The 72,089-nt window shown below is 44.5% G+C and overlaps 1 protein-coding gene across 3 annotated transcripts; it reads right to left on the bottom strand.

Moving 5' to 3' along the window:
- Nucleotides 1-12,297: 12,297 nt before the first annotated feature.
- On the bottom strand, nucleotides 12,298-50,345 carry ATF3 (activating transcription factor 3). 3 transcript variants are annotated; one of them, XM_028724699.2, is made up of 4 exons: nucleotides 49,087-50,345; nucleotides 17,419-17,662; nucleotides 16,863-16,967; nucleotides 12,298-16,743 (listed from the first exon to the last, which is right to left on the bottom strand). In XM_028724699.2, exons 2-4 carry the CDS (start codon nucleotides 17,656-17,658, stop codon nucleotides 16,546-16,548), a joined length of 543 nt encoding a protein of 180 aa, XP_028580532.2. In that variant the 5' UTR covers nucleotides 17,659-17,662; nucleotides 49,087-50,345; the 3' UTR covers nucleotides 12,298-16,545. The 3 variants fall into 3 exon arrangements, with proteins under 3 accessions (XP_028580532.2, XP_028580533.2, XP_077781692.1); XM_028724700.2 differs by lacking the exon at nucleotides 49,087-50,345 and adding an exon at nucleotides 26,832-27,085; XM_077925566.1 differs by lacking the exon at nucleotides 49,087-50,345 and adding an exon at nucleotides 26,843-27,083.
- Between the last annotated feature and the right edge of the window lie 21,744 nt (nucleotides 50,346-72,089).

The raw sequence follows: 72,089 nt of genomic DNA, 5'->3' as shown, positions 1-72,089 counted from the left end.
TGGAATCTGCAAAATTAATTTCGTGTCCTGTTTCTTTCATGTGTTGGAAGAGAGAGGAAGTTTTTTCTTCTTTTTTGACGGCATTCTTGTGTTCTGCGATACGTGCATTTATTCGTCTGTTTGTTTGTCCAATGTACGTGGCTGGGCAGACTTTGCAGGGTATTTCATAGACCCCTTGGTTTTCCAACTGGATTTTATCCTTGGGGTTTCTGAGGATATTGGCTATTTTTTGGTTGGCGCAAAAGGCTGTTTTGATATTGTGTTTATGGAGGATTTTGCTAATTTTATCTGTAGTGCCCTTGATATAAGGAAGGAGGGCCATGCCATTGTTTTCTTCTGTGTCTTGGTTTTTGGGGGGTGTTTCTTTTTGGATTAGCTTCGTAACCCTGTTTTGCTGGTATCCATTGGCAATTAACACATTTGAGAGATTCTGTAACTCAGTTGTCAAGTGGTCTTTGTCAGCCAGGCGTTTGGTTCTGGAGATGAGAGTCTTGGCTACGGAGTTTATTTGTGCAGGGTGGTGGTGTGATTGTGCATGTAAGTAGCGGTTGGTGTGTGTTTTTTTCCGGTAGATAGTGTGTCCTAGGGAGCCATCAGGTTTTTTGTAGATTAGGACGTCAAGAAAGGCGTCTGGAGAGCTGAAACGGAGACCTCACATAAGACAGACACACATACCAACAAACTCCACAAACTAGAGAAACGCCAGAAGCCCAGCCACCCTCCACAACAACCCATGAAACAAACAGTACATAACATATCAGACAGGATCCTCACCTCAACTGAAACCAAAGTACTCTCCAAAGGTTTCAACTTTGCAGTCGCCCCGAGACGCATCCCCACGGAAAACATCATATGCGGAGTCGAAGCTAGCCTAACCAAAATCAACCCAGATGAAGCCAATAAAATCAGACTTGAAGTCACCAACATCCTCTGCTCCAGCAAACCACCCAGAAGCAATTTACACAAAGAAGAACAGAAAGCACTCACCAACCTGAGGAAAGACAACAACATAATCATTCTCCCAGCAGACAAAGGTAATGCCACTGTTGTGATGAACACATCGGACTACCAAGCAAAACTATCAAATCTACTCCAAGACCCTACCTACCAACCTATAAAAACAGATCCCACCACCTACCTGGAAAAAACCACCAAATCCAAAATAAAAGCCTCTCCTATCAGTGAAGAAATCCAGCTAAGAATCATCCCCAGAGAAAAATCATCCAGATGCCCCAAACTCTACGGCCTCCCCAAGATACACAAAGAAGGAACACCACTCAGACCAATAGTCAGCTCCATAGGCTCACCTCTACAAAATCTCGCTAAATTTCTCGCCAAGCAACTCCAGCCCTATGCAGAATCCATCTCTTCACACGTTCCAAACTCCTTCCAGTTCATAGAAACAATAAAGAAGCAAAACCTACATCCCAATGACCTACTTGTGAGCTTCGATGTTGTATCTCTCTTCACACAAGTGCCCATTAATGAAGCCTTGACAGCCATTCAAAACAAATACAATCCCCCCGAATACATCTTGGACCTGACCAACCACTGCCTAACCAACACGTACTTCATCCACAATGGACAAAGATACAAACAGATAGAAGGAGCACCTATGGGATCACCCCTCTCACCGGTCATCGCAAACCTGTACATGGAACACTTTGAAACCAATGCTTTAGACAAGTCAGAACACAAACCCAAACTTTGGCTCAGATATGTTGACGACACCTTTGTAATTTGGCCACACGGGAAGGAAAAACTGGACAGCCTCCTCACACATCTCAACAGCCTACACCCCAAAATACAATTCACTATGGAAATAGAAGCCAACAACCAACTTCCCTTTCTTGACGTCCTAATCTACAAAAAACCTGATGGCTCCCTAGGACACACTATCTACCGGAAAAAAACACACACCAACCGCTACTTACATGCACAATCACACCACCACCCTGCACAAATAAACTCCGTAGCCAAGACTCTCATCTCCAGAACCAAACGCCTGGCTGACAAAGACCACTTGACAACTGAGTTACAGAATCTCTCAAATGTGTTAATTGCCAATGGATACCAGCAAAACAGGGTTACGAAGCTAATCCAAAAAGAAACACCCCCCAAAAACCAAGACACAGAAGAAAACAATGGCATGGCCCTCCTTCCTTATATCAAGGGCACTACAGATAAAATTAGCAAAATCCTCCATAAACACAATATCAAAACAGCCTTTTGCGCCAACCAAAAAATAGCCAATATCCTCAGAAACCCCAAGGATAAAATCCAGTTGGAAAACCAAGGGGTCTATGAAATACCCTGCAAAGTCTGCCCAGCCACGTACATTGGACAAACAAACAGACGAATAAATGCACGTATCGCAGAACACAAGAATGCCGTCAAAAAAGAAGAAAAAACTTCCTCTCTCTTCCAACACATGAAAGAAACAGGACACGAAATTAATTTTGCAGATTCCAAATTGCTCTCTAACATGGAACATCACCACAAGAGAATAATCATGGAAGCCATCGAGATAGAGAAACACCCTCACAACATGAACAAGCGTGACGACACATCCCGCTTGCCAGACATCTGGAAATTAGCCCTCCCCACAAAAACTGACACCAGATCCAGAGGCACACAGAACGCCATCACCAATCAACCACACCAGACCCAAACCCAGACCCTCTCCACAGATAAATTACAGACACCATCCAGTAGCCAAACCATGGTGGCACCTCCGGATGCTGCACCCCCCTGCAATCCCTACACAGATCTGGCTGGCACAGGCCACAAAACCACAGCTCGCCCCTATACACGAAGCCAAGCCAGAGCACAACTAAATGTAGTACACCCATCTTCTCAGAAAAACTCTTCACAAAGTTCAAGAGGTCAAGACACAAAGGCTTTAGCAACTAATCCACACCTAATGACCCACCTAAGTGGTACTCAGGATATCACTCAAGAAATCACTCAAGATATCCCTCAAGCAATTAAGGAACAAAAGAAGAAAAGGCACACTAGCCTAGGAACTTCCTCTCTGCCCAAAACATTGGAGGCCACACCTCCTCAACAGTATTTATAGGAACTCAAACACTGAGATCCTGCTCTGTTCCAGTAACAAGAAGCCGAAAGCACCTGCCTGAAGATGACGAGTGAGACCTCGTCGAAACGTCGCCTAGACACCCCAACTTTTACACGGGAAGATACCCGAGGACACCAAAACCTGCATTCCTGTACCCGTGAAAATCTACGAAAGCAAATATCTCACCTCTACGGGGAGGAAACCTTCCAGCTGACAAGAACCTACGAGAAACTAGAAATCCGAAGAGCCACCATCTTATGTGATCTCTTGTTCCTACGCAACTGCCGAGACAACAACTTAATTCCCACAAGCTTCCAACTTAAATTCCACTCTAAAACCCCAGCTACCGAAAGGATCCTGAAACGAACTGAACTATCCCTAATCAGAAACGAACTACACAAGAAAAGATACCTACTAAACCAAACCAACAAAGATCTGCTCACTCTTCACCTCAAACTCTGTAACAAAATCCACCCTGCACTCTGGGACAAATGCAAACAACTAGCCGTCTGGAGAGCTGAAACGGAGACCTCACATAAGACAGACACACATACCAACAAACTCCACAAACTAGAGAAACGCCAGAAGCCCAGCCACCCTCCACAACAACCCATGAAACAAACAGTACATAACATATCAGACAGGATCCTCACCTCAACTGAAACCAAAGTACTCTCCAAAGGTTTCAACTTTGCAGTCGCCCCGAGACGCATCCCCACGGAAAACATCATATGCGGAGTCGAAGCTAGCCTAACCAAAATCAACCCAGATGAAGCCAATAAAATCAGACTTGAAGTCACCAACATCCTCTGCTCCAGCAAACCACCCAGAAGCAATTTACACAAAGAAGAACAGAAAGCACTCACCAACCTGAGGAAAGACAACAACATAATCATTCTCCCAGCAGACAAAGGTAATGCCACTGTTGTGATGAACACATCGGACTACCAAGCAAAACTATCAAATCTACTCCAAGACCCTACCTACCAACCTATAAAAACAGATCCCACCACCTACCTGGAAAAAACCACCAAATCCAAAATAAAAGCCTCTCCTATCAGTGAAGAAATCCAGCTAAGAATCATCCCCAGAGAAAAATCATCCAGATGCCCCAAACTCTACGGCCTCCCCAAGATACACAAAGAAGGAACACCACTCAGACCAATAGTCAGCTCCATAGGCTCACCTCTACAAAATCTCGCTAAATTTCTCGCCAAGCAACTCCAGCCCTATGCAGAATCCATCTCTTCACACGTTCCAAACTCCTTCCAGTTCATAGAAACAATAAAGAAGCAAAACCTACATCCCAATGACCTACTTGTGAGCTTCGATGTTGTATCTCTCTTCACACAAGTGCCCATTAATGAAGCCTTGACAGCCATTCAAAACAAATACAATCCCCCCGAATACATCTTGGACCTGACCAACCACTGCCTAACCAACACGTACTTCATCCACAATGGACAAAGATACAAACAGATAGAAGGAGCACCTATGGGATCACCCCTCTCACCGGTCATCGCAAACCTGTACATGGAACACTTTGAAACCAATGCTTTAGACAAGTCAGAACACAAACCCAAACTTTGGCTCAGATATGTTGACGACACCTTTGTAATTTGGCCACACGGGAAGGAAAAACTGGACAGCTTCCTCACACATCTCAACAGCCTACACCCCAAAATACAATTCACTATGGAAATAGAAGCCAACAACCAACTTCCCTTTCTTGACGTCCTAATCTACAAAAAACCTGATGGCTCCCTAGGACACACTATCTACCGGAAAAAAACACACACCAACCGCTACTTACATGCACAATCACACCACCACCCTGCACAAATAAACTCCGTAGCCAAGACTCTCATCTCCAGAACCAAACGCCTGGCTGACAAAGACCACTTGACAACTGAGTTACAGAATCTCTCAAATGTGTTAATTGCCAATGGATACCAGCAAAACAGGGTTACGAAGCTAATCCAAAAAGAAACACCCCCCAAAAACCAAGACACAGAAGAAAACAATGGCATGGCCCTCCTTCCTTATATCAAGGGCACTACAGATAAAATTAGCAAAATCCTCCATAAACACAATATCAAAACAGCCTTTTGCGCCAACCAAAAAATAGCCAATATCCTCAGAAACCCCAAGGATAAAATCCAGTTGGAAAACCAAGGGGTCTATGAAATACCCTGCAAAGTCTGCCCAGCCACGTACATTGGACAAACAAACAGACGAATAAATGCACGTATCGCAGAACACAAGAATGCCGTCAAAAAAGAAGAAAAAACTTCCTCTCTCTTCCAACACATGAAAGAAACAGGACACGAAATTAATTTTGCAGATTCCAAATTGCTCTCTAACATGGAACATCACCACAAGAGAATAATCATGGAAGCCATCGAGATAGAGAAACACCCTCACAACATGAACAAGCGTGACGACACATCCCGCTTGCCAGACATCTGGAAATTAGCCCTCCCCACAAAAACTGACACCAGATCCAGAGGCACACAGAACGCCATCACCAATCAACCACACCAGACCCAAACCCAGACCCTCTCCACAGATAAATTACAGACACCATCCAGTAGCCAAACCATGGTGGCACCTCCGGATGCTGCACCCCCCTGCAATCCCTACACAGATCTGGCTGGCACAGGCCACAAAACCACAGCTCGCCCCTATACACGAAGCCAAGCCAGAGCACAACTAAATGTAGTACACTCATCTTCTCAGAAAAACTCTTCACAAAGTTCAAGAGGTCAAGACACAAAGGCTTTAGCAACTAATCCACACCTAATGACCCACCTAAGTGGTACTCAGGATATCACTCAAGAAATCACTCAAGATATCCCTCAAGCAATTAAGGAACAAAAGAAGAAAAGGCACACTAGCCTAGGAACTTCCTCTCTGCCCAAAACATTGGAGGCCACACCTCCTCAACAGTATTTATAGGAACTCAAACACTGAGATCCTGCTCTGTTCCAGTAACAAGAAGCCGAAAGCACCTGCCTGAAGATGACGAGTGAGACCTCGTCGAAACGTCGCCTAGACACCCCAACTTTTACACGGGAAGATACCCGAGGACACCAAAACCTGCATATATATATATATATATATATATTTGCTTTCGTAGATTTTCACGGGTACAGGAATGCAGGTTTTGGTGTCCTCGGGTGTCTTCCCGTCTAGGTCGCCTAGACACCCCATCTTTTACACGGGAAGACACCCGAGGACACCAAAACCTGCATATATATATATATATATATATATATATTCTCTGAATTGTTTATATGCCACCTTTTGTTCAATGAAGATTAAGGCAGTTTGCCACCATATTAAAATGCACTTATAACAAAGACATTAAAAAGAGAAATAAATAATACGCAAAAATAGAACACGATGCCACAGTGTTCATTACGCAGGTTATGTCCCATGTATTTGAGGGTGTCTGTGAATTGACATTTGCCCCTTAGTGACCTTTGTCTTTCTCATACTTTCCCACCTCCTGTTGCAGGGGTGAAGGACCTTTTTCAGTCCATGGGCCACATTCCTTCATGGGTAACTTTCCAGGGGCCGCATTCTAGCAGCAGGTGGGACCAGGTGCAAAATGCAAGTGGGTCAACTCTTACCTTTGTACAATACGTTATCTTCATGTCATGAAAAAGCCAGAGATTTCTACACCACCCACCCATGCAGGAAAGCAAGAAGAGTTACCACAGCTCAGGGACAAATGATTTGAGGTTGTCAAGCATGGCTGTCGAGGGGTGTGGCCTCTGGAAGGGATGCGGCCTGCAGAGATCCTCCTAAGGGCCAGATGGGAAGACCTAGAGGGCTATATTCATCTCATAGGCCTAATGTTCCCCACAGTTTTTTAAAGGAGTGTTGTTGTTGTTGTTGTTGTTGTTTGCATTTAGAGTCCACCTTTTTTATTTTAGGAGCTCAAGGTGGGATACCTGGTTGTCCCCTCCTCATTTAATACCCACAACAACTCTGTGAGGTAGGTTAGGCAGTGACTGGCCCAAGATCACCCAGGGAGCTTCATGGCTGAGTGGGGATTTGAAGCCCATTCTGCCAGGCCCTAGTATGGTACTCCAACCACTACACCACATGGGCTCTCACTGGCTCACAACAGTCAAAATGTAGAATGTGCACTCCTAGAGGTGGGGACCTGTCTATCTCATATAGCAAAGTGCCTCTGGTGGGGGACACATGGCGCTCCTTCTGGGGTAGTTTGTCCACCATTGGTCCTCGTCCTGCACTCATATCTCACCTGTGGCTCCTAGCAGCTGTCAGCATGTGACAGCAGCCATACTCCAGGGATGGCTTCAACTGGCCAGCTAAACCAGGTGAGGGTAGCTGATGGGTGAGTTAGGGATTTGTCTTGCATGAGAAGACAGGCTCTGGCAGATTGAGCAGACGAGACCATTAGTGGGTCCAACGGTCAAGAAGGCAGTTTCTGCTTGTGCTGCAGAGGGATGTGAGGGGCAGATGGAGCTCTGATCCTAAACCTCCACTGCCTTGCGGGACATCTTCAGGAGAAGAATAGGCTAAGAAGTAAACCCTACACAAATTCAGAGTGGGGTCCCTAAGACGGTTGGACGGTGCCTTGTATGCCTCTTTCCAGCAACTCCTGCAGCTAAGCTGGTGCCAGATATATTGCTCTGCTTTCCTTTGGACCACATCAGCGAGGCTGAGAGGGGGGTCTTGTCATTTGAGCAGCCCAGGTCCCCCATACACACTGCCCAGGCTTGCGCCCCAAGGGAGGTCCATTCAGTGCTGCTAATGCACCAGTTTGACTTCACCCCCAGAGGCACACTCCATTGTCTCTCGAGGCAGACAGATGCCAACAACAATATATGCATATATAGCATCACTAGGTGGCCAAATAAAGAAACGAAGAGTCCAAATCGTTATAGGGCTGCCTTTCCTGGGAACACAAATGGCTGCTAGTCTTTTGCTGTGCGAAAGATGAAACCGGTAGGATTTCAGGTAGGCAGCAACTGTGTCAGGGAACAACATATTTTGACTCACACTGTCCTCTAGTGGTATTTGCTCAGTCACATGCTAAATTGTGAACAGATGGGATGAATTTGAATAGACGAAGTGCCTGAGGGTCTGGAGAACAAGAACCATGTTTTCCCTTCAAATTTCTGCTTGGTGAGGCAGCAACAGAAGACACACGTGTTTAGGCATGTGCACGCACATGTCCACATTGCCATGTGATCCTCCGTTTCCCCAAAGCCGTCCAGATTGTGGGGTTTGTTTGGATGCTGATTACCACTCTGGAAAAGGAGATGGTTGCACTTTTCATCTGGTCAACTGGCATTCAGGGTGATCTTTTGCATGCCTGGCCACACAAAACTGCACCGCACCATACGCACATCCCCACACTGGTCTGCAGTGCAGAGAGCAGTGGGGGTATTGTGACACAATTGAGAGCTGACAGGAGCAGTTGTGGCAGGGAGGGACAGTGGGCAAGGGACTTTTTGCAAGGGACCTTTATTGAGGTGGAGTAACAAAGGCCATTCAACTCATTTCTTGACCAGCAGAGGCAGGAAGTCTCAGAGTCAGAGGTGCCTGTGTCCCCTCTCGCATTGTAAATACTACAATAATAAATTAAGTAACTAACCATTTGTTGCCCATTCGTGACTCCCAAAATCAGCTGCCGTGTGAGGCAAGCTGATTCATCTTGCATAACTGTAGAGCTGCAGATACACTCTGTATAACTGAAATCACTTTGTCGGCCTGCCAGATGATGCAGTTGTACATAGGCAGTAGCGAAGAGGCTTGATTTAGATGCTTATTGTATTGTGAATGTTTCCATGCCAGTTCATGCTAGCTCTGTCACTAGCTCCATCTCTGATGTCTCGGTGGCCAAAACTATTCCATTTCCTCTCTATGCTGCTTAACTGCGTCCTGTGAATATGTATGCGGCGTCTTCTCTCTCATCCTGCAAAGAAGCCACTTCATCTTTTCTCCCAGAAGTCTGTTCAAATATTATAACTGCGTTTTCTCACATTCTTCATTCCGTATCCCTTCCTCTTGCTCCCTTCCTCTTCTTCTCCTACACGGGTAGATGGGCAACCGGCAGTCCTGCAGATAGTGTTGGTCTCGATCAGCCCTGGCTAGCATGCCCAATGGTCACGGATGATGGGATACGACATCCCAACAATCTTTGGGGGAGGCACAGGTTCACCATCCCCTACTCTAGTGTCTCCTTCAATAGCAACATTTTAATCAAAAGTTCCTTGCTTATGGAATTCTGTGAATCGCCCTGAGATCTACAGGTATAGGGTGGTATACGAATTTATTAAATCATCATCATCATTATCAAGGTATGTGTGTATATATGTGTACACCCACCCACACCATCAAAATTCTGTGCACTTTCTTAGCCTACACTGTAGGGCTAGAAGGCACACCACTTTCTTTCACTGTTTTCCTCTGAAAACCAATGGCTTCCAATGCTGGGGCGATTCTTCTGAAATGATCTAACATCTTGAATGGATAGTTTGTGCAGGTTTAGCACTCTTAAAAGTGTCATGTCTCTAGCAACAATTCTGTGTTAATTGCAAAGAACATTTGTCCCTTGAGTATTATGAATCAAAATTCATCCCTCCCCCCCCCCCACTTTTTTAATTTACAGATATTGAACTTTCATCTAACTTGACATCATTCGGACCACATGTCCTGTTTTATTCCACAGATGTGGGTTTTTATTAGTGTGAGTCAGAGAAACAGAATTGCATTCTTCTCTCCCTCCCCCCATAAACTTAGGGTAATCTATCTTCCTATATAGGATATTGCCATGGTAACCTTGGTGTTACTAGAGTGACCTAATACAATTAACTGGGCCCTGTTCAGGCAAAATTTCCTTCTCACAGACCTATGGTTTCCCCAACACCCTTATTTCCTCTTCTCTTAACAGTAGCCAGAATACTTTGCGTTTAACCACTCAGGAATGATTCATACACCAACTACTTTGATGTGATTCTGCAGGCACAAATGAACTTACTTTAGTATAAAAGGTCTTTCAGCTGCTCCTATAAATTCAAGATCTTCTAGAGACACAGCACCAACTGACAGGAAGTTAAGTATTACCAGGTTGGATGTACCAAAAATGAACTCAACGGGGCTTACTTCTATTGCATGCATGTATAGGATGCACTGTTAAGAGTCCAGTCCTGCATCATGAGGGCTTCAGTGGAATTATAGCAACCTGACTGGACTCAGGATTGGATCCTTAGAGCTGGTTCACACAACTATAGTCATCTTCATGTCTCATCACTTGCTTACTCAGCCTTGATGACTCAGCTAAATGTGAGAACCGCCTATCTCCACAGAGGGGGAAAATGTCATGTTTCAGATGATAAGAATATGAAGAGTCTGTCAGTGGTGTTTGGTCTGTGGTGGCTGATACAGCCATGCAAATAGTAATAGTAGTAGTAGTAGTAGTAGTAGTAGTAGTAGTAATTTATACCCTGCCCATCTGGGTTTCCCCAGCCATTCTGGGTGGCTCCCCACAGAATATTAAAAACACGATAAAACATGAAACATTAAAAACTTCCCTAAACAGGGTTGCCTTCAGATGTCTTCTAAAAGTCAGATAGTTGTTTATCTCCTTGACAACTGATGGGAGGATGTTCCATAGGGTGGACGCCACTACCAAGAAGACCTTCTGCCTGGTTCCCTGTAACCTCACATCTCACAGTCAGGGAACCATCAGAAGGCCCTCAGAGCTGGACTTCAGTGTCTGGGCTGAACGATGGGGATAGAGAACCTCCTTCAGCTGTACTAGGCCAAGGTCAGTACAGTTGGTACCTCAGGTTATGAACAGTCCTGCTTACAAATGCTTTGGGTTACGAACTCCACAAACCCAGAAGTATGTGTTCCAGGTTGCAAACTTTGCCCTGGGATACGAACACAATCCGCTTCCGGGGCTGTGGGAGGCCTATGTAGGGAATGCACGCTTCGGGTTAAGAACAGACTTCTGGAACGAATTAAGTTCGTAACCTGAGGTACTGCTGTATGATGTTATGCTGAGCAAGCAGGTAGTTTTCATTCCCCAGGTCTACTGGTGCGTCAGGACAGTCTCATATTCCTTGAGAAGGACCCAGGAGATGAGAAGACTTAGGCAGCTGTGGGAAAGGCCTTCAGTCTCCACAACTGCCTCAGAGGGGCAAGACCTACAGAGAAGAGTTGTCTTGCTCATTAGGCCTGGCACTCCTGAGTAGACCTTGTTTATTCTAATCAGTAGTCAACTTCACTTACCCCATGTGATCTATCGTTGGTTCACTCCTAACAGTGTTCTTCGTGGATGTTGGCTGCTCTGTGCTTGTATGAATGAATAGGAGGTTTAAAATGTGATCAAGGCAAATATGAATGTGAACTGATGGATATTCATGAATAGATGAAATCTGTGGAAGCTGGCAGGCTGAAGTTAGTGGACAGAGTCACCAGGCTGAAGGCAGTCGGGGTGCCTGGGTGATGCTGTCAAATGGTAGCCATTTCCAGGCGTTTCTTGCTCCAGATGAACCTTTTAAAGATTGCAGATGAGAGCTACTAGGAAGGGCCTTCCCAGGCTTCTTAAGCCTTCAGGTGACTCTGGTCCTGTGCTAAGACAACATTTTCCAAAACTCAGCCAGCATGGCGTCAAGTTTCCCGCATTTGGGGGAAATCGCAAGGGTCAGCACACCTGGAGTGCAGTGTTTGAGACTCACCCTGAGAAAACCTCCCTCATGCTCAAGATATCTCCCCTGACCAAGGTTTGATACTGGCCTTGCCTGAAGCAGCTTTGGTAATGCTTACGATTTCTCCAGAGAGCCCCAATCTCCAGCAGAGCAGAACAAATTGCAAATGGATGCTAGGATTCTACAGACTTTGTATGTACAAACCCAGGGTAGTTGGGCAGATGGCTTGTTTGGTTCAGGTATAAGGAACACCTTGCAGCAATATGGCAGGTGAAAGCAACAGCAGATCAGGAAAGGGACAATTGCAGTAATTCAGAGGGAACTGATGACATGATATTGGCATTCGCAATGGCATGGGGTTGAGGGTCATGCAGTGAATACGGAGACCAGGCAGCCTACTGTAGTTAGGACACATTTAAGAACACTACCTGGGGAGGTGTGTTTTTTGGGGGGTGGGGTTGAGTGAGCATCAGTCCTTCAAATAAGGTGAAGTAAGTCACACAGGAACAAAACACACACATGTATTAGTCTTTTTTTATTAAAGTATCAAAACATAAAACTTAATAGAAAACAAATTGCTCCTACTGCATTATTAAATGTTCAGAATAAAACAGATACATAAATCCATGCAGTTCTTTCATTCAACAATTCTCCCACTTGGCTTGGAAGCCAGCATCCAACCTGGCCTGGAAGGAGTTTGCCTGTGCCCTGAAGAACAGGAAGGAGCTCAGCTACTGCTGCTGGCTGCCACTGCAGACAGGAGATGTTTAGGCAGCTGAACTCCTTCCTGCCACAGTCCCCCAGAAGTCCAGCAATGCAACTCTCAAGCAATGCAAACAGATATATAGGATGTATACTATTGGTATAATCTTGAGGTATGTGCACTGCACACTTACCCACATACGCAACCACACACACACAACCACACACGAGGAAGCAGCCACAGCTGAACCAAGATTATCTTTGAAAAAGTAGCAGTGCCGTTGTAAACAATTTGGCATGCTCGCTAAAGTCATTTGTGTTTCAACCGAAGCAGCAGCAGCAGCAGCAGCAGCAGCAGCAGCAGCAAGACGCCTGCGTCATTTTAAATAGGCTGTAGAACCGCAATATTAAAGCACCTCTCAAAAGGGAAAACATTAATTCTGCGTTGAGAGTTAACAAAGACTCTATGTATGAGAACATCATACATGCAACAGAGTCCATTCTTTTATTAGCATTTTCTGAATTGCTTTTGGAAACACGTTAAATACATAGACAAAGCAGGGGTCCTTTGATACAGCACAGGTGATGGGCAGGGACCGTCTCCGGCTAATGTTGGCAGCTCCTCATACTAGCCTAGGGTGTAGATCCCAAGAAGCCCTTCCATGTATGAAAAGTGCATTTGTACATGGAAGGTCTAGTTGCTACAGAAGGGATAGGGAACCTGTGTCTCCCTAGGGATTAACTCACAGCATCCCTGACCATTGGGCTGAACTGGCCAGGGAGCTGATAGGAATTGTGACAACATCTGGAGGGCCACAGGTTCCCATCCCAGCACTAGAGAATACCATGAGAAAAGCAAAACCAGATCCAAATATGCTACAGTATTTTGCTTGCAGAGCGGGAAAACAGCCTGACTGTTAGAGGGTGTATTCATATTGCCACCTAAGACTGCAGTGATGCCTTTCCAGCACTCTCCCCATGACCACCCTACCCCCAGCTGTTCACATCAGCACGGCTTCATTGTTTCTGTTTGTGTACATGCCAGGGGTTGGTTGTGGTGGGGGTGCCTTTATCCCATGCAAAGGTGTTCACCCCTTGGCCAGAGACAAATTCGGAAAGCCTTAAGGACTCCACTTGGTGTGAAGCTGGTTTGAGCAACAATGCATCAGAGGGAAGCATTTCACAAAAAAGTGCAGGGGACATGTGCATTTGGGATAATGCTGTTTGAACATGGATTAAAAACCCAGCACTAAGCACACACAGGAAATGGGAGTGTGAACGCAGCCATAGTTTTCTTCGTTCTTTGGATCTGGCCTGCAATATCTCACAATCAACAGCACCGTATCACTTTTAGGGAGCAACAACATTAGATATTGAAGATGGCCGAGTACTGTCTAGAACATATATTCATAATTACAGGAACCCAATCAATTCCCCCCCCCCAAATAAGGTTCTTGTTAGCAGAATTGCACATAGTTAACATAGTAAATAAACTCTCTTCCCCCCTCCCTCCCTCTTCCCACATATCCCTCCCCAACCCAGTACATTGCACGGTCAACGCAGAGGCCTTGTGGGGGGGGGTGTTCCTGCTGTCCAACATGACTTGAGGAAAAGCTCACAAACAGCAAAGTGAATTTACTCTGCAGGAAGAAAAATCACACTCTGATGAGACAGAATTTGGCCCGCTTCCTTCCATTTTTTGTTACATGAAATATACATTTGAAACACAGCATTGGACATTATAATATATCCAAATTGCTGAAAGTGTATTAAGTACTTCTGTTGCAGAATGTAAAAAACAGAGAGATAAAACAGGCAGCAGGCTCAACTATACCAGCCACAGATTGACAGTAAAAACCTATGCATGTCTCTACTTGGAAGTCCCATTGCATTCAATGAGCCTTCCTCCCAGCTAAGTGTGTACTATATAGGATTATAGCCTTTGAAAACTATTGTTCTGAGGTACGATGTGTATGTGGGTGTGTTTTAACACTGGACAATGGTAGATGAAGGATTTTATCCTGCAAACGCCTTTGTCTACTGCATTGATTACATAATTAAATTTAGATCCCAGCAGACTAAAAATAGAAATAATACTTCATAACAGAATTGCAAAGTGTTTGGGCAAAAATAAGGATTTTTCACCCAAATCTGCATACAGAAATCTGATTTGCAAAATTAAAATTCCTATTCTTGTGACTCAGGTTCCTAAATTCAGTGTTTGAATACTGAGTGGGGTTTGTCTCAGAGAGTGAAGCGAGCTCTTTTTTTTCCTTCTTCTTTTTTTTTTGGTAAGGTGTTTGTTATTATAGTAAAAAGTTAGAGTTTAACTAAAGCATCTACCTCACAATCTGTGCACTACTTAGGCATATCAGTGATAAATAAAAGGTGATGGAGGAGTCCAGAGATCCTCACAGAAGGAGGGGTGAGAAATGCCAACAGGTGACAAATGGCTTATTGAATAGGAAGGGGCACCTGAAATTAACTCCCCCCAGCTACCAAAACAATCTGCACTGTTGGAGTTAATAGCATGAGTACAGGGTGCCTGAGCATTGCTCACACTAGACTTGGGGTTTCTACCCCAGATACCCAGAGTACCATTCTGTGTAAATGGTATGACAACCAGATGAGTAATCTATGCAAAAAGCCTTACAGGGAACAAAGGATGGACCACAACTCAAGTTGCAGAGCACATGCTTTGAATGTATGCGAGTCCCACACCCGACTCTTCGTCTCTCCACTTAAACAAGGATGACGAGTAGCAGAGTCTGGGGTCTTTGAAGAAGCTCTACCAGTCAGAAGAGATGGCATCAGACAAGATGAATCAAAGCTATGAAACTCTGTAGAGCAGCTTTGTCTGTTCCAACACTGGATTGCTCTGCTTGAGAACTTTAATGATCATACTTATATAGGTGCAAGTTCTATTATCCATGCAAGGTGCTGTGGGTTGAGAGTTCAAGGTCACCCAGTAAGCTTCAGGTATCAATGTGGACCAACACTCTAACCAAAAGCTGTCTGCTATTCAGCTGTTGACAGACCTACCTGGCTACTTTTAAGTCTCTTTTCCTAGCACAGCTGTAATTGTCATGGGACAGTTTTGCAAATACATGCAGTTAATGCACCCACAATCATTCCTTTGTGCAACTTGAGAACCACCAGAATTTCTTGCTCTGAAAAAAAAAAAGGTGGTGCCCAGGAAAGATTTGCAAGTTCTGGATTCATGAGGCCCACAAATCAAGAGAGGAGGATTAATTTAACATCTATGTCGATTGTGTCACTGTTCTGTATGTTATGAAGTCCTTCTGAATACTGTACATGATGTGACTCATAAAGTGGATTCTCAAAGGGGAATTCCCCTTTCTTCAAACAAGCCAAGGGAAGGGGTAATGTTCCAGCTTGATACATTCAGACTTTTTTCTTTCTTTTTTACAGAAGCTGATGCCTGTCATATCACCCACAAATCACCCCCAATGTGAGTCATCAAAAAACCCACAGAAAGGCTTCCGTGAAAACAACAATACAAAGAGAGCGTAAAGCTCGGTTTAAAAAACATTGCACTAGGATATAGAAACACAGTAATTCCCGTTATATCGCAATGCCTTTCGGAATTGAAAGCAGCATTCTGGAAGTTGCCAACCTCTTTCTTTTGAAAGTACAAAGCAAAAGAAACAAAACAAAACGAACAGCCCACGCTATTTAACATTTCCTACCCCAATTGAGGACAAATGGGGAGGGTCCATTCAGCTTGGCTGTCCATTAGATGTGCATTACGGCGAGTCCTAGTGTTCTGCTCAAGTGCAAGTACCACATGCCATCAGGGGTTTAGCAAGTCTGTAGCTGTACGGCTTCTAGGAACAGCAAAGTATGGCAGATACTAAAACCTGAATCACAGCTAAGCTAGCGCAAGTCTTTTCTTCTTAGCAATGTCATCTCCTCTGCCTTCTCTCGACTAATGGGAGACCACAAATACCAAGATACCTTCTCTTATGGCTTCTGGCTTGGGGTGATGTGCTGGGGTTTAATTTTTTGGTGTCAGAGGCATGCCCTAAGGGCACCTGGCATTGTCACTTAGCCTTGCAAGGTTCCTTCTTTTATCTGCTGAATGAAGAGGTTCCTTTCGTCCTCCGGCGTCCTCCCGTTCTGGGCCCGGACGATGCAGGTGGGCCTGTGCAGATTAAGCATGTAGATCAAATGCTGCTTCTCGTTCTTCAGCTCCTCAATCTGAGCCTTCAGTTCTGCATTGATGGTTTCTAGCTTCTCCGATTCCTAGCCACAGGAAAAGAGGATAAATATAAAAGCGGAAGTTCTGAAGCATTCTTCTTTTAAACACACAAATGCACACCTCCTCTATCGCATCTTCTGTGCCCAGATAGCATCCGACTTACCTTCTGCAGACATTCCGTCTTCTCCTTCTTTTTGTTTCGACACTTGGCTGCTGCAATCTTGTTCCTTTCCCTCCGTCGCCTTTTCCTTTCATCTTCAGGCGCACACTAGAGCAAGATTCAGAGAGAGGGGGGGGGGTAAATTGGTTGACTTTGGGCACAGCCAGATGAGGTATCAATATTGCAAGGGGGCCACGTTTATACTTATTTATTTATCAGTATCTCCCCCAAGTGTACCACGGAGCTATGACTCCTTCCCAAGAGCACATGATTCAGAAGTGCATGCAGTGCTCACCAAGGCTCCAGCTTGGCACTAACGCAGTTGCAGCCTTTCACAAAGCCACTTTCATTCAAATACACACAGATCATTGTCTGTGATGGGCTGGGGAGGCAGACTCCTGCCTTATGTATAATACAGTTTTCCTACTGGAAAGTTCATTGAACAATTAGCTACTGGTTTTAGTTCCTCCCCCCCCCCCCCCGCTTTCTGTTTTTGTTCTTGTTTAAATAGAACGCCATTACTGAATGTGAAAGCAAAACAAGCAATTAAAAAAAGCACCTCTGCTTTCAAAACAGACATTTCCCCAGGTCTGTCCGAAACCATGACTGTGTCCAGCGTGGAGGACATCCTGTGCGACAGGCACTTGTTCTGGATGGCAAATCTCAGTTCTTCTTTCACCAGCGGAGTTAGATTTGTGAAGTCTTCAAAACCCAGTGACACCGAAGGAGACAGGCACGGGACAATGGCAGTGGCGCTGACTTCCGAAGCAGACACCTGGCCAGGGTGTTGGAGCATCATTTTGCTGAAAAAGAAGAACAAGAATGACTCTTTCTGAATTTATCAGGACTGTGTGTGTGTGTGTGTGTGTGTGTGTGTGTGTGTGTGTGTGATGATCGTTTAACTCTCAACTAAGACCTGATTTAGAAAATATGACTTTTGGACGTGGAATAATTCCTGAAACTCTGGGCCGTGACCCGTAATTATATATTGATAGACTGGTTGCACATGAATTGTATCCAAGTAAGTCCTACTCAGAGTAGGTCTTCTGAAATCAATGGGCTTAAGACAGTCATGCCCATGTGATCATTTCAATGGATCTGCTCTAGGTACAACTTAGTTGGATATATATATATCTTAGTTCAATATGCAGTACACATGTTTATTTAATCCTGACATTTCTATCTTGCCCTTCCTGTAAGGAGCTCCAGGAAGCATACATGGCTCCCCTTCCCTGTCTTAACCTCACAACAACCCTGTGAAGTAGACTAGGCTGAGAGAAGGTAAGTGGTCCAATGTCACCCAGTAAGCTTCATGACCACAGTGGGTGGCGCTGTGGTCTAAACCACAGAGCCTTGGGTTTGCCGATCAGAAGGTCAGCGGTTCGAATCCCTGCAACGGGGTGAGCTCCCATTGCTCGGTCCCTGCTCCTGCCAACCTAGCAGTTCAAAAGCAAGTGCAAGTAGATAAATAGGTACCACTCTGGTGGGAAGGTAAACAGCGTTTCTGTGCGCTGCTCTGGTTTGCCAGAAGCGGCTTAGTCATGCTGGCCACATGACCCAGAAGCTGTATGCCGGCTCCCTTGGCCAATAAAGCGAGATGTGTGCCGTAACCCCAGAGTCGGCCACGACTGGACCTAATGGTCAGGGGTCCCTTTACCTTTACCTTTAAGCTTCATGACTGAGTGGGGCTTTGAACCCTGGTCTCCCAGGCCCTAGGAGACTCTAACCAGTACACCACATTGGTGCTCTCTCTCCATACACACACACACACACACACACACACACACATTACACAAAGCACCCTTGATAAACAACTTAAATGCAACTATAAACCAACAATATACCTCAATAGGAAGCAATTCAAAACTAACATTGCCAGGTTTTTTGTACCATTTGGTATAATACTGCCACATACTGGCAGCTGGGTGAGCAACTTCTAACCAAACAGGAAATGTGAGAGGCAATATATACGTTATATAAGTTACATGGGATTTTGTGCAATAATTGCACCACAACTTGAACTGGGTCACTTCTGCTGATTAATTAATCTCCCAGTCTTATGTTTAGACTGGCAGGGATTCGCCCAGTGTTTGTGCAGTTTAGGTGTGTCAGATACACTAAATCAGTGCACCCAGTGCTCAAGAAATCTCTCGCCTGCAATGTGGCTCATTCACACATGCAGCTGCACATATATCCAGCCATAGGAATCTATCACAGGAGTCATCCTGAGAAGCTCCATTTTATTAGAGGAAGCAATAAAATGCTGCAAAATCTTATTACCAGCAAAATCTATCACAATTAGCTTCATAATACATAAGCCAATTATTGCCTCTGGGCATTTGTGTACATAAATGAAGCCATCATGCTGTCAAACTAGATTTGATCTATGCAGTATCCATTGTAATTATAGCTTCAGGGAATAGTTGGAGTTCATTATGGTCTCCCACGCCAGTGGAAGTTGCACCCTTTTGCACTGGCAGTAAATAAGTGTGCTTAAGGAAAAAAATAAGATTTGAAGGCACAGCTTCAAGTGGCGAAACAGGACACACTGCCACTGCTGCTACCTACAAACACATTTCTTCATCTTGCACCCCAACAAGGCAGGAGTATTGTCACAGTTCAATGACACGTTCCAATCAGGCAAAAGCACTTGAGGAGAGTGCAGCGCAGGGCTGATCTGGGGAGAAGCTCACGGGCCAGACAGACAGCTCTGAAGCATCGCATTCAGACCTCAGGCCACAGGTTCTCCAGACCCGATACAGATAGTTAGGTTTGTTGGTCCCACACATGTTTCCCACAGGCATCTGGTTGGCCACTGTGAGAACAGGATTCTGGACTAGATGGGACATTGGCCACACCCAGGAGGCTCTTCTTACATTTTGCTACATGTATGTAGGCACTGTTTGCATGCATTGGAAATACTCGGCTCCCTACCATGGCAAAATGCATGCATTTCAGCCATAAGGGTTTTATTTTTATTTCAACACAGAAGTAAGGATTTCATGATGTGCAAAGTGAATCCTAGGCATACCCCCTCCAAAAAAGCAACAGCAGTAGAAATCCAAAAGTTTCTTGACCTCCTGATTATGAGAGCAAAGATTTCCTGGAATTGTTTGTTATTTCCATAGACCTTGAGAAACTTATGTAATTCTGCAGAAATCCCCCTGGCCATGGTGAGTCACACCTCAAAAATGCTGATCTCCTTCAATCCTCCATAGAGGTAGAAGATAACTCCAATCAAACCAAGACAGCAAAAGGGCCTTCAGTTTCCAGGTTATCCTCTTGTTTTCAGCTCAGAAGATGGTAATGAAAAGTCGATCAAAGCGGTAAATTAACAAAAGTGGTGTGCCTTAACTGACTTCTTTAATTGATTATAGAGACTGCTTAATTCTTCACAGATTAATCTACCTATTTCCCAGTCATATCTTCATAAGCCAGGTCTATGAACTTGTTTTCCAAAAACAGAAACCAGAATGCCAAGATTTTTTTACAATGCCAGTGTTCTGGGTAATTATATGCAGAGTGGGGAGGTCCCCATTTATAGGCTATAAATTATAGCTATATTTAATAGGCATGTCATGCCAATTCTTGGAGCCCCATTCATTATGTTGGCACTACTGTTGGCATCAACACAAAATTCTGAGGATCTGGGGAATGGCCAAGGTTTCGTTGCACCAGTCCCCTGGCAGAGAAACAGCTGAGAATGTGGCAGTAATGTGGGACTCCGGAGAGAATTGCTACAGCTTTCCAAAAACCATACTGCTATTAATGTACATTCTCAGCTGTGTTTCAGACAGAATCCTGCAAAGAGGTCTAGGCTGACAGACTCGTCCAAAGATACCGCAACGAGTTCCATACCTGAGAAAGCAGGAACCAGAATCTGGGTTTCGCACATCCAAGCACAACTCCCTCCCGTCCCAATGTCTCTCTACTAAATATTATTTGCTGCTGTAGTTTCTGTTTGATGAGCCGTCATGTACAGTCCATCGAACACAGTAGTGCCTGATGCCCATGTTGACCAATAGGGCAGAAGGCAAGGAGGCAAACAGTAGGGGGAGCCGGATACAACGACAGGCAGAGCCAACTAATTCCATTGTCACCATCCTCTTCCTTGCTGAATTTTGCAAGAGCAATACTAAGACTTAAGGAGCAGGAAGCTGACAGGTGCTATACATAGGAAATCAGGTAGGTGGCGTTTGCCTCCACCGATGTAACTGTGTGGGTCCCAAGCTCAAGGAATGGAGGATGCCTTGTTTGTTAAAGTCACTTGAACACAAAGAACACCTCACATCCAGCAACTGGGCCTCTCTTAAGAGCTGATGCAAGACGATTGCAAGGTCTTTATGTATTCATCTTGTGATCATTCAGTGCCACACAGAGGCAGACTGAAACATTCTACAGCCAGATGGAGCCAAATAAAAACATTTCACAGCCCATGTATGCAGTACTGAGCACTGCATTTCCAAATTATTAAAAAGGCAAGATCTGATGGCCTCTCCCCATGCGGTGTTCACATATCAAAGGCTCCCCATTTCTTTGTCAACAAATCTGCCTTTTACAAAGGGTGACAGCTAAGCACAAAACTAAATCAGCTCCACCACGCAATTTAACTGTCAGGAGCTGCCTTATATCAAAGAAGAAGAAGAATTATAGAGTTGGAAGGGACCCTATGGGTCACCTAGCCCGCCCCCCTAAATGCATATATTTAGCATTTAAATAATGAGTGTTTTATCCTGAATTTCAAAAGACAAGTCACTGGTCCATTTAGTTCAGTATTATCTACTCTTCCTGGACAAGTGGAGGTCTTTGCTACCCCACTCCAAGACCTACAACCAGAGATATTTTCTTTTAATCTGAGGGCACTTCCACATGGCAGTTTATTGTAGACCCGATACTGATCCTGCACACAAGCTTTGTGTAACAGCCACATAACATCCTACTCATACAAAATGTCATTGTATGTTATTTTCTCAATTAATCCAGATTTTGCTTTCCTTCAGAAAATATGATGAGATTTTTTTAAAAAACCAACCAGAAACTTTAAATGTAGTTTAAAATAGGGCTGCTGGATGTAGGATGGCATTTTGACGAGAATGCCATCACGTGGACTCTGAGGAAAATTTGTGCGCATGAGCAGCATCAAGTCCGCAATAAAAGCTACATGCACAGAATTCATTTAATGTACATAATTACAGCACGTTGCCCACCCCAAGAATTATGGGAACTGTAGCTTACCCCCCACACTTTCCAGCACCCAGAACAAACTACCATTCCCAGAATTCTTTGTGGGTGCTTTAAATTGCTGCCCTGGGCTCCTTCAGGAAGGTGAAATACAGATTCAATAAATACAATTTAAGTATATGATGTGTACACAGCCCAAATTACCCAGAGATACTAGAGATTGACCCTGAGACCTTTAACATATGAGGGATCTGCTCTACTGTATCACTGAGCAAAGGCCACCTGCCAGGGCCGGCCCACCCATGAGGCAAGGTGAGGCAACTGCCTCAGGCAGCAGGCTCCACAAGGGCAGCAGATCCTGAGGTACATCTTTATTCCCCGTCTTGTTCCTGAGGTAGACCTTCACTCACCCCTTCTTCCCTGAGAGGGAGGGGGTGCCATTTTGTAATTCGCCTCAGGTGCCAAAATGTCTTGTGCAGGCCCTGCCACCCACACCCTATATTTCATGTGGTTCTTCTCTGCATGTTGATCCTTGCTGTGCAACCCTCTGCTGTTCATAGCTTTATTCTAAGCAGCAGGAGAGATTCCAAAAGCTTCCGAGTTCTTTCAGCCTGTGCCAATTTGCCCACACATTTATAAAAGAAGGGTATTCCTGCCGAGTTCCCGCCCACTTAAAATAAATGATTGCTGCACACACGCAGGCATTCGGAGGCAAAATAAACACAAGCTATTGTACACCTCCCTGCTTTCTCAGGATTTGTGTTTTAGAACTATCATCAAATAATCCAAGGTTCTGGACACTCTACCTTTAAGGCACATTCGAATCACATTCGTTCCCTCAGAGAATTCTGGGCACTGTAGTTTACCCAGCACAGTTACAATTTCCGGCAACTCTTAAAAAACTACATTGCCCAGAGTTCTTTGAGGCAGTGTGTACGCAGCCTTATATATTAATAGCAGACTCCTTCTCCAAATGTGAAATCTTATAGAAACCAAAATGGCACCATCCTCTCACATGGAGGAGGTAGCAGTAGCCTGAGGGGAACCCCAAGATTTGCGACAGAAGCACACACATTTTTTTTAGGAAGCGGGGGGGGGGGGGGGCAAACAGCCCAATGAGGACTGCGCATGCTCAGTGGCTACAGAATGTTTGCTGGCTGTTGGAGTTGAGGTGGCAGGGAATGGAATAGAGTATCCTTGAGAAGGGCAAGTCTGGATGAAATACTGAATAGGAGCGCTCTGTACAGCCAGGTTTGGTTGCAATTCTCTGTTGTGTCATATTTTCCTGTTCATAGCCAGATTTCTGATTCTAATCCCCGAAACTATTTACTCTTAAAGGCTTCTGCTGAAACAAGTGACACATCAAAGATTACGAGGGGAGATCCACACCGTACATTTAAAGTACATTTACCATGTCTGGTGTCCCCACAAAGAATCCTGGGAGCTGTAGTTTGTTAAGGGTGTGGAAAGTGTGGCTCTGTGAGAAGGAAACTACATTTCCTAGCATTCTTTGGGTGCAGTTGTGTGCTGTAAATGTGCACTGAATATCTGTTAGAAGTAAGGTGTGGGTCTTTAAAAAACTGGGTCACTTTCAGCTAACTTGGTTGACATTAAAAGATTCGCCCTCACATTAAAAATAGAACCAGGCACACTGACCTGATGCTTCACGTGCCTTTCATTTCAGATATTCTCAGAAACCAAAAGTCCTCGTTTTATTTTTTTGACGGATACATTTGCTTCCCCACACACCCTGAATATTTTCCCCATCTTGCTGATGCAGTAACCTGTTAACCATAGAAGTTAATCTCCCACAGCTTCAAAAGCAATTAAAGTCCACAAGCACCCTGAACTGAACTTGACCTTTTAAGATTTTTGGCATTGCAGTTTGGCCACATATATCTGCTGCTTTCGAAATGGCCAGCTGTTAATATGATGAAGAAAATCAATAAGGCACCAGAAACCGCTCGCCGTCACCACTTTTTGTGTGTGGTGTCCTCACAAAGCCCCTGCTTAGATGGCAAGTTGGACAGAAGTATTTGCCGTCTTTGCTCACCATCAACCTTATTCGATGCAAAAAGTGTTTCAGAAATTCACATTGATACTCAGCACTCGTAATCACTTTGTGTGGTTTCTCAGCCATCATCAACATTTCACTTTTCAGTTGTTCAGTGGTTCCCTAACTTTTCCCACAAAGGACTGCTTGAAATCTTCTGAGGGTCTTGGTGGACCACTTAATGATTTCTCTCTCTCTCTCTGGTAGCATTGTAATGTGCTGTGCTAAATGCTGTACAGTTCTTAATTGTATTTTTATTGCTTCCATTATTTCTTATTATTAAATTTGTATACCGCACTATACCCACAGGTCTCCTACACATTGCATTGTATTGCATTTTGAGTTTCGCAGAATGAAAGCCATAGAAAATTAGTTAAAAATCAAGATGAATGTTTAATAGGATGGACTTCAGCCACAAATCCACAGACACACCACGGACCACCAGAATGAAGCTTATGGACCACTGGTGGTCCACAGATTGCAGTTTGGAAGCCTTTGCCTTGAACTACAACTCTTATCAGCCCCAGTTGAGCAAGCTGGGGCTGGTGGGAGTTGTAGTTCCAAATAGCTCAAGGGGATGAGGTTGGCAAAGGGTGCCCTATATCCTTATCACAGATAAACTCCTAAATGCTTTGAATAATCCTAGCTGCATGCTTACTTAAGAGTAGGCCCACTTGAATCCAGTGGGACTTGCTTCTGAGTAAAATATCTTAGGAGGATATAGCACAGCGAATTTATGCTGTGGGAAATAAAAGTAAGCCTAGAAACCTAGGTACACTTAACTAGGAAATACACACTTATGAGGGAGTAAGTCACATTGAGCGCAGTGGAGTTCTGTTGCACTTCGAAGGCTGCACCTGTGCAAGCTTTCTGCTGAGTAAGTTAGGCTGAACTCAGTGGGACTTTCTCCATTTATTTCTTCATTAAATAATTTCTGTATTGCCGTATTGGGGCAGTGTACATGAAAACATAAAGCACTATTTAAAGAATAAAAATTCAGAAATTCCTTAAGGTGACTGGCTAATAAAAAATAAAAATTTAGCAGCTGCAAAGGCTCTTGTTGGCACACAAAAAAAGCCTTCAAGAGATGCCTGAAAGTCAAAAGTGAGGGTGGGTGCCGGCCAAATCTCTGCCAAAAGAGTATTCCACAGCACAAGACCAGCGACGCTAAATGCCTGACTTCTAGCTGAGGCTGGTCAGTCCTCTGTAACTCTGGGGGCTTCCAAATTAAGCAGAAGTAGGACTGGGCTTCATGGTGCCAAAGCTACAGACCTCCTTTGGGAGTAGATTCAATATAAGTTGCTGAGACTTACTTCCAAGTAAACATGCACAGGCTGAAGCAAGTCCTGCATCCACCCAGCTTCATGCAAATAAACCACGAAAATGTTAATGTTCTGCCTCTATCTGCATGAAGATTACTTCATCTGGAGGCAGCCATATTCATCTACACTTAAAGGAAAGGTATTGGCTTATAAGGGGGGGAAATCCGTATTAGGACCCTTTATTACACCAATCAAAAAATGTCACAAAACACTGTGCAAACTTTTAAGTTCTCCAGAACTCCTCATCAGGCTAGATGGCAGAACCACCCCTGCTTTGCTTAATCTAGCCCAGTGAAGAGTTCTGGAGAACTCGAAAGCTTGCACATTATTTTGTGGCATTTTGTTTGGCCTAATAAAGATAGTTCCTCCTATGGATTCTGGAATTAGCAGTTCCACTAAACAAACCTTTAACACTCCAAAGTCCCAAACATACTGAAGTTTTGAAACAGTCCTATCGATCCCTGCAAGCCTGATCTGCATAAAACCGCCTGCATTCCTATTTTTACAGGTTCCTCTGATAACTCAACGCCGGCGAGTAAAAAACAAATCTGACAGATCGAGCAGGGAGCATCCTATACAAAGCGGCGGAGCGCTCGCCACCACGCCGTGCGCCACCGACTGGCGGCTGGAGGCATTGCCACATCGCGAAAAAAGTTAAGCTTTCGAATCTTTTCCGCCAACTCTCGCCGTCCCACAACTTACCGTAAGTGATCATCATTTGATTATTATCACTTATAAGTTGCTGTTTTTCTCCCGAAAGTGTTCTGGGAAATTAAAAAGCTGGCGATGACCTGGAAAAACCTCTCCACGCGTAGTTTTTACGCAGTTGGAAATATACGATCTTGGGATTAAACAGAACTGCTCCCCCCCCCCCCACTTCCCCTTGTCGTTTCTTTCCGTCAAAAGAAACAAACAGCAGCAGCATCAATGAAAACCACTGTGCGGTCGCCCAAACTTTTAAGCTGATAGCGATTGGAGCGCCCGAGGAGGAAACAGGCAAGTTTCTGTTGCTTACGCGAAAGAGAGCGCTCAAGAGAGATCGGTCGAACACTTTGTTCGGATGAATGAACTTTTACTTTCAGTTAGCCTCACTTTTAAAAAGAAAGGGGAAAAAACGTGAACGAGTTCACTTCTGACTCCCTCACCTCCCTAACTCCACGGAAGAAGAAGAAATCTCACCTACTCAACACTCGATTTGATTGGGAAAAGTTCCGAGACCTGAAACGGGACGGATACGCACGTACCGAAAGACGCGCGTTCCCCTCGAGCCTATTTCCCTACCACAGACCACCAAACCACCCCCAAACCCCACAATAAAAACAACACCTGAGTGAGCGGGTGAGAGACCCCAGATCTCCTCGTCCCCGTTTCTCTCCGCGATTACCTTCCCCTTCCTCCGGTGTCTCGCTCCCTTACCTGTTCCTCACCTCTCCTCCTTCGAGCCGTCTTTTCCTTCCCAGTTTCGAAGAGTCGGAGGGTGGAAGAGAAGAGAGGGAAGACTCTCAGGCGAGAGTTTAAGGAATAAAATAAAAATCTCGGGCGGGGTGCGTGGAGCGGGGTTGTCCTTCGAGGCGGGACGGGTGGCGGAGCGGTAGTAGTAGTAGTAGTGGCAGCAGCCGCGTCTCCTTCGCTCCGAGCGCCTCTCCGCGTCTCTGCCTCCCCGCGAGGTTGCATCACCCCCTTTATATAGCCCGGCCGGCAGCGCTGGTATTTACTCTGGCCGCCGCTCGCGCGCTGATGTCATGCTATTAATAGATCCTTCAGCAAGATCTGGAGGAGGCAGGGGGCGGGGCCCAGGCTGGCGAAGGGGCGGGGCTCCCCGGTGATGCAAGGACTCTCTCCCTCCACACACACGAGGAGGAGGGAGGAGGAGGAGGCGGGGCGCGAGGCGACGCTTTCCCGGGCGCGTTCCTTAAGAGGCAGGCGGAGCGCGCGCCTTGCCCGGGCGGCGGGCCAGCTGGGAACACCCTTCGCGGCAGCAGCAGCGGCGGCGGCATGATCCCTCCATGAGCCAATGGTGCCCAAGCCAGCGCATGACTCCAGATTGCTGGCATCCCGCAGCAAAGCCGGGCCGGGCAAAGGAGAGGCGATCAGGGAGGAGGGACAGGAGGGTGGGGGTGTTTTTGTGTTTTGCTTTCCCCACTTCCCTGTTTAGGGAAGTTTTTAATAATTTAATGCTGTACTGTTTTTAACACTCGATTGGGAGCCGCCCAGAGTGGCTGGGGAAACTCAGCCAGATGGGCGGGGTATAAATAATAAATTATTATTATTATTATTATTACTATTATTATTATTATTCCCTTCTCTTTCTAATGAGGATCTGATTGGAACTTTGCGGATGATGCCTTGCCATTTTGTGGCAGGGGGGGGGTCTGTCCCCTCCTTTGAGATCTGTGTCTAGACTGTGTGTGGGTTTTTTTTTGTGGGATCGGGTGTATCCGCGCCTACCTCGCGAGATCCGCCGACAACGTCCCCAACCCCCCATTTCTTTGATTTTTCGGTTTTCTTTATTTAATGAATAGCCGCGTGTGTCGCGTCGCGTCCCAATCCCCCGACTTCGCGCCCGCGCAATATATCTCTCGGGCGAGCGTGAAAACCTTAAATCCAGAATCCCCAGGGATCGTTGAAAACTTTTGGGCGACCCGGGCGCTCTCAAAAAAGAGCGTTCCTCCCCCTCTCTGAAATGGACCGAAACCGCACGAGAATAGACAGCCGAGAAATTGGGGTCAGTGGGATAACTGAATCGAACAAACCATATAAATCCCGTCTGCCCGCAAAAAAAAATACTGTAAAGTCATCGAAGAACATCTCTCCTTCCCCGCCGCCCCCGCGCACACACTATTGCCGCCCTAAATTTTCTACTGGAGTTGTTTGTGCTTATCTTAGCATATTGTAGACACCCGTCACTCCCCCTCATTTTATTTTATTTTTTAAATGGTAATGTTCTGATCCTATCTTATTTGCGATTCCACTTTGGAAGGTTCTGTCGCGACCAACTGGATTTCTGTTCCGAATCCCAATAAACTTGCCTTTGGGAACGCGGTGAAGGACGATCACGGAGCCTGATCCTATCCTTATTCGCTCCGAAGAAGTTCTAAGCGTGTGTGCTCAGGATTCATTGGAATCCTAGGATCCTAGTCCAACAACCTGCAATGCAGGAAGGTCAATTATTTTGCAAAGGGGAAACCATTTTTCCACGCTTGTGATGGGAGAAAAATAATAAAATAAAAGTTCCTCCTCCAACTCCGCTCCTCTGGGACTGTTTAAAATGACGCTTTGCTACTCTTTGAGCTAGGGGGTCTCTCGACTCGGGGCAGATTCGTCTGAATGCAGGCCAGGCGATGTGGTGTGTGTCCCCCACCCCATCGCAAATAGCTGCCCACCCGAATTTCTAGGCAAAGGGCGATGCAATCGAGGGCGAAAGAAGAAGGGCTGCTTTTGCATCCTCCTTCCGTCGAGGTTTCTTGCGTGTCCCCCACGCTTCCCCGTGCATAAGGAGAATTAAAAGGATGTAGACTGCCGGGAGGTGACTGCTTTGGCGCATTTCCGTCAGGATGCAAAAGAAAAAAGGCGCGCGCACGTGCAGATGTCCAACGTGACTTGTGCCAAATGAAATAAACCCACCCTGTCCACTCCTGAAAGGACTGTGGGCGCTGCGTGGCTGAGTATTGCGAGGGAGTCTCTAGGCACTGAGTGCCAAACCTGATCTGTTGACTTCAGCGCAACTTCCGAGTAAGCCTGCTTAGGATCTCTCGAAACAGAAGATGATGGCTATTTTCTATTTATGAGAGGTTGGAAAACTCATGTTAGACGGAGCACACATATATTCCCAACTTTAAGAGCATAACACTATACCCCTTAAAACTTAATGTAAAATGCTTCAAGCAGATGAAATCAGTGAGACTTAACTAACCTTACTCCCATTGAATTCGCGGGCCTTCTCTAAGTGTAGCTAAATCTGGACCCAACTCATCAAGTGCAAGTAAATTCTATAGTAGATTTCTGCATTGTGGGGATTGGAAAATCAATTCTGTGATTGGTTTGCTTGCTTATATAGGTTTTTGCACCTGACCCAGAGAGCACTTGGGGGACTGAGAACCTTTGTAAGGAGAATTTGAAATCTGCATGACTTAAAATCTACATGGCATTTAAAACAGTAAACACTCCACTAACAACATTTACAGGTGCATACACAGAGCGAGACTCAAAGGAGCTTGTAGTATCACATATATGGGGTAGAAAACCCTACTGAAATCTCAGAGATGCCTTGACAACTGATTCTAGAACTGTCTGGTGTGACTGTGCCTCATACAGCCTAATCCTCAAATCTAAGGCCATTTTTACAAATAGCACTTAAATCAGTGTTGCATTTTCCGTATTTTATTTTTAAAATATGCTGTGGAATGCATATTAGCTAGAACTGAAGAGGGCAAAGGAGGAAAATAAGCACCAGAATTTTATTTATTTACATGAGCTGCTAGTGTTTTTTTAGCTTTATGGCTAGTTACAGCTCACATAAATCTAATAAGAGGGTTTCATAATTTTGGTTTTATTTTTCACATGAATAACTTTTACTTTGGAATAGTTCTGCCTATCAAGAAGCTTAAGGGTGGCTTAGAATAACAGCTTGTTGCAAATTTCCTCCTAGAAAATAAATAGTAAACAGGAAATATGGCATATTGTATATGTCAAATTTTGTGCTGACATCAGACAACTAGAGCTTTCTTTGTCAGGCAGGTAAGACAGAAACATATTTTGTTGTTGTTGCACTTCTCACACTTTTAGTATATTAACCACCAGGGGTTTTAGCTACTATCGGAAGTGTTTTTTAAAAATATGTGCATTAGGGCTTGCTGATCAGAAGGTCGGCGGTTCGAATCCCCATGATGGGGTGAGCTCCTGTTGCTCGGTCCCAGCTCCTGCCCACCTAGCAGTTCGAAAGCACATCAAAGTGCAAGTAGATAAGTGGCGGGAAGGTAAACGGCGTTTCCGCGTGCTGCTCTGCTTCACCAGAAGCGGCTTAGTCCTGCTGGCCACATGACCCGGAAGCCGCACGCCGGCTCCCTTGGCCAATAAAGCGAGATGAGCGCCACAACCCCAGAGTCGGTCACGACTGGACCTAATGGTCAGGGGTCCCTTTACCTTTTGCATTAGATAAAGCTGAGAAGTTGTCTTTCAATTCTGTGTGATCTGGGGAAATAAACAATTTGCACACTCATCTATTAACAGTAAATTAGCCAATGGAAGATAACCAAGATTTGTGAGCCAATTCCCTTTTCTAATATCCCAAATGGAACCTTAACTCCACACTTGAACAATATTATTTCAGCCATGGAAAAATACTCTCAGTATTAAGCTGGATCTAGTTGGAAGTTTCCCATTGATTTTCACAGAACTTGCATGCAAGTAATTGTGCTGCCCAAGGCTGCAGCTCTGTGCATATCTTATCTAAAACCTATTTCCTACAAACTTCTGTGAGACTTCATTTCAGAATAAACCCATTTGCGGTCAACCTGCAAAAAGTATGATGGTGCCAGAAGCTGAGTTGCACAAAGTTTCTGTCGTTCCTCTTGAGCCAGTATGATTTAAAAAACCCTAAGCAAATATTATGTATAACAAAGATCTGCTTAAACAAAATAAACAGTAGATACCTATTTCTCAGACCACAAACCCAAACCGCTGGAGGGAATCAAGTACGGTATATCATGGGTAGAGAGAACATAGAAGGACAGCAGAACTTAGGAAGACCTCACTGCCTTCCATCTTGAAGAGTTGTTGCCAGTCAAAGTAGTAGATTCTCCATACTAGGCTAGACATCCTGAATATTGATATAGAACAGTTCTGTATGTTGATATGATACTTTTTATTCCACTTGCTTCTGTTGATTAACGTATGTAAACTTTCTACCAAAGTGTTACTTTCCTTGAAGAGCTCTGTGTAGGAACATCCAAGCTGTTTTATAAACGCATCCATTCTTAAGGAAATCAGACCTGAGTGCTCACTGGAAGGACAGATCGTGAAGTTGAGGCTCCAATACTTTGGCCACCTCATGAGAAGAGAAGACTCCCTGGAAAAGACCCTGATGTTGGGAAAGATGGAGGGCACAAGGAGAAGGGGACGACAGAGGACAAGATGGTTGGACAGTGTTCTTGAAGCTACCAACATGAGCCTGACCAAACTGCGGGAGGCGGTGGAAGACAGGAGTGCCTGGCGTGCTCTGGTCCATGGGGTCACGAAGAGTCGGACACGACTAAACAACAACAACAACACAGCAGAGGTTGGTTTGTGGGTCACTGGTGATCCACAAGCTTCATTCAGGCGGTCTGTGGCACATCTGTTTTGTGATGGAAAACAGGATATGGAACATCCATCACATTACATACCCATATTGATTTTTAATTGCATTTTTATCGCTTTCATTTCTTGTACTGTGTTTAGCTGTGTTACAATTCGGATTCTACAGAATCCAAATTGCAATACATTATTTTAAGGAACAAAATCAGCAATAAAAAGACAATTAAAAATCCATGCTGCATCTAAGCACAGCATATTACAATTACTATGGCAGGCAGGGAAATCATTAAGTGATCTATCAAGTCCCCCAGCAGTTTTCAAGCAGTCCATGGGGAAAATAGGGAATTGCTGGTCTCTCTGGAATTCCAAGCAGGAGTCTTTTCCAGCTGGGAAATGCTAGGGGTTTTGTGTATGCAGATGGTCTTCTCTTCCACTGAACTATGGTTGTTTTACCCAAAATGAAGGTGGTTCCAAAAATATGAACAAAGGCTTTGCTTTCTGTGGTTCTCTTTTCCCCTTTGGACTGACACAGTCCCAGTATTCCAGAATGTGAATGACCACTGCAAATCTGCAGCTTCAAGGGACCTTTTAAGAAGCAGATTTATTCCATTGCCTCCCCCTGCAAATGAGTTCATTTGCTCCATTCCTGTGAAATTCTTGACGCCAACCTTGTTAGGCAGACCCTAAATATCCATAAGGAGAGCTGATTGCCGCAACTTCTGGACTCTGGGCTGCAGGAAATTGGCCATTCCTGCTCTAGATTAAATGAAAAGAAAACACATCTAACAGGTACCTACCTAGAGGGAAATAGATACGAAGCAAATGAAAATGCAGCACTCCAAATGTAAGAATAGCCCTGCTGTATCATGCCAGTAAAACCTGAATTTACTGTGGGAACATTTGGTTGAAGTTTACAATACTACAGTGATAGATTGGGGCAACAGAGTGTGACACTAGCAGCTATACAACAACTATCCATAGTTTCTGTAAAAAAAATTGGAAATACGTTACAAAAAGAAACATGATAGAACAGAAACGTACCACAAGAACACTGACAATTTATTTTATTATTTTATTTATTAAATGAAAATTGTCCATCCGTTTTTCAAGATAATTAGTAATTAACATACTGTCGGGATGTTTCCCCAAAGGTTCCTAAAATTATATCAAAAGAACTCTTAAGACAGCACTCCTAAAACTACTTATTGGGGAACAAGCCTTGCTGACTACAGCATACATTACATTATTAATATTATTATTAGATGTATCCTTCCTTTACTCCCAAAGGAGCCCAAAGGGTGGCAAACATGAAAATGTCAAAACAATAGAGCTTGAAGAAAAACATATTTAAAACAAGTAAAACCATCTAGAACATTTAAAAACAAAAACTATCTAAACATATTTTTTTTATTAAAAAAAACACACCACCACCTCATGGTTGTTAATTTCAAGGTTGCCATGACCAATATCTATCAGCCATCAAATGTCTGGGTAATCGGGAATGTCTCTAAATTTCTCCTGAAAATCAGTAGTGTGGGAGACAGATCTCACCAGGTGGGCATTTGATAGATGGGATCACCAGGAAAGTCAACACCAAGCAGACAACAGCCACGTGTGGGACCACTAATAGGGTCTCCTCTGCTAATCATGGGGCCCAGTATAGTTTAGTCTGGGGAGCTGCATTATATGCATCAGTTTGCACTATAAATGTATAACCACAGAATGCTGTTCTAGGGATTCTGCTGTGGTTCTCATTGTAGTGTTCTGTTTTCTTCCATTTCCCCTTTTTGATTTTGTGCTTTGTGTTTTCAAAACTTCTTAAATCGCTCAGAGACTTCTCACATGGCAAGCCATGAATAAATTGAATAAATAATAATAATTACAACACCCAAATGATCAGCAGCTACATGCTACGAAATGCCACCGTTTAATCATACGGGTAAACCGCATGACATCCTTTAAATATTGTTGCCTAAACGAGTAACAAGAAAACAGAAGCTGAAATTGAAACAGATGTGTTGAGCACAAACAATCTAGTTCCTCCCCTTAAGATTAGAATTAGCCCACAAATGAAAACTGGGTTTAGAACTAACCCAGAAGTTATATTTCTAGTCAACTTCTTGGAGTGGCTATGGGTCTTAAGAGTAACATGCCTATCAAGGTAAATGGGTAATGGATTTGAACAATACTCTCTCAGATGGACTCTGGACATAGCTGTAAGCCTTCCCTTTTTTTGCGGGAAATTCCCGCAAAATTATTCCAGCGCAGTTTCCCGCTGCTTCCCGCTGCTATCCTGGATTGTTAGATATCCCGTAGATTGTCCCCGGGACAGGTGAGGCTGCTTGTCCCTTATTTTCGAGGCTGCTGATCCCTTATTTTCAAATCTGAAAGTAGACAGCTATGACTATGGAGTTGCCAAAAAGTATAGTTTTGCTTGATGAGATTCAGCACCATTGGTGTATTATTCTGTAAAGGCTTCAATAAAACATATTTAATCAGTCCTGGGACAATTGCTGGTGGTACAGGAAACAAAGGTACTGTACAACCTTCCCCTTGTTGATTCCAAGGAAATGTTCAAAAATGTCAAAATACTGGAAATTATTATTGGATCATTGATAGGATGATCCAATATAGGGCCCCACTAGAATATCCTAGTTTTGTTTAGGTTTTTTGAAAAAAAAATGTGGCAGAACTAGAAGACCTAGAAAATATTGTTGTGTTTTTATAGCTACAGAAACAGCAGTTGCACAGAAGTGGGGAGAACTATCCAGAGAGCTAGATGTGTTAGTCTGCTGTAGCAAAAACAAAGAGTTTTCTGGATTCTTAAATACTTAGGCTGAAATCCTAACCATGTCTCTTCAACAGTAGGTCCTGTTGAATTCAATGTGGCTTAATCCCAGGTTAGGATTGCAGCCTATCACATTTATTTTGGCATAAACTGTTGTGCCCCATCAGAAGTGGAATCTAGTCTGTGAAAGTTTATGTCGTAATAAATGTTTATTTAAGGTGGCATAAGACTGTTGGTTTGTGGCAAAAAGAATTCACCATCTACAGTGAAATAGTTGCATGGGGTCTGGTAGATACAACTTTGACTTCCATAATACATAGCAAAGAAGGAAGACTAATTAGCCATTGTTTTCAAGGAAACAGGTTTTATTTGTGGTGCATGGGAACAGCAAAGTACAAGATAATGTCCAGGCACATGCTTTTGTTAAAACCATAATGATTTATTCGTAACCACATTTATTTCCCAAAATACTGTTGTAAGATTTATCTATAATTTATACAATAATGTGATTTTTTTTCCTTTAAAAAATGCCAACTGTTTTAAGATAAGGCCATTGTGACATGTTCAGGAATGCAATTCCTGTAGACAATAGAAGCTGGGGTTGTTCTTGAAATGTTGAAACCACTTTAGCATGGAGCACTCAGACAGATTTGTAGAGGATGAAGCTATCAGTGCCTACTAGCTAAAATAGCTAGTATGTTCTACCACCACCATCAGTGTACTCCTGAATACTAGCTACTGGGAATTACACGTGGGGCAAGTGCCATTGCACCCAAGTCTTGCTTGTGGACCTCGCATAGGTTGGCCACTGGAGAATGCTGGACCTTTGGTCTGATCCAGCACACATTTTCTTATGTTCTTAATCTAGTTATTGAGATTGGGAGACTTTGTCCAAGTACTGCTGTTGAACGCTCTCCATTGATTTCACTGGGGCTTCTACTGTATCCTTTGACCTTCACCTTTCATTCACATATGCCCTGGCCTTATATTGAGTACAGCCCAGTATTCTCTGCTTTGGTAACAACTTCCCGTAACCTCAAGTGGAGACCTGGGACTCAGCTAGATGGTAAAGAAAAAGTGTTTTATATGTGTTTTATATGTGATACAACACTCTGTACGAGACTCCTGACGGCTTCGCTCACAAGGGTCATAGGAACGTGCAAGCCCACTCAACACAACAAGGTGATGATCCAGTGAGTGAGCTATTGTACTACCAACCTTACTGTATGCTTGTGAAACACGGACCACTTATAAATGCCATCTCCAACTCCTCAAAAGTGTCTCCGAAAAAATGTACACATCACTTGGGAAGACAGGCGAACTAATGCCAGTGTACTGAAAGAAGCAAAGATCACCAGTGTCAAAGCAACAATTCTTCAACATTAACTTTGTTAGACTGGTCATGTTGTACGGATGCCTGATTATTGTCTTCCAGAGCAACTACTCTATTCCAAACTTTAAAATGGGAAGCGTAATGCTGGTGGTCAACAAAAGAGGTTTAAAGACTCTCTCAAGGCAAATCTAAAAATATGTAGTATATAACACAGACAACTGGGAAACACTGGTCTGCGAGTGCTCCAGTTGGAGAACAGTCTTTACCAAAGGTGTCATGGGCTTTGAAGACACTCAAACTCAGGACAAAAGGGAGAAATGTGCTAAGAGGAAGGCACGCTTGGCAAACCCTCACTGTGATCAACTCCCACCCGGAAACCTATGTCCCCGCTATGGAAGGACATGTGGATCCAGAATTGGCCTCCACAGTCACTTACGGACTCACTGTTAATACCATATTTATGGAAGACAATCTTACTTGGCTATGAGTGATCACCAAAGAAGAGGAAGATAACAGTGTGACACCAAATGGCACTGTGGAGTCCCGTCTTTCCCTACTGGATTTCCCTGTATGAGTTTAGAACACGTCTAACTGAATCGCTTCTTTGACGTGTCTAGATCCAGCCCTGCTACCTTCAGTTCTTTTAACTGGAAATCTTCAATCTTATTATACATGTGAAGCAGAGGCTCTCAAACTCTGGTCTGTGAGCTGCATTCAGGTAATCTATAACAAGGTTGTAGAACATTCTAGAATAGCTGTAGTTGGGCCTGTACTTGATTGTGGTTCCCTACGCGCCATGGAAATCGAGGCCATTTTGAACCAGGGCTAGATGATGAAACAAGCTAAGAAAGCTGCGGCCTCCATGATGTTCGTAATAGTTCAGTGGTTTTGAGAATTATGCCAGAGCAAAAGGGGGAAAATATTCTATTTGTATTTGTATTTAATCCAAGAGCACGTCCACTGTATTAGAAATGCAACACTATGGTTATTAAAATTAAGAGTTATTTGTCTCCTGAGACAGACAGATGCCAGCAACAATTTAGGTGCTTTATTTTGTAGAACAAAGGAAGTTTATTCAGTGATTCACTGAGACCCTCAGCAATTTTCAAGCAGTCCATGGAGTGGGAACCTCTCATGTAAAGATTATACTGTTTCACTGAGCTGTTGCTGCCTCTTCTTCTGGGATAATACAACATGGTGCAGATCCCATTAATATCTAATCACTGCTTTAAAAAAGTACGTTAGCTTTGCTCTCAGGCGCAGTGAACTTACATTTGAAGGAGGGCAGGCTAATTTGTGGCCCTCCAGATGTTGCCGAACTAACACTCCCATGAACCCCACCCAGCATGGGAGTTGTAGTTCAGCAACAACTGGAGGGCCAGACAGGTAGCCACCCTGATCTAAGGTTCGTTATTTTCAAAAGCAGTTTAAAGATTATTGCAAAACTTAAGGACATAATGGGAAATGGTGTAGTTTGTCATTAACTAGGTACAATATAGCTCTGTGTCACAATTTATGTCCATGTTCAATTCCTGGCATCTTGCATTAAAAGGATCAGGTAGCAGCCAATGGGAAAGAGTTAAGCCTGAGACCCTGACCTGCCAATCACAGTAGACAGTGCTGGACTGGATAGGCCAATGTGTGCTCACATTGCCACCTTAGGATGCAGTGAAGCTAATGTTTCTCAGTGAATTTTACATCTCTTTCCCCGCTAGCTGTTCACATCAGCACAGCTTCATCAGTGTTAGATTCATTTAGGTTTTTGTATCCTCCCCAGCGGGGACGTGGGTGGCGCTGTGGGTTAAACCACAGAGCCTAGGATTTGCTGATCAGAAGGTTGGCAGTTCGAATCCCCACAACGGGGTGAGCTCCCGTTGCTAGGTCCCTGCTCCTGCCAACCTAGCAGTTCGAAAGCACGTCAAAGTGCAAGTAGATAAATAGGAACCGCTCTGGCGGGAAGGTAAATGGCGTTTCCGTGTGCTTCTCTGGTTCGCCAGAAGTGGCTTAGTCATGCTGGCCACATGACCCGGAAGCTGTACGCCGGCTCCCTTGGCCAATAAAGCGAGATGAGCGCCGCAACCCCAGAGTTGGCCACGACTGGACCTAATGGTCAGGGGTCCCTTTACCTTTTATCCTCCCCAGGAGTGTTGACAGACCAGGGATTTTTTTTCACACTGTGGCTAGACACGAATTAGGAGCAGCGTAAGGACTTGAGTCAGTGTGAAGCTGGTTTGAGAAACAACACATCAAACGGTAGTATTTTATAAGAAAGTACAGGATATCATATGTATTTAGGATAATGTGTGCACGCGTGAATTCAGATTAAAAATCCAGCACTGGAAATGCAATGAGTGCGCAGTAAATGTGTGAACTCAGTCTTGGTATTACAAGGCACCTTCGTACTTCCAAAGTTTTGGAATGGAGCATGACAAGCTTTGCAGGGATGGGGCACTAGGTATCATCACTGGCATCTTGGATTAAAGGATCAAGGGTTGGGGAAATTTCTCTCCTTAAGACACTACAAGCTGGGCTAGGTGGGATCAGTGTTGTGACTCAGTCAAAGACATCTTCCTGTGCACTTTGTACAAAATGTTAGCATTACCATTAATGTGTTTTCCGTGGGAATCATCGCATTTCCCCAGCTACAAGATCATTCAGTTTCAGTGCAATAACCCTGCAATAAAACCTTGAAGAATGACATTTGGACCAAAGTGTATTTAATGGGAAACAAATGTGCATTTGTTTATTTTTTCATACAAACAAAAGTGATTGAATGGGAAGTAACTTTCTTGTTCGGTCATCTTCTGTGTTGCAATAAATTTCTGTCCCAGGCACACTTTCCTAATAGCAAGCAAGGCCCATCGGACACAGTGGGACTTACTGGGCACGTAAGATTGTTGTTAACCAAGAGATTATTACAGAAACATAAAATTTATATGGAAATGTTTGAACTGCTATTATCCTCTGGGTTTGTGGAAGAGGTTTTCTGGTTTTCAAGAGGAAGGCGGCAAACTGAACAGGCTTGTTCTTTCCCTGAAACTTTCCAGAGACTTTTTATCACATGGACTTTGGATATCTACATAGCAGTGGGATTAGTAAAATGGACTGCGATTACAACTTCAGAGCAGTTGTACACTATTGGGTGATCCAGTCAACAATTGGCTAAAAAGTTCTAATGCAATCAGGAGTTTCAGGGTGTGATATGTAAGAAGGTAATATTCTGAAATTCAACACATTTATCTGGGAGTAAACCCCGCTGAGCTGAGTGGGACTTTCTTCTGAGTAGGCATGCATAGGATTGCACTATAAGGGAAGCAAACTGTTTTGTTTTGTTTTTTTAAAAGAGACATTATGACTGAACATAAAAGATGCTATTCTTAAGTGTGTGAAGAGAAAAATATTAATGGGCTTGTGAAAGAGGTAGAGTCATATATTTATGTAACACAGATTATACTGATATTAATTATACCTGCTAAAGAGATCCAACAAAGAAGCCTATCCAGGAAATAAAAAGCATTTAACCTGTTGGGAAATGTAAATGCTAAGCACAGCTTTAAATGATGAATCAAATTGCAAATGCAGATTGAGGACACTTTTTGGGTGGGGAACGATTAAGGCTAGTTTGATTCTGGTATGTGATTATAACAGGACATGAAACAAAATACAGTGGTACCCCGCAAGACGAATGCCTCGCAAGACGGAAAACCCGCAAGACGAAAGGGTTTTCTGTTTTGGAGGCGCTTCGCAAGACGAATTTCCCTATGGGCTTGCATCGCAAGACGAAAGCCCATAGGGAAAAGCTGGCGGTCGGGAGCAAAGACTTTCGCCCACAGCCGGCCTTCAGAAGAGGACCTCTTCTGAAGGCCGGCGGGGGGCAAAAGTCTTTGCTCCCCCCGCCTGCCTTCCCCCCGCCTGCCCCGGGCGATCTTAAAATGCTGGCGGGCGGGAGCGAAGCGTTCGCTGCCGACCCCCAGCATTTTAAAATCTCCAAGGGACAGCAGAGAAGTCTCTGTCCCGAGGAGATTTTAAAATGCTGGGGGTCGGGAGGGAAGCGCTGCCGACCCCCAGCATTTTAAAATCTCCCCGTGTCCCGGGGAGATTTAAAAATGCTGGGGGTCGGCAGCGCTTCGCTCCCGACCCCCAGCATTTTAAAACCTTCCCGGGACACAGGGAGATTTTAAAATGCTGGGGGTCGGCAGCGCTTCGCTCCCGACCCCCAGCATTTTAAAACGCTGTTCCGAAGGGGGGGCGGGATCACCTGCCCCAGCTGCCCCACTTCGGAACGCTGTTCCGAAGCGGGGAGGGGGGGGCGGGAAGACCTGCCCCAGCCGCCCCACTTCGGAACGCTGTTCCGAAGCGGGGAGGGGGGGCGGGAAGACCTGCCCCAGCCGCCCCACTTCGGAACGCTGTTCCGAAGCGGGGAGGGGGGGCGGGAAGACCTGCCCCAGCCGCCCCACTTCGGAACGTTGTTCCGAAGCGGGGAGGGGGGGCGGGGACACCTGCCCCAGCCGCCCCACTTCGGAACGCTGTTCCGAAGCGGGGAGGGGGGGGCGGGAAGACCTGCCCCAGCCGCCCCACTTCGGAACGCTGTTCCGAAGCGGGGAGGGGGGGGCGGGATCACCTGCCCCAGCCGCCCCACTTCGGAACGCTGTTCCGAAGCGGGGAGGGGGGCGGGAACACCTTCTGAAGGCGGGCAGGGGGCGAAAGTCTTTGTCCCCCCTGCCTGCCTTCCCAGGGGCTTTTAAATCGCCCCGGACAGCGGAGAAGTCCTCCGCTGTCGGGGCGATTTTAAAATGCCGCCCACCAGCATTTTAAGATCGCCCGGACAGCGGAGAAGTCCTCCGCTGTCCCAGGGTTTTTTAAAATGCTGGGGGTGGGAAGAAAAGCCCTTGTCCCCCCCCCCCCCCCCCGCCTTCAGAAGAGGTCCGGGGACAGACTGTCCCCGGACCTGGTCTGAAGGCGGTTTCCCTAGGAACGCATTAATTGATTTTCAATGCATTCCTATGGGAAACCGTGCATCGCAAGACGAAAAAACCGCAAGACGAAGAGACTTGCGGAACGAATTAATTTCGTCTTTCGAGGCACCACTGTACTAAAAATCACTTTTCCTTCTGAGAATGACTACTGCTTATGAAATTGTGAGTTATCATCTACATCAGGCATGGCCAAACATGGCCCTCCAGCTGTTTTGGGACTACAACTCCCATCTTCCCTAACTAACAGGATCAGTGGTCAGGGATGATGGGAATTGTAGTCCCAGAACAGCTGGAGGGCCAAGTTTGGCCATGCCTGATCTACATTCTGAGGATCTCAAAAAATCTGCTATATTTTGGTAATATGCAGATTTATTTGAAAAAAAACTAGTTGAAAAATTAATTGGTTTAATGGAAGGTGATCAGTTCAGGCAGCTGACAGCCCTAATAAATATACATAAGTATATTGTATAAGTATAAATATACATCACTTTGACATCTCTGCCATAGATGCTTTCGATAAAGGGTATTCCTGTCCTAGGAGAGGGTGCAACTTGCCCAGTTTGCAGGATGCAAAAAGATTCTGCAGGACAGTTCTAGTTAGCTCTTGGAGAATTCAAAGATAATTTGCTAAAGAAGAGCAGGTTTTAAGAGCATTTGTTATTATTTTCTTTCACCATATCCTTCATAAATAACTACAGCAATATTATCAACACAGTGTGGGTGTCTTTCAATAGTGGTTATGTGATAATCTGACACAGAACATAAAAGATGGCAGGAAATTGAGGATCAAGAGTGTCCTGAAATTTCACTTAGCTAAGACTCTTGCCTTTTCCTCCAGTTTCAAAGGCTGGGAGAGGGAAATGGACTGCCTTAACTTTCAGTTTCCTGGGTGTTTTATAGCTTTGCCATGAACATGTCCAGATAGGAATGAAAGAAGTGTGTGTGGAAAATAAAACAAACACAAGTTGTGTTCTACATCTGAAGATCAAAGATTGAATTGCAAGCTCTTTTCTCCTCTCCCCTCCCCCCAAAAAAGTGAGGGGACATGTGCATCTGCCCTGGTCCACAGCCTGAACTGATTAAACTGATGAAGCAGGGTGCAAGACTTTTGCCTACCTCAGCCTTGTAGTACCTTGATGGGGACAGTAATTTACTGGTAGTTATTTCCTTTATAAATCGCTTCCCATGAAACATCCTGAAGCAGTTCACCATAAAATCAACCAGAAAACCATGTATAAAAACCATTTGAAATCCAATGCAGACTCCAGATAGCCATCTCCACTTGAAAATTATCCTTGTGATGTGAAATACAGCGCACTGTTCCCCAGAGCAGTGACGGGTTTATGGTCCATGGTGTTTTCTACACAGCCCTTTTTTGAGGGGTGCGGGTAGGGCTATTCCTTCATTTAAATAAATGTGACTTCCATCCAAAAAATACAACAGAGCTAAATGCTTAAAAATGAGGTAATAACACAGATAATTCCTCCCCCCCCCCATTAGATTATTAAACAGTTCCTTTTGCTTGTGATGAGACACATATAGAGAGAGGAAGGAAGAAAGGAATGTGTCAGCAGTTGCCACACGACACGTCGGCCTGCATGGCATCACAGCTTCTACAGTTTAATCGGGGAGTAGGAGACATTTGACACAACGTAATAAATTCAAACACGAGAATTCATCAAGGGCAATTCATTGTCATGTTTCAAAGATCTTCTCTCAGTTAATTATGTTAATGACTGGGGGGGGATCATCTACCGCAAGGGGCCCTACTTTGTGCATATCTATAAATCCTCAACTGCCCTAGAGCTTCTGTGCCATGGGTTGGGCCGGCCTTCTCATCAGCCAGAGTGAGGCATCTGCCTCAGGTAGAGCATGTTGAGGATGGGGATGGAGACTTGATAGTCATCCTCCTGAGTGACCCCACCCATTCCCTTCTGTCGGAGGACCGCCATATGGCCTGCTCTGAGCATCCCATGGGAGGATATTGACCCATTACCAACTTTGAAGCATGATTCAGCTGCAACCTGGTCCACTTCAATACGCTGAATTTTTTGTGTAAGGGAAGGGGTTTTGTCCTTCTGCAAGCACAACATCTTGTGCCATCCCTACAGGAGCCTTGCATTGGTCAGCCTGGAGACATCTCTTGCTTTGTTAACAGCCTTGAAACCATGGGGGTGGCTACAGATGCTTGCCTCCAAGGAGCAAAAGCTGGGGGTGATTTTAATCGGGGGGGGGGGGGGGAATTGTGTTGGAAAAGGGATAAACTGAACCTCCTTCTCATAGCACCATGATCTTAACTAGGGATGGGGGGAGAAATTCAGTTTCATTTGCATTTAAAGGCAAATATTACAGTAAATCCAAACTTTCCGAACCAACCTGAGAACCAAACTTGCCATCATTCAAAGCTTGCCCTTCCCCGAATTTTGTGACATGTTTTCCTTGTCTTATGCAAATGTCTGAATGACAGAAGCAGCGCTCTTGTTTCTTTTTAAAAGTTCTCTGCCAGGGTCTAAAGAACCTGGTTCTTTGTTTTCAAGGGCGTTTAAGGCTCCTGTTACTCAGACAGTCGACTCCCCCCTTGCTTCGAAAACTGGCTTTGAAACTGAAAGGAGTTTTGAAAGCAGTTTGTGTTGTGATCATGGCATTGAGGGGGAACATCCTTTGTTTAAGAGAAAATAGTATTAAAACCCCACTTGGCACAAACAAATTCTCCTTTTGACTCTCCTAGCAGCGCAATCCTACGCATGTTTTACTACAAAGTCAGCTCCACTATGTACAATAGGGCTTGCTCCCTCCTGGGGGTGCATTTAGGATTGCAGTATTAATCCCCATCACTTTGACCCATATATTTTAAAAGGCAGCTTGGTTGCCCTCCTGCTTACTGCCGTCTTTTATATATTTCTCAGCTATCATCATCATCATTATTCATTATGAATAATAGTGATTTTTCTAGCACCTGTAATTTTCAGGGAGCCTTTCGACCTTTCTTATCTTTGGCTCGGTTTAATTGTAGCTGCGCATTATTGTATGTGGTGTTTTTGCTTCGTGTGGGAGCAATTAAACCAAAATGAACAAGGTAAAGAAATGCCATAAAATTATTTGCAAATTAAAAGCGTGACAAAAGTTTTCCAGTTTATGATAGCATAATAAGCAGAATGGTCACCAAGCACTGGTACATATTTGAAAGATGATACCCAGTCTTGCTTCTGTTAGTTTAAACCAGGGAACCAGGCAGAGGGTCTTCTCGGTAGTGGTGCCCGCCCTGTGGAATGCCCTCTCACCAGATGTCAAAGAAATAAACAACGATCTGACTTTTAGAAGACATCTGAAGGCAGCCCTGTTTAGGGAAATTTTTAATGTTTGATCTTTTACTGTGTTCTTAATATCCTGTTGGAAGCCGCCCAGGGTGGCTGGGGAAACCCAGCCAGATGGGTGGGGTATTATTATGATTATTAATAATAATAATTACAAAGATGAAACTGGAGAAAAGGATATTAAAATGCATCTGCATATGTGCCGGACTCAGCCTACAATTTTCCATAGCTATGCAAAGCAGGATGTGTTGTTTTCAGGATCCCACATTTTAGTACTTCCTCAAGTGCCCCAGAATTGTCTCCCATCTGAGAGCTGGCAAGCAGCGGTGGCAGCAATTAGTGGATAATTTAGGGGGATGCAGCTGGCCTACTTTGCAGGGCAGTTGTGCAACAGCTGCACAAGGAAGAGTGTAAGCTCATACCAATAACAAACTTAGTTGGTCTCTAAGGTGCTACTGGAAGGGGGGAAATTATTTTGTTTTGACTACAGCAGACCAACACAGCTACCTACCTGTAACTGTTCTCATTTGCGTGAGAGAGGGTTACAGAAGTGCTTCCTCACCCCAAGATCTTATGGATTAGGAGAGGAGAAAAATGTGAGGCCCAAGGCTATAACTACTATGACTACACCAGGATTCTGGTTCTTGCACTCTAGATTTCAATTCTGTCCATAAGTTTTGAACACAGATAGTTTTACTGTATATCAAGGCTTCCATTCTCCAGCTGCTAAACTAGCAGCTGGTGTTTACTTTGGGCAGCTGATATGTACTTGTCTCTGATACATACACACACACACTCTCTCTCTCTCTTAGTTTGCGCATTACTCATAGTTTGAAAATCACTTTTGACTCCTGTAACGTAATTATGTTAATGTCAACTGAGTCACACAGAAACAGAAAGCTCTGTACATCAAGACTTGGTGTCGGTTTCTGAATACAGTGCACTCCTGTACACAGGAGGAGGGGACAAAATTGCCGGATTGTGAAAGTCATGCTAAATTACAAGCCGTGGCTCAGAAGGAAGGTTAATTTTAATTCAGGTTCACTGCAATTACCATTTTGAAAGGAAGATCAAGCAACTTTTTTCCCATTGGAGGCAGATCGATTAAACAGCAGGGAAAGTTGGGACGCCTCCACCTTCTTGCCAAGCGATATTTGCAGAATAGGGTTCACAAACTGGCAAAGATAGATACTGTATGCTTAAGCCCACGGATTTCAACAAGCAGAAGCCTGTCCAACTCTAGACTGCAATGTGGCTACATAGGCAGGACTATTCTTCATAATCAGCTATTGGTGCTGAGCAACACATTTCAATCCTAGGCACACTTACCTGGGAGGAACTCCCAAATAGTGGAGCTTATTTCTGAGTAGACATGTGTAGGATTACACTGCACAGCAATGTATTAATTTAAACTAGACCTATTAATGTCAAGTACCGGTAGTAGTTTAATGTCAAGTAGCTGGCTTTAGAAGATCTCTGAAATGTGCTAGACTGATACTTTTTTTGGTTCTGTAGTACAGTAAGCCTGCAACTTATGCAGGGTTTACATTCTGGGGATCGTGCCTGAAGGTAAAACTGCCTAAAGTAAACACACATTGGGTGCAGTGGTAGATGGAACTGTCAAATTCTTTTTTTCCTGGACACTCAACCCCTTTTCCATTTTTGGTTTTTTATTTTGAGCAAGTGTGAAAAGCTGAATTCATCCATTACATGGGCACAAGTTGTGGGTTTACTGCACGTTCTCCTCAGAAGGAAAATGAACATGTAAGGGTTGGTGTGTCTGGAGAAGTGGTGCGTATGAAACCCTATTATTTAAACTACAGTATCCTGTGGAATAGGTTGCTTCAATAAACTGACCTATTTCTGAGTCACACGGTGTCAGTACTTTCTTTTTCTTTCAAATTGGTTTTTATTAAAGATTTTCTGTGACACAAAGAAAACAAATAAACAAGGAAAATTGCATACAGCGCCTCCACTTTCAGTTCCTAGAGTCATACAAATAAAGCATACTGCAACGAAGCTCTGGACCCTCTAATCTCTCACAATATAGGGCTGCCATGTGTCAGAAACAGTGTCCGGGCGAAAATCGCTAAAATGTCCAGGAAAATCCAGGCATGTAGATTTTGGTTTTTAAATTTCCTTTTACGAGATTTTGGGGGAAACACTCAACAACTTTGGTGTCTGGATTTTCACTTTTTGAAATACAGCAACCCTCTCACAATGCCAATAAAAATAAATAACTATATAAATAAAGGACCTACGCATGAGACGCTGACACAAAAACCCTGCACAGACACTATGCAACAGAATGAAAAGATCATTATCCCATCTCCTGCAACCCTTCCCTCTCTCTCTCCCCTCTTTCCCCCCAATGTCCATGGCAATACTGAACATAAATGCACAGTGTCCATACTTTTAAGGCAAAGACCTTTTCAGACCAATAGTTCCCTTCACAAACACACAGATAAACATGTCATGTTGTTGTTGCTGTTGGCGGTGGTAAGCAAGTACATATTTTCTACATACAGAGATGGGTGTGTGAGCACAGTGGTACCTCGGGTTACAGACTCTTCAGGTTACAGACTCTGCTAACCCATAAATAGTACCTCAGGTTAAGAACTTTGCTTCAGGATGAGAACAGAAATCGTTCAGCGGCAGCGGGAAGCCCCATTAGCTAAAATGGTACCTCAGGTTAAGAACAGTTTCAGGTTAAGAACGGACCTCCGGGAAAAATTAAGTTCTTAACCCGAGGTACCACTGTACATGTAGGAACTAGCCTCCTGCACAAAAGTAGGATTTACATTCACTGCCCCGCCTAGTTTTGTTTCCAGCCCTAATCACCACTGGCATGTGGCCCCCAGAAGGCTGACAAGAAAGGAATGCGGCCCTTCAGCTGAAAAAAAAGTTCCTCTCTAAATGTAATAGCCATGAGGGTGGCCAGGAAGGATCAAAGCCCTACCACTCTGTTCCCAACTAAAAATCTCTTCATCTCCCCATCTACTGTTTGCATCAGGAAGGTGTCCTCCATTGGCACCAATGGGTGTGTCCTTCCCTATGGAAACAGCAGTTGGGGGGGGAGGGATTTTAAATAGGGCATTGGGAAGGAAAGAGCTAAGCTCCCCCTCCGCGCACACCCAGCTGTGCTTCAATTTCACTTGTCCATATACGTCAGATCTAAAACAACAGACTGTAACATGTTGAATGAGGAGCACTCTCCCTTACTGACAGATTCAGAAGAATAGTCATGTCCGCCAAACGTAAATGACTTAAGGTATGTTCATTATTAGTGGCTTGAAGCAAAATAAGGTCATTCTCTCCCTCTCAAGTCTTGGTTGCCATAGATCATGACCACACATCTCAAATTGGTCGCAATATGGCCATGCCAAGTCACAATACGCACCTGGAGCCCTGGGAATTTTTAACACTGCAGAGAGAGCGAGGATGCTGTCACTGGAAGTGAGGGAAATTTTGGGTTTCCTTGCCCCTGCAACACGCAAACCCCAAACACCTATTTGTTAAGCTGCCACCTGACTTGCATGCTCATCTGTACCTATGCGATGGCCATTACGGTTTTCCTCATTTATTTATTTTTATCCCACCATTCTCCAAGGAGAGCAACATGTTGTATATGGCTCTCTCCCTCCTCGTTTAATCCCCACAACAACCCTGCGAAGTAGGTTAGGCCGAGAGGCAGTGATTGGTCAAGATCACCCAGTAAGCTTCTTGGCCAAGTGGGGATTTGAACCCTGGTCTTCTACATCCTTGGCTGGCACTTTAACCACTGTACCACACTGCCTCTGTTCACAGTCCTGCAGATTCCTCCACATTGTTTTCTAATCAGATTGAAGCTGGTTTGAGGAAGGAACATATCCAGCAGCAGTATTTGTCACGGAACCATAGGATCAATATGGATTGTGGCTGTTGTGCGATGGCTGCGTTGAAAATTAGCAGTGGGAGCACACTGGATGTGGAGTACAGTGGACACCTGAGTTGCGAACGTGATCCGTGCGGAATGCACATTCGCAACCTGCAGCGTTCGCAACCCGCAGCGACGCATCTGCACATGTGCAAAGCGTAATTTAGCGCTTCTGCGCATGAGTGACTGCCGCAACCCGGAAGTAACCTGTTCCGGTACTTCCAGGTATCGGTGGTCCGTAACCCACAAAAACGCAACCTGAAGTGTCTGTAACCTGAGGTATGACTAATTGGAAAGGTGAGCATACCCATACAGAGATTTAAGAATGTGCTTCACTCGCTGCCACCAAAATCAGTGGTCCTTTTCACAAATTTCCGTAGGCTGAAATCCTAGACACACTTATTGGAGGGTACACACCATACATTAGAAGCACAGGACTTGCTCCAAAGAATCCTGGGAATTGTAGTTTGCCAAGGGTGCTTGGAATTGTAGCTCTGTGAAGTGTACGCTACAGTTCCCAGGTTTCTCTGGGGAAGCCATGTGCTTCAAATGAATGGTGTGTACACAGCCTAAGCTCCATTAGGCATAAGACTGCACACTAGCAATCTCATTTCTCAACTGTGACACAGCTCAAATACAGAATATGTCTATTTGGTATTGGTGAAATAGCGGCATGCATATGTTCAGTGATATTTAGTTACCCCAAAAAAGCTCATTAATTTAGAAACTCACTCCAGAGCATAAATTCCCACCCACCCACAGCAAAATGATTGATGCCCTGGGTGACACCCCCAGATGAATCTCGTGAATGCCCCTCCAAAACGCACGCGAGATACCCTCGTGAATATAGCTTTACAATCTAAACATGACCATCAGTGTTCATTTGCTAATTTCAGGAAAGGGGGGCAGGGGGGAAATGTCTATTTTCAGGCATTTGCAAAAGTAATCTGTGATGTTCAACATTCAATGTTCACCGTTAACAGTCCCAAGCACTGTTCACACACACACACACACACACACACACGTTTACATGGATGTATATAGTATTACCTGGGAAAGTTGAGAGATGAGCCAGTTCCAGACCTGAAGCAGCCCTGGGTCTCTGGGAAAGCTGAGCTTCTCTCTTTTAGCCTGACTCCTCATCTCTCTTTCAAACCTCTCCATCTGCTCCCTTAGCCAGAACCTCAGTTAATGACCTAAATCTCCTTTGCCCCCCAGGCACCCCCCAAGTAACCAACTGTTGTTACTAAATTAGGTGGGAATATGAAATCATAGCATAGGTGACTAATATGCGCCCTATAATTCTCCACTACCCATGATCTAAATATGAAGCAACCGCATCATCTCGACCTTACGAGTGCGTGAGGGGCTGTATTTCACAGCGATGCCCTTTGCTCAAAAGATAACCTACTAGGGACAACATCTGTCGTTCGAAACCGGTGAGACTGACATGAGTTCTAAATATTTTTGTGTGATCCTTTGCTCCTCTAACTACTTAAATCATTTTCTGCTTTTTAGTGTGTGGAAATTTACAGCCAGTGGCTCTTCCTTTACAATACAAAGACATGTCAAAAACAGCATTTTTAAAAAAAAAACAGGGGGGAGGGGGAATGACAATGTTTAGAAAAGAAAAAGTCGTGTTCAATTACAAAACTAGTGATAAGGAAGTTATTCTTAAATAAGTGAGTTATGAAAGAGGCAGTGTGGTGTAGTGGTTAGAATGTTGAATCCTTAGGAACAGGAAGACATGAGTTCAAAGCCCCACAATCATGAGGTTCTCTATGTAATTTTGGACAAGCCAACTTACTCTGCCTAACCTACCTCTCAGGGTTGTTGTTGTTGTGATGATGGAAGGGTGGGTGGGGAGGAAGAACCATATATGCCTCTCTGAACTCCCTGAAGGAAGAATGGGATATAAACAGTAATAAATCATAGAATCATGGAGTTGGAAGGGACCCAAGGGTCATCTAGTCCAACCCCTCTGCAATGCAGCAATCTCAGCTAAAGCATCCCTGACAGATGGATGCAATACAAACAATTCTGAATGTATTTTTAACACTTAAGTTTCCAGAATCGGGAATGTCAATATTACATGTGGTTGTTGTGGTGTCTTCTTCTGTTGCTCATCAGCATCTGGTATTCAGTGACCTGTCGTCTGAACATGTTGCACAGTCATCACAACTAGAATTGTCCCTGAATATTATGAAAATGATATACAGGTGGTACATGACCCCAGTCAAGCTCGCAAAAATCTATCATTTGCCCGATAATAAATGTTGGAAATGTAAAGAAACTGAAGGTACATTCTTTCACCTTTGGTGGACGTGCCCAAGGATTAAGGCTTTCTGGGAGACGATATATAATGAATTGAAAAAGGTATTTAAATATACCTTCTTGAAGAAACCAGAGGCCTTTCTCCTGGGCATAGTCGACCAATCGGTGTTAAAGAAGGATAGAACTTTCTTTATGTACGCTACAACAGCAGCAAGAATACTTATTGCAAAGTATTGGAAGAGACAGGACATACCCCCTCTGGAAGAATGGCAGATGAAGGTGATGGACTACATGGAATTGGTGGAAATGACTGGTAGAATCCGAGACCAGGGAGAAGAGTCGGTGGAAGAAGACTGGAAGAAGTTTAAAGACTATCTACAGAAATATTGCAAAATTAATGAATGTTAGAATGATGTTGGATTGAAATTAAGTGGTTTCTAGCTGTAATGGTAAAAATTGAATATGAAATAATGGCTTTTTATAAGTAAAAATTTAATGTCATAATAATTAAAGATTAAAGATCAGGGTAAAAGAAAGAGGGAAAGAAACTGCTGAACTAATAAATTGAATTGGAATACAAAAAAGGGAGGTATGAGGAGGTCCGGGAAACAAGTAGTAAATGAAAGATAAGCAATGAAAAGATTGATTGTTTTTAACTATTTTTATTTTGTATTTTTTCCTTTTTCTTTTTTCATTTTGTAATATTGTAAAAACCCTAATAAAAAATTTATTAAAAAAAAAGAATTGTCCCTGAATTTGTCTAGCCAGTTTGAAAAGTCCTCTAAGCTTATGACCAGTACAAGAGGGGAGGCTCACCTGGCAGTGGAACGGTCATTGCACACCTTCGGGCACCAGGCAAAAGCATTCTGTTAATCAGGCCTTTGGCTTTTAACTACCTATGACATTTTTGCCCCAGTGGGATGTTTCAACCTATTTTGTGTGTATGTGTGTGCCTGGTTTTAATGAATGTGTTTGTTTTTTTGCTTAAAATATCGTAAGTCACTTTGAGTTGCCATGGCAAAACAGTGACTTATTCTTATTCTTAATGTGGCAGCCAATCCCATAAAACAGGGATGGGAAACCTGTGGCTCTTGAGATGTCGGATTCCAATTCCCATCATCCCCAGCCAGCATGACCAATGGTCAGGGATTATGGGAGCTCTAGCTCAAAAACATCTGGAAGGTCACAGTTAATTAACTATATGCTGTGTGAAACAAAGTTTTTTAACAGCAGCATATAAACAGAAAAGCATCAGTTTGGGCTAGTCAAGAGGCCTTTGGGTTTTCTACTCATATGCAGCAAAGCCATGGCATGCTTATTTATTGTGGTTATATCCTATCTTTATTCCAAGGATTTTAGGGAGTACTGTATTTTCCCTCATGCTCAGTCCTCATAACCACCCTATGAGGTAGATTAGGCTGAGCAATATGGAGTGGCTGGCCCAAGGATGTCCAGTAAGCTTCATGGCTGAATAGGGAGTTGATCCCGTGTCTTCCTGGTCCATGTCCACCACACTAACCGCTGCACAAGAGTAACACTGGACTTAGGTGCCCCATGGGATTCTCTACTGCAAACGTCTGTGACACATTTGATTTCAACCATATTATATAAGCAAGCCCTTGAGTGGTTACACACACAATCCAGCATGACCAATGTATTCTTGGCATCATTCCCAATGTCAGTGGAGTTTTTGAGTTATTACGGAATGACGGTTACAACTTCATCAACGTTGGTCAATATTGCTTTTCTCTCACACACCAAAGTATTAAAGTGTGGGATAGGCACACAAATTCCATTTTAATTCAAATGGCCCTCATAAAATGAGAATGCAAGGGAACACATAATATGGATCTTAGGCTGGCTGTTCAGCTACCTCCAACTGGTATGAAGAACACTGTTATCAGAAAATGTAACAGGCTTTTTAGAAGTTAACACTAACCAATGTAGTTTACAGCACAATCCTATACAAGTCTACTCAGAAGTAAGTCCCAAGGAATTCAATGGACCTTACTCCCAAGTAAGTGGATATAGGATTCTAGCCTTAGACTACAAACAACAATTTGTGTTCCAGATAAACTATGGTTCCTATCATTTCCCCTTTCTTCTGCCTTCCCTGAGAACTCCCATATACTATCACATTAACAATTATTTATATGCTGTCAGACTATTGGTGAATCTGGTTCAGTACGAACTACTTTGATTGGCAGCAGCTCTCCAAGGTTTCAGGTACAAGCTTTTCAGAGTCCTACCTGAAGACACCAAGGACTGAATCTGAGACCTTCTGTATGCTAGACAGATGTTGGACCACTGAGCTACAGTCCTTCCCCTCTGAGGGTGGCAAGGCAACACCCCAAGCCATGGTTTGTTGGTTTGGATTTCACATCAAACCATAGTATTCCCAAAGGGTGGAGTACAAAACAGTTTCAAACCATGGTTTCAGATCCTAGTTTGATTGCTGCATTTGCAACCTTATGGTGGAAGGTGCTTAAGAGCTTCTAAGTAGAGCACAGGCCTGGGAGTGTGGGGATCTGTGGACTTCCAGATATTTTGGCCTCCACATCTCTCTCGGCATGCCCAATGGTCAGGGAACTGTAGTCTAGGAACATCTGGAGGGCCACAGGTTCCCACACCAGGCACACAAGGACAGCGTATCCCTGTATTTTTTATCCAGCTACCAAACAATGGGGGCAGATGAAAGAGGAAGGCTGTTCACCTCAGGCTTGCATGTTTCCTAGAAGCATATGGCTGGCAACTATTGGAAAGAGAATGTGCAATTAAACTGGGGCCTTTGGTCAGATGCACAAGCCACTTGCGTCCATTGTAACCAGGCTCAGATTAGGCCAATAATCTGTTGTAGATTAAGGCTGTATTGTATGATTACATTTCTATCCCACCGTTTCCCCAAGGAACTCAAGGTGGTGCCCAGTATTATCCCCACTCCTCTTTTCATCCTCACAACACCCCTGTGAGGTGGGTTAGAAATGAGGGGGCAGTGGCCGACCCAAGGTCAACCGCCGGGTTTCACGGCTTAGTAGGAATTTGAACTCTGTTCTCTCTCAGCTCCTAGGCCACCACTCTAACCACTACACCACACTGTCTCCCAGGAGGTCTCTCATCCAGGCACTGAACAGACCCAAGACCTGTCGTCATATCCTGTTGCTGTTTTTTAACAAATTTTAACAAGGCTGCTTTCGTTTTTCGCTTTAAAAAAGAAACTCTTCATTGGGCACGTCGTCTCCTTTAAAGGCTCCTGACTGCCGCTTCCTTCTGCATTCGGAACCCAGAGCGGAAGGGAAAAGGTCACTGTCCCTTTAAGGGCGCCGCACGCCAGCGAACATTCCAAGCTTTCCCCGTCCCTCTTTAGCGCGTCACCGGCATTCCGGGAAGAGGTCGGCGTCGGCCCCTCTCCGTCCTTGACAAGAGGGGCGGGCGGCGACTCGAAACAAAGAAATATTCGCGTCGCGGAACAGGAGAAAAGAGGATTCAGAGCGCCGTCGCTTGCGCCCGAGCGCTTTCTGAGCGCTACGGCAAGCGACGAGCCCCCTTGCCCATCCGCACTCCTCAGAACTGGCAGGCCCGCCGCCGGGTGATGACTCACGAGGGGGCGTGGCTGCAAAGCCCTGTTTCCTTCTCTCTAGCTATGACTCATCGTTGACCGCGGAAGCCCCCCGCGCACGCGCAGCAGTGCCGTCTATTTATAAACCGGCCCAAGGAGGGTGAGTGATGTCATGCAGGCGGCAGTTGGGCAGCGACCGAGATTCGGTCTCGCCCCGCCTGTTGCCTAGCGCCCTAGCGGTGTTTACTCTGCTGGGGGCCGCAGGTTGCCTGGCAACCGCGCCAGGCCGCATGAGAGCGGGAGGGCTGTGGAGGGGGGGGGACACCCCTTAAGCAAAGGCCGCTCAAGAGGGGGACGAAAAGAAATAGGCCCTTAAAACCCTTTAGGGTTTCTGCTCATGCCCAGGAACACGTCCCTCATGTTGTTGGTTTTATTTAGAGGGGTTTTTTTGTCCTGCTTTTCAGCCCATAAAGAGTCCCAGGGTGGCTTACATATGTCAATAATAAGCATCTTCATGCGTATTATATAACACATATATAGCTAGGTGTATTCTCCATGATAACTTTAAAGTTTCTTTTTAAATAGTCCCAGGGAGGAATAGTAAAGCAGGTTCATATAGTTGGGTTGGGATGAGGCACGGCATTCTAATTCATTGAAAGGTATAAAGTGAAGTTATTTATGCTGGGTCAAAGAGTTTCGCTTCTTTTTGCCTAAAATACAGTGGAATGTTGGATTAACGTGTTTTTTAGTATATTTTAGTATACTATGTTTCTAAAGAAATGTTAATATGAATGAGTTTTGGTGTTATGTGTTAGGTTTATTTGTAATTATTTATGATTATGTGTGATTAAAAACCAATACAAAAATCAAAAAGTTCTGGGCCGATATCATGCCTTTAAACATATCTGTGCTATGACCGCATTTGGAAGACACTGTATAATTCTTGTTGCCTCACCTTCCAAAGGATAAGGTAGAATTGGAAAAGGTTCAGAGAAGGTTAATCAAAATAATCAAGGGAATGGAGTGACTCTCTTAGCCATCATGGTGGCTATGATCAGCCTCCATGGTTAGAGACAGCAACGCTACTGAATATTGCTGGAAACCACATGTTCGGATGCTGCTTTTGGGTTTTTTACAGGCAGTTGGATGGCCACTGAGAGAGCAGGGTGCTGGACTAGTTGGGCCATTGGCCTGATCAAGTAGGTTCCTCTTATGTTCTTATGACTGATTTGCCTTGAATTAAGCCCTGGCAGCATTCTCTATGGGTGGAAAAACATGGTCATTGCGGCACACACTCAAAAATTATAATAGGTTTGGTTGTACCACGTTATGAATGTTTAAGATGGAATCCCAGTAGAATATTAAAATTTACTATTTATTACAACATTTTAAATCAGTATACATCTGTAAAAAGACATGAGAAATGGACCTTTAGGAAGGCAGGAAACGAAATGAAAGCTGAGGAACATGGGACCTGGGGTCAGATGAAGCAAGATTAGGAAAGAGGGATGATGAAACTGCAGGAAAAGGGAAAGAGCAGTGGTCCTAGGAAAGGAAGAGTGGAAGAAAAAATGATAGAGAAAAGAGCTAGGATGAATCTGATGAGAGTGAATCTTAGTTCCTTTACTATCTCTGTCATTCAGAAAAGCAGCTGTAAAATATAAGTGGCCTGTGGCTCAGACAGATGTGTGAAATTCAAGAGAGAAATGGAGCTATTAATAGATACTGAAGGCATGAACTATATAAATAAACAAATTCAATTTGTCTGTTATTTTTCACTGTCAGCTTCCCCAGTGTTCTGTTCATGCTCAGCCCTCAAGCATTTTCAGCATCGTTTGGAGCCAATGGAATGCTAATGCTATGTAATAACATGTAAATTAGGGATATAAGAGATTTGTAATTCAGTAATAATAAAAGAGGGATGCGGGTGGCGCTGTGGGTAAAACCTCAGCGCCTAGGGCTTGCTGATCGCATGGTCAGCGGTTCAAATCTCCGCGGCGGGGTGAGCTCCTGTCTTTCGGTCCCAGCTCCTGCCCACCTAGCAGTTCGAAAGCACCCCTAAGTGCAAGTAGATAAATAGGTACCGCTTTATAGCGGGAAGGTAAACGGCGTTTCCATGTGCTGCGCTGGTGCCGGCTCGCCAGAGCAGCTTCGTCACGCTGGCCACGTGACCCGGAAGTGTCTCCGGACAGCGCTGGCCCCCGGCCTCTTAAGTGAGATGGGCACACAACCCTAGAGTCTGGCAAGACTGGCCCGTACGGGCAGGGGTACCTTTACCTTTACCTTTAATAATAAAAGAGAAGTGCCCTATATTAAGGACATAGGATGAAATCCAGTGTGGTATGGTAGTTCCACTAATGGAATGGCTTTTGATCCAATAGAAGTGTCTGGTAACAGGAAAGGAGAGGAGGATTCTCATGGATTTCAGCTATCTACATAATCTGGAGGATCCCTCAACTGTCTGGAACAGGTTTTGTAGAGGGTCTGCAGTGGGAAGGGGGAAATGGAGAAAATTGCCTTCCTGCTTAACATTAGTGAATGGCTCTGTTAGATCAAAAGTTGTTCTGTGAGTGGGACAGCAGCCTTGGATTTCCTCCAACAGAGGCTGCTTTATACCCAGACAGACTGTTGATTCATGTAGGCAAAGAATTAAGGCTGCACTCCTTAACGTATGTCCTAGGGCGTGAGTACCATTGGACTTAATACTAAGTAAGAAATGCATAGAATTGCACTGCCAGTGTTACCAAATTAGTGATGAAGCCCCATACAAATTGTGTGACACTGTTCAGCCCCTATGATACTGTGTAGCAAATCCCTCTTCAGACACCTGTTCAACCTTCATTCTTTTCTGTTGTCAAGAGCTGCAGTAGGGTTTGGTCCTCCAAGAAGAAATAATGTTTTGGGAACATTTTCTTTTGGTTCCTTTATTTATGTGCCTGTGGGCAGGGGCTTGGAAGAGGAGAAGGAAAAGCTTCATTTTTCCACATGTAATATTCTGGGTTTGCCAAGTCCTAGGAGCTATTATATTGATGTAATTGCCTCTTTCCTGTTCCTGGCTACATAAATAGAATGGACATTTGGATCACCCGTGATTCTTCTAATTTTAGTCCCTATTTCTCAGTTTTGTGACAAAAGACAGTGCTGATAAGATCTCTGAGAGTTTTAACGTGAGTCTCTCATTTCTTAGTTTCCAAGAGCAGAAAACTGGAGATCCACATGCTCATATCAGGAGCTGAAGTTGAACATTAACTTGAATCTTGCAGGCCAGCTCTTTTCCACTCTAGACAAAATGTGAGTCTACTGAAATCTACTGAGAATGTTTTTATTCCAGTAGCTATTCACGTGACAGAAGGTGAAGGACAGTGCAACAGTGGCCGAAACCAAACTGCAATCACTCAGAATGTAGAAATCTTGGGGTCTTATTAGCAGTTTTCTTTTTAAAAAAAAATCTGAATGTGTTGTTGTACTTTCACAAAATCATTCTTAGCGATTTCACCAGTATGAGTTTTCCTCTAACCATAAAAGGGCATGCATTTGTATCTGCACTGGAGCTGTTAAAAAGAAGAAAAGGAAACACTGCTAAAATTGATGCTTCACCACAGTCTAAGCAGCGAAAAGAAAGAAGAATTGAATTGGTGAAATTAACAAGGCTTCCCGATTTTCCCAAAGGGAAATGGGAGGGGCTGACCATCAGTACAGAAAGGCATTAATGTAACCAGCCATGTCATGATGGGACTATATCCAAGTACACTCAAAGGGCAGCATGGGCAAACATCCAGTCTAGGCAATGAGGGCAGGGGAGGACAATGCCTTTTGCAGTAGCTGGAGGAGTGTCATGACCTTTAAAGAAGGGAAAGCTGAAGTTTTTAAAGGCCACGTGAACTGAAGTGAGCAAAGATTCCTCAACGATCATCAAAGTACTTCAAAATGTACATGTGATTTCAGTTTAAACTACAGTACTGCCTCTTTAACTCATTGCAAGTTCACCTAAGGGCCAGACAATGGCTGCTATTGAATCTGACTGGGAATATAAGGGTTTAGTTGAGCTTTGCACTTTGGCAGAGGAGTGCTGGCAATCCTTCTGAGTTCTCCCAAGTCCTACAGAACTCTACGCTAGCCTGCTTATTCAGAAAGCTTCTGTATTGGATTCCTGCTCCTTGTTTCATGCATCCAGCTACCTGCTGCCAGTCACCCTATGCTCCAGGCTGTTTCCTTTGAGCATTAAGTAGGCTCATGTAGGATTACAGCTTATAATATCTACTTCAACGTAAGCCCCATTGACTTCAATGGGACTTATTCCGGTTTGTGTGAATAGAATTGCATAAGCCACAGCACAAATGTATCATTGAAGGCAATGTTGTAAAACGGATGAGGAACCTGTCACCCTCCAGATATTGCTGGACCACAATTCCCACCATCCCTGATCATTGAACATGCCGACCTGGCTGGTGGGAGTTGAAGTCTAATATCTGGAGAGCCACAGGTTCACCACCTTGTTATAAAACACTGTGTGCACTAGTTTGCCTCTGTTTTACCTGTGGGTAAAAGCCTCAGCGCCTAGGGCTTGCCGATCGAAAGGTCGGCGGTTCGAATCCCCGCGGCGGGGTGCGCTCCCGTTGTTCGGTCCCAGCGCCTGCCAACCTAGCAGTTCGAAAGCACCCCCGGGTGCAAGTAGATAAATAGGGACCGCTTACTAGCGGGAAGGTAAACGGCATTTCCGTGTGCAGCTCTGGCTTGCCAGAGCAGCGATGTCACGCTGGCCACGTGACCCGGAAGTGTCTCCAGACAGCGCTGGCCCCCGGCCTCTTGAGTGAGATGGGCGCACAACCCTAGAGTCTGTCAAGACTGGCCCATACAGGCAGGGGTACCTTTACCTTTACCTTTAATCTTAGTGCATTTGTTTTACAGTCCATGCTTCTTCCTCTAAACTCTTACATTAAGTTTTACTTTTAAAAAACAAAAAACCAAAACAGTTTCCATTCCTCGATACACATGCACATTTGGTAAGGCTTGCCAATAGGCAATATGACAAGATATTAGGATGTGTTCAGGGTTGTACATAGAATCATAGAGTTGGAAGAGACCACAAGGGCCATCGAGTCCAACCCCCTGCCAAGCAGGAAACTTCTTCTGCACAATACATTTTCTAAGCGTAACAATGACTATCTTTACCTATCTTAAAACGGTTTACAATTAAAGAAAATGGGACTGGCCCTAATAATAGAGGAGATGCTGGACAATGGCCAAAGGTCGAAGATATTTAAGAGTTTTGTGTGGATCAATTGTGGATAAATGTACGATCTCTCACATGCTGGGAAGCTAAGTTGTAACTAGGCACATATCACTGGATGTGGTGTGCGGTGTACATTCTCATGCTGTACTTGGTGTAGAATGAAGTGAAAAACACCCATCTGGACAAACCCTTTGGATCTGATGTTAATGGGCTGTTTAAAGTCAGCCCCAGGCAAGAACAAGCCAGCGACAGGTTAATACATCCTGGGCTTTGAGAGAGTGGAGAAACTAGACTTTGAGAGGGGGTGGGTGGGTTTGATGTCTCCTGGTCATTCAGGTTCACAGTCTTAAGGTTCTGCTGCATCTATTGCTGAACTCAAATCTTTACACAGGGAAGAAGATTGTGTGGATTTCTGGATGATTCAGGATTCCACCCCCAGTCTACCCTAGTCAACATGGCCAATGCTCAGGGATGATGGGAACTGTAGTCCAACAATATCTGGAAAGCCACAGGTTTTCCATCTCTGCTTCAGATTGAGGAAGTGGCTATCAGCTTTTCCATCAACCATCAGTGAGAAGAATGCAAATCATTTTAAGAAAGGTTTTATGAGTGTTTGGGAATGCAGACCATTAATATTTTTAGGGACACATATTGTGCACTGCAGTAATGTGCTAAAGGCTCTGTGGGTTGGATCCAAAGATAAGTGCATGGAAGGAAAGTTTCCCAGTTCCTCCTGCTATTACCTGCACCCCTTGAAAATGCCCTGGGAAGGATCTCTATGAAATGGGTGGAGGTGAAGGAACTGTAGAAAATCATGAAGAGGCTTTCTGATTTTGAGAACCCCCCTCCCATTCCTCAGTAGCCCTCTGTGCTACAAACTTCAACATACTATAAAATCCAAGGCTATGACTTGAATTTTAAGTTGAGTGAATTTGGCTGGTGTATATTACATTGCACCCATCTGGTTACCCCCTGTGAACCATACACAAAAAAGCATGGTTACTCATTTTTTTGCCACTATTAATCAGCTTCCAACAAATTTCTAATTTTGCCCCTTCCAAAGAAACATTCGTGTCTGTTTTACAGAAAAGAAGAAAGCCTTTATTAAGATGATTGGTAGAAGCAATGTTTTCCACACTTAGAACTTTCCCTCCAATCATGACCACGAATCCATGTGACTCGTGGTACAAGAGAGATGCTGAGGTCATCAAATTGTCTGTCTTTTGAGCATGACTCTTGACATGTTGACTTCTGAAGTTTCCTGCTTCTGTAGGTAGGGAAACACAAAGAGCAGTGTGTGACATAGCGAAAAGAAGCAGTGACTAAGCATTTGTGCAAAAAGAAACACTCCATTATTTTTGTTCTGCTCCCTCTTGGTTATCAACAACCGAAACTATAATTAACAAGCATTAACACTGGACCCTTTATGGGAACTTGCTAAAAATAGTGAGTCATAGAAAATACTCTCTTTTCTCTGTAAATTGCATGCATCATATGAATTTTGTATTTTTGTCTGCTCGGGCTATGAATACATATTCCAAGTAAATGTGGAGCAAACATACTGGAATGATGCTTTTCAGAATATGATGTGGCTTTCTGGGGAAGCACCAGCAGCTGTGTGGGTTCATTGGAGAAGATGGTAGCTAAATAGACCATTTGGTATTGCATTTATCATTGCATTATTGATTGACCACCAAAGAGGTATTATCTGAACACTGGCTTGCTTCTTCAACAGAGAGAGCTGCCACCTGTGGAGCAAAAGGTCATAGAATCATAGACTTGTAGAGTTGATCTTAAGCCCTGTTGTGAAGAAAGTGAGACACTGCAAGTCAGAATACACTGTGCTGAGCTAGGTAGACCAATGACGTGTCTAAGTACAGGGCAGCTTCATACGCGTGCCCATACGTACATCTTTTTTTGGAAGATACCATTAGGCAGCTACATATTAGCAATGAAAACAGAAACCTGATACACTGAATGTTAATTATAGAATGTAATTTCTATAGCAGAACATAAGAAGGGCTTTGTCGTATCAGGCCAAAGAGCTAACTAGCCCAAGTCTGTTCTCACAGTAGCCCGGCAGATGGTTATGGGAAACCCAGAAGTAGAACATGAATGCAACAGCACTCTCCCACCCATGCTCTCCAGCAACTCATACTCAGAGGTAAAGTTATATAGGCATTCATTAATTTATTTCATTTTCTATGCTGCTTTCCCAGCAAAGTTGTCCTTAAAGGGTTTATCATCCTATTAAAACAGCAGGGGTTGCCTTGTCCTCCATGAACTTGTCTAACCCTTTAAAGCCATCCAAGTTGATCCTGTGGCAGCAATTTCCATAGTTTAACTATGTTGTGTAAAGAAGTACAGTACTATACCTCTTTGGTCCTTCCTCCATCTCCCAATGTTCAGCTTAATGGGATAACTCCCAGTTGTATTATTATGGGAGATGGAGAAAACCTTCTTCCTACCAAATTTCTCCATCTATATCCTCCCTTATTAGTCTTTTTTCTAAACTAAAAAGCCCCAAACGCTATAACCATTATTCATAGGAGTGTTGCTCCAGCTCTTTCATCATTTTGGTTGCCATTTTCTGAACCTTTTCTAGCTCCTTTTGAAGTGAGGCAACCAAGATTCCATGTAAAACAGAGCAAGTATTTGACCTTTATAAAATCTGACATGGGCTCTTGACATTCGCCCTTTCCTGGCCAAGGCAAATAAAAGCTGGTTTTTAAGCATTCCCCCCATTTACAACTTCCTTTATGTTTTATATTTTTTTTGGGGGGGGGAGGAAGGACACTTTATGACATGCTAGACAAGTTCTATTAAGATTTGGACTCACGTACTCATGGACTTACGTTCTCAGGAAGTATATAATCAGTTTCCTAGGGATCAGCATAATAGAATTGTAGAGTTGGAAGGGAATCCCAAGAGTCATCTATTCCGACCCCTTGTGTTGCAGGAATCTCTGGGAAAACATCCGCGACAGATGGCTATTCAACCTCTGCTTAAAAACCTCCAATGAAGGAGAGTCCACAACCTCACGAGGGAGTCTGTCCCGCATAAATTCCCTGGCTTGGTAAAAGCATATATGATTTGCTGAACAACCAGTTTCCAGCCAGGGATGCAAATGACTGGTTCTACTGTGTTTGCTAATCTACTGAGTCAGACCACTGGTCCATCTAGCCCAGGAATGTCCACACTGGCTGGCAGCAGCTCTCCGGGCTTTCAGGCAGGGAATATTTTCCTGGGGAACCTTGGGTACAGGGTATCTGTGGGTCCCTTGTCCTGTCCCTTCCTTTTCCACCTCAGATCTACCCCCTTCTCCCTCTTGGTCCCATCCCTTTAAAGAAAACAACGAGAACCCTGAAAAACTCCCTATTGATGGTGGTGGGGAAGCCAATACAAGCTTGAATTTCATGGGTTGCCTTAAAAAAAATAAGAAATTGCAAACAGTGTAAGTTGGACTTACAACTTAGGGTGCAAGCCATATCCTGGCAACAAGGCATGAATGGAGCCACCACCTTATTTGGAGCTCTCTTGTTCCTGCTGTCTGGGGGGAGAAGGCTGTTGAGGTTGGGCAGCCAACTTTCCCATGCAGCCTTTGGCTTAACAGCTTGACTTCTGCTGTCAGCTGAACATCGCCGCTTGACACCAGCTGTCTCAACATTGTCTTCTAAGACCAGCAGAAACAGGGTCTCAGGTAGAGGTCTTTCCCATCACCTATGCTTTAATCCTTTTACAGTGGTACCTCGGGTTACATACGCTTCAGGTTACATACACTTCAGGTTACAAACTCTGCTAACCCAGAAATAGTGCTTCAGGTTAAGAACTTTGCTTCAGGATGAGAACAGAAATCATGCTCCAGCGGCGCAGCAGCAGCAGCGGGAGGCCCCATTAGCTAAAGTGGTGCTTCAGGTTAAGAACAGTTTCAGGTTAAGTTCAGACCTCTGGAACGAATTAAGTACTTAACCCGAGGTACCACTGTATCTACAATTGGAGGTGTTGGGGGTTGAGCTTGTATCTCCTGCAGATAAAGCAAACTCCCCGTTTCTTATTTCTTTTGCACCCATCTGTCCAAACAAACCTCTCCCTTCACACAATGCCCATCTCACCCCACTGACATGGGATTTCTCCCCAAACCTATCCTCCTCCTCCTTTTGCAATTTCCCCCCCATGATAAAGGCAGCAGGTGGAGGAAAACATTCAGGCCTGCTTGCTGACAACAGGTATGTCTGTACAGTATAGTAAGGAGCCTAGATCCCCCTTGAGTAAGTAAACATGATTTCTTATCACTGTTCCATCTTGAAACAGCCATATCCTAATACATTACCGTGATCTTAATAGATACCTTAATTAGGGTTGATTGACTCCACACACCCATCGTCCCTGACCAGCAGCTGTGCCAGCTGGGGATGATGGGAATTGTAGTCCAAAATTTATGGAGGGCACCAGGTTAGTGAAGTCTGCATCAACAGGTGTAAAATATGCATGGCAATCTGTTAAATGCCTCTGTTGTTTCCTAAACATCTTGTGATAAGGGCTGTTTCCTGCCTAGGGATATAATATCTGGTGTTTCAAACAAGGCATAAGAAAATTTGAGAAATGCAGGGTGGTAATTTGATCCTTGCTGGAAACTCATTTACACCACCAGCCCATAAACAGGGTTTAACACCTCCAGCTATTTGCTGTGGAAAGATGAGAAGGCCCATTAGGCCTAACAGGCTGTGTTTCATCCACCAGGCTGCCCTAAAGCCAGTGTTTGCCTGTAATATTTTGGCCTGGGTTGGGAGATAGCAAGTTGATCACTTTGTAAACTGAAAGCAGCACCGTGTTACTCCTGCTTTCCTAAACAAAAACCAATTCCCCTTTCTCACGCCACCCACACACCAGTGATTAACTTATTAATAAACCAGTGGAAGTGAAACCACTGGTTTCAACAAAGGCCTTTTATAACACCTTTCTGTCGCCCTTGTCCCACAATGCCCTGCTCTGCTGTAGGTAATCAGGCTCCAATCAGCCGACAATGACCGGCAATAGAAACTCAGGAGTGACAGAAAACCACAATTGCTTTGCAGGCTTCATGGGACAGGAATGCTGGCCCTAACCTTTAAGGCAGTTATAAAGCACTGCCCCACAGGCAATAAGCTTTTACCAAGCCTTTACGAAGGGCTGAGCTTTTAGTGTAGCCAAGCCCTGCCCTGTGGAACTCCCTGCCACTGGAAGCTTGGCAGTAATCATCCCTGCTGGCTTTTTAGATGATTCCTGAAAAAATGTGTTACTCAGGCAAGCCTTTGAAACATGAACTTCATTTCCCCAACCGTTATTTTAATGAAAATGTGGTTTAGAAATATTAGGGCAGAAAGTCGTCCAGTCTGGCATCCTGTTCTCACAGTGGCCAACCAGACTGCAAGTAGGCAGGTGGGCACAGAAACACCCTCCCACCTGTGTTACCCATGACAGGCATGAAGTAAAGTCATTGCATTAGCAGCATCAAAGTGACCTCACTGGAGTGCAAGCCTGGGCAGTGTGTATGGAGGTCCTGGGCTGCCCAGATGACGACGACGACAACAACTTTTTATTTATACCCCGCCCTCCTCAGCCAAGGCCGGGCTCAGAGCGGCTTACAAGCAATAATAAAAACAAGAAGAATGATTACAACTTAAAAACAAAAATAAAATACAATATTAAAATAATGGAACATTAAAATATTAAAATGTAGCCTCATTGCAGGAGGAGAAGGAAAAGAAAAAAGAAAGAGAGGGAGGGAGGGAGGGAATCAAATTGGCTCCAAGCCAAAGGCCAGGCGGAACAACTCTGTCTTACAGGCCCTGCGGAAAGAAATCAGATCCTGCAGGGCCCTGGTCTCATGAGGCAGAGCGTTCCACCAGGCCGGAGCCAGAGTTGAAAAGGCCCTGGCTCTGGTTGAAGCCAATCTAACTTCCTTAGGGCCTGGGACCACTAGGGTGTTGTTATTTATGGACCTTGAGGCTCTCCGTGGGGCATACCAGGAGAGGCGGTCCCGTAGGTACGAAGGTCCTAGGCCGTGAAGGGCTTTAAAGGTCAAAAGCAGCACCTTAAATCTGACCCTGTACTCCACAAGACCTTTCTCTTGGCCCCGCTGATGTGGTCCAAAGGAAAGCAGAGCCATATGTTTGGCACTCGCTTCCCTGTAGGAGTTGAACAAGGCACCATCCAACCATCTTAGGGACTCCCCTCTGGATTTGTGTAGGGTTTACTCCTTAGTGTTTTCTTTTCCCGGAGATATCTCTCAAGACAGCAGAAGGTTAGGATCATTGTTTTCCTTCTCCTAGATGGGTTGTCTTCCCAGGTTGGTGAGCCCCATCTGCACCTCACGTCCCTCTACAGCACGTGCAGAAAACACCTTCTTTGACCACTGATGGTCTCATCCACCAGAGCCTATCTTCACATTCAGGGGAAGTCCGTCACTCACCAAGGGTTTGAGACCTGTCGGCTACCCACACCTGGTTTAGCCAGCCAGTCGAAGCCAGTCCCAGGGTGAAAGACCATATAAATTGAGTTTCATAAGGAAAACACTGCAGCATTGTTTGCAATCCAGCTCTCTGGATTTTTACCTTGGTATTCTCTTCCCCCTTCCCTCTTCTGATAAATCCTACTTTATATTTTACTTGGGAATTAACTGGAAATGTTAATTCTTGGAACCTCCTTGTTTTTCTGTGCCTAGCCTTTCTGTAAAAGGGTTAGCATGCCGTAAGCGGGGATGACAGTGTTTCATCTTGGAATTGCAAGTCATGTGCCTAATTGGAAATGATTTCAGTTTACTACACTGGAGAGTAATGCCGCGATGTCCTCACCAAAGGAGCACATGACTCTTGTGTAAGCCGGCTGTACCTGGGAGGAGGGAATTTGATAAGGCTCTCCGGGTGTGTATTGTTGTAAGCAGATTAATAGCTCTGATCCAATAAAGGAGGTCTCTGCAGTGGCATCATCGCAGAGAGCCAGTGTGGAGTGATGGCTGCTGCCGGCTTCTCGGATCACGCTAGCCAATGAAAGATTCATGAGGAGATGGTGTTTTATAAGCCAATATCTCATATTGCCGCAGAGTCAGAGGTGTGACGTGAGCCAATCGATATAACTCGCCCTCCCGAAAGGTGGTAATGGGAGCGTGTTTATGAGAGGAGAAATGCTCCACAACAGGCGTGGGAAATCTCAGGTTCAGAGACCAAAATCCAGCCTCCTTTACTCTCCTCAGGCCAAACTCTGAAGGTACTTACCTGGCTGCAATGTGTACTTCAGCTCTTGTAATACCTTTTTCTTGTCTGGATAAGGGATAGCTATTGTGGAGTGGCAGTTTTGTATTTTTGTGTTGCTGGGTTTTGTTTTTTTCTTTTGTAACGTATACAGCTTTGGGTGAGCATTTGCCCAAAAGAGTGTCCTAAAACCACTTTAAACTAAATAAAAATCTTGTCTAAATAAAACAAATATTGTTTGCCAGAGAGAAGGGGGGGGAGCAACTCCCTGAGTTGCGTTAGCAGTGGGATTTGGGGCTGGTCGATGGGAAAACGGGGGGAAATTTGCAGTATCATGCCACATCAACACATGGTTACAGTAACTGGACACAGCCTTCCTTTTTTGGGTAAGAAGAGCTCTTTCTCCTAGTCCAGAATGATTGGTAGGCGTCTGTCTATGTGTGTAAAACTGAAAGCGAGAGAGAGCAGCTGTTTGCAACTCATAGCTCAGCACCCTGTGAAGTGCAGCGCTGTTGAGATCTCAGCTAAAACATCTTGATTTCCCAGAGGCACCTACATATACATATAGGTAAACCTGTGTTAGAGGCCTGCACCTTGACCTAGCAACACCTTCGCCAAGGAGATGGCCTGAAGGCTTTTCTTTCAGATTTCAGAGTGAGGGCAGGAAAACCTTTCCAGCCTGAAAGCCACATTGCTTTCTGGGTAGGCACGCCAACTCCATGGGGGAGAGGCCTCTACAGCCCCCCCCCCCCAATGTCCACTGGAGCGGGGCTCAGCCTCTCCCCAATCTTGAAGGGGCAGAGGAGGCCTGGCGGGATGCTGTTGGCAAGGCCAGAGTGAAGGAAGGCTAGGCTGAGAGGCAGTGACTGGCCCAAAGTCACCCAGTGGCTTCATGGCTTTAAAGTGAACCAGTAATAGTTAGAGATTTGTGGTTGGATCTCTTGCCATATTTAGTGGTAAACGCAGCGGGTGTGGGGATGGATCTCAGTTGGAACCTGGCTGCTGGGAGGTCAGCCAACTTCCCAGCAAAACCTCCCCTGGGAAGTTGCTATTTGCCCCACAAGTGAATATTTCATAGGTGGAGGAGAGATGCAGTGGAAAAATAACATGAGTGAAAGGATTAATTGCCCCTCCCTGATTGGATTTGTGGGTCTTCAGTACTGCAGTAATCAAGTTGCAGTCTTGTGTGCATATACCTGGAAGTCTCGTTAAACTCAATGGGACTTACTTCTGAGTCAGTATGGTTAGGAGTCAGATGTTCTTGTAGTCACATCCACACACTACATGCTTGGAAATTGTCATTTACCCATCACAGGCTGTGCAACCCACTCTACCTTTAAAGCACATTCCCCACCCCAAAGAATTCTGGGCCCTGTAGTTCATTAAGGGTTGCTGGAAACTGTAACTTTGTGGGGGGGGGGGAGCTACAATGCCCAGAATTCTTTTGAGGGCAAGAAAGTGCTTTGAATGCCCTTTACAGGTACAGTGTTGCAATAGAGCTACAGTTCCCAGTAGCCTTTAAAAGCTATAGTTCCCGGAATTCTTTGGGGGAGGGGAGCCATGTGTTTTAAATGCAGAAACCTTTTGCTCCGATTGCAAGGGCTTTTTGTCCTTGGCCATTCTGGAAAGGGCGATCCGTCGAGGGCAATCTGTACATTGCGTCCCCTTGAGGTTTGCATAAGGAAACAAATTAATATTTGTATGGTCCTGTTCCTGCTGGTGATTTTACATTTACAGTTGGCAAGCACTGAGCAAAGGGAAGCAGCCTTCTTTTCCTTTTGCTTGAGATTGAAAGCAGCTTTCCTAGTTCTGGTAACAGGAGCTCGTAATTGCTCCAGCCTCCCCACTTTGCACAATGACACAGTGCTTGATCACCCCTCTGCGCTGCCCATCAGTCTTGTTTTCGCTTATGATTTCTTGTAAGGCTAAAGGGCCATAAAACATTCTTATCTGCCTTTGTGGCAGCACTGGCTGAAGTGTTCTCTGAGATAACAGCTCAGAGAGAGGGAGGAACCTGTTTAGATTGCAAAACCATCTCTCTGCATCTGGAGAAACAGAAACTTGTGCAGTAGAAAGCAGGGCTCTGGAGCTCTGATTGGTTATAGGCAGGAAGGTTTGAATGAAATGCCACCTGTACTCTGTGGCCTGGAAGAGGGCAGGACCACAGAAGGGATGGGGATGTGGCTCAGCAGTAAAGCACGTGATTTACCTGCAAAAGGTCTTGGGGTCAGTTGCCACATACCAGGTTTCTAATTAAAGGTACCAGGTATCAGAAGATGGGGAAGATCTCCATATATGCAAGGGAGCTGATCTGCCACAAATAATTCTGGGCACTGTCGTTTACCCTCAAGAGTCGCAATTCCCAGCAACACTTAACAGACAGCAGTGCCCAGAATTCTGGGAAGGAGAGCATGCACTTTGAAAGTGCATTAAAAGTATAGTGTTTGTACACAGCCCTTGGGAGGGGGGGATCATTGTTTAGCTCAAGGTTTGCATTATGGGAAACCTTTCAGTAAGGGGCACTTGTCAGCGGCAGGCAGGGGCTAAAGGGCACAGAGGAGCAGGTGCGACTCTTGACTTTGAACAGTAACAGTTTGAGGTTTCTGCATACAGACATACAGCCCACGCATCTCTCCGTCTCCTGTGCAGGCAAGCAAGAGGGATTATCGCAGTTCAAGGACAGGTTCCAGTCTGGTAAAAGCCATCCAGGAGGGTGGAGAGCAGGTCCATTGAGAGGAGGAGCTTGTGAAGGGCCTGATAGAGAGGTGTGGAAGGGCTGTAGGAGTTGGGAACAGGTCAGCAACAACTCACAAGGGGTCAGGGAAGTTAACTACAGTGGCACCTCGGGTTAAGTACTTAATTCGTTCCAGAGGTCCGTTCTTAACCTGAAACTGTTCTTAACCTGAAGCACCACTTTAGCTAAGGGAGCCTCCTGCTGCCGCCGCACCGCCAGAGCACGATTTCTGTTCTTATTCTAAAGCAAAGTTCTTAACCTGAGGTAATATTTCTGGTTTAGCGGAGTCTGTAACCTGAAGCGTATATAACTTGAAGTGTATGTAACCCGAGGTACCACTGTATTCAGAGAAACCAAAGCAGCTCAGGCCTAGTGAACACAGCACATCTTCCCAGTGGCCCTTGCCCAAATGAGGCAGTTGCGAGGACTAAGACTTCTCCCGCCAGGTCCTTGCCAAACAACCTGAGACTTCTTTGCCTTGTCTGCCTCTGCTCTGTCCTCTTCATACTTCTGTGGGTTCTGGGAGACCAGAGGGAGGGGAGCTGGTCACAGCAGGAGGGAGCCCTCCTCATCTCTGCCTCTTGACCTTCTCTCCAGCCTCTGATTCTGTACTGCCCTCTCCCACAGCCTCTTCCTGCTCACTAAAACCTGTTGCCTCTCCAACTTCCGACATCTCCTTCTCCCAGTCTGCTCCTCCTTCTCCCTCTGACCGCTCGCCATCATCCCACCACCAGTCCCCTGGCCCTGAGCCTCCTTCCCAGCTGGTGCCTCCCACCCTTCCTCAGCACCCACCCAGTCCATGACACTAAGGTTCCCAGCCTCAGAGATGTGCCATACAGGACTAAATGGACAGTCAGTCTGGTTTTGTTTGAGTTTGCCATGTTCTTAAAGAAAGAAGATGGGATTGTTTTGGTTTTTATCATTTTGTGTTGCTTTATTTTTTAAAAAAATAATTAAATAGTGATGCAGTGCACAGGAATGGGTTTTGAAGCCTTTCGAAATTCAGGCAGAATAAGAAAGTTGTACGTCCCTGCCTGAAATCCTTCATTAAAAGGGAAGATGTTCCAGAGTTGGGGTGCGACCACCAAAAAGGCTCTGCACCACATCTTCCTCTGCTATGCTTCTACTGGTGGCATCAGGTGGAGCAAGGCATCTAATCATGAATGTAAAGGACAGGCAGGTTCATGTCGCCTTTTCCCCTACCTGCTGTCTAACAAACTAGTGAAAGCATGATTTCTCACGCCAACAGTGCTACTCTGAGGGCTGACATGCAGAAGGTGTGCCTCAAATTAAAATGAAAGATGCTTGGATCATGCAACGAAACTGATCTGGAGGTGTATCTGGGCTGAACTCTGAACTAAGTGTTTCCTCAAGGGTAGCAGCCTATTGCCCAGATACACCTTGCTGCAATCCAAGGGGAAGCTGATGAAAGTTTGATGCATAACCAGGAAGTATAAAACAAATCTCAGGAGGGAAGAAAAACATACAAGCTCTCCTGAGTTTTGGGTACTGGTTATTGACTTACCAGGTGCATCTAAATCCATCTGATATTAACTAGAGAACCAACAACATGACAGTTCATAGTCAATTTTTATGTCACCTATGATCACATTTACTGTACACTGCTCCTGGTGATAGATTTTGATACTTTCTGCAGGTATTATGGCAATACACAGTATAATCACTATCTTATTATGTTTACAGTGTAATCAGGTGAATAGCCTAATAAAACTTTGACAGGGCTTCCAACCTCATTGCTTTGCGATCAGAACACTTGTTGTTTTTTCAAATCAATATTAATTGGATTCTCAAGATTGCCTTGGCCAATATATCAGCACTAGACCTCTTCGGTCTGAGGAACTGGCACTGTTACAGGTGCTGCACATTCCTTCCCCTGAAAAGTATCTTGGGAACTGTAGTTCGACCCCTCACAGAACTACAGTTCCCAGCACCCTTCGCAAACTACAGCTCCCAGGATTCTTGTTGGGGAGGTTGCTTTAAATGAATGTTGTGTACATATCACATCAGCCTGAGAATTCCTGAGAATGATATCTTATTGAAGACAGCATCTGGCCACATCCACAATATTCTCCCTTGCATTCTTGTTACTCGCCTTGGGGAAACCTTTGTTATGCAAAGATGGGTCATAAATCTTGGTTAAGAGACTGAGCTATGTATCAGGAAGTCTCCACTTTGAATCTCACTCCTGTCCTTGTCTCACTAGCTGGCCTTAGGCAATCTAAACTGTCTCGGCCCTATTACAGATGGGGGTTAATAATGTTGATTTACCTTCTAGGCGTGTTGTCAGGATTACAGACAGGGTGCATATGAAAAGCTCTGAACACTTGAAAGCACAGTACAAATGTTATTGTTAAGATAAAGAGGCTGGGGAAAACATCTTCCTGAGGCTTTGGTTCTCTCCCAGACTGTCTGGGCTGTTGCAGAGAATCTGTTTATTAAGCATTTTTCCCAATCTGTTTGCAATAATAATAATAATAATAAATGCATGGAGATTGATATGAGGTCACTTTTTGTTTTTTTTGAAGATAATTTTGTTTTGGATATTTTTATTTTAACCTCTGTATCTGTATTCGATCTGAAACTTTTTAAATATATGTAATTTTTTTGTTGCTGATGTTTTTATTGTTAAATCCTTTCAATATGTTTTTATAAAGTAATGGGGTTTGCGAGTGGAAATGAATGAATAGCATCCCATGATCACATACTTCCCTTTGCATTTTCCCATCACTTTTCTTAGCACAAAATTTCTGTGTGGGCAGTTGTGAGTGCTACGTTGGAAATAGGTTTGTTGTGCAAGAGTGCCAAATTCATTTTAAGTGTGCAAACCAGTTTTGCTGGTATATAAGTGATTCAATACAGTTGCAGTCTAGGAGGGACCTGCAGCCCTATAGCATTTCTGAGGCATTGCCATTCCTCTCTTTGCTGTTAGTATAAATGAAACTGTGCTTCCACATAATACTTGGCTGAGTATAGTAAAGGTAAAGGGACCCCTGACCATTAGGTCCA

Source organism: Podarcis muralis, chromosome 3, assembly GCF_964188315.1.
Source record: "Podarcis muralis chromosome 3, rPodMur119.hap1.1, whole genome shotgun sequence".
In the NCBI taxonomy this organism is placed as follows: domain Eukaryota; kingdom Metazoa; phylum Chordata; class Lepidosauria; order Squamata; family Lacertidae; genus Podarcis; species Podarcis muralis.
The sequence above is the reverse complement of the archived record's forward strand: the minus strand, read 5'-3'. Positions and strand labels throughout refer to the sequence as shown.

Coding starts and splice junctions, on each gene's coding strand:
- ATF3 (XM_028724699.2), bottom strand. CDS start 17,658: ATGATGCTCCAACACCCTGGCCAGGTGTCTGCTTCGGAAGTCAGCGCC. Junction 16,968..17,418: donor TGTCTGTTTTGAAAGCAGAG/GTGCTTTTTTTA, acceptor ATCTTGCTCTAG/TGTGCGCCTGAAGATGAAAG. Junction 16,744..16,862: donor AGACGGAATGTCTGCAGAAG/GTAAGTCGGATG, acceptor TCCTGTGGCTAG/GAATCGGAGAAGCTAGAAAC.